The following is a 70,801-nucleotide window of genomic DNA, read 5'->3' on the forward strand; positions in this document are numbered from 1 at the left end:
TCTTAGTTTTAACAATAAAATGCTTGTGGCACCAACAGATTTAGACCAGACAATAACTATTGTATGCGTGTCAATGTCCACTTTTTTTAACTTTACACTCTTTTTTCATTACTTTACAAAAACTGTGCAACAAAAAATACATTTTCACAACTTTCCCATTACTTCAAAAAGTTTTCCTAAAATTGGATTAATTTACAACTTTAAACAACTTGTGAGAACCCCATGTTTTTTCATTATCAACATTTTCTAGCGACCATCATTAAAAGATTAAGGTTGATCCATACTCTAATCTGGAAGGTGGCGGTAATGCACCTAAAAGTTTTTGGCCAACCACCATAAAAAAGAGAAGAAGAAAAAGAAGAAGAAGAAGAAGAATCCAAGATGGCGGCGACCGGTGCGGCAGAGCTGTGAGCAGTTAGAATTTGTGCTCGGATACCCGGAGTCTCGACCGCCGCGCCGGCGTCACAGTGCGTCCTTTCTCCAAAAGGGGGGTGCGCGCGCCACCCGCGCCCCTGCCTGAATCCGCGCCAGCTCGAAGATCGCCTTCAACAGGCTCTCCTGCTAGATCCTGACCCCGGCACCGGACCAGCTGTACTTAAATATGTTTCCCAAGCCATTCGTCCTGAGGTGCTACGCTGGTGTCATGACTCCAAGTTCTCTGCTCATCCTGGCATCTACCGTACCAGGTCTCTCACCGGTTTTGGTGGCCTTCCTGGAGTAAGCATGTGCGGGAGTATGTCCTCGCCTGTCCTGTTTGTGCGCAAAACAAACCCACCAATCAACCTCCGTCTGGACTACTCTCGCCCTGGACTTTGTCACTGGACTCCTTTATTCTCAAGGTATGACAACTATCCTGACGGTAGTCGACAGGTTTTCCAAGGCATGTTATCTCATTCCCATCCGCAAGTTACCTAGTGCCCTACAGACAGCTCAGCTCCTAATCAAGCATGTAATCAGACTTCATGGTATACCATCTGACATTCTCTCTGACCGGGGTCCACAGATCATTTCGCAGGTTTGGAAGAACTTCTGTTGATCTCTCTGTGCTCGTTACACCTTAACCTCTGGATACCACCCACAAATCAATGAACACACTGAAAGGATGAACCAGCAGCTGGAAACCATGCTCAGATGCCTCACCTCTTCTTCCCCTACCGATTGGAATAAGTTTTTGCCCTGGGTCGAATACGCACTCAACTCCCAAGTCTCGTCTGCCACCGGTCACTCTCCGTTCGAAGTCTCTCTGGGTTATCAACCACCACTCCTCTCCTCTGATGAACACCGTACACCATTTACCTCCGTCAATCAATATATCCAACGTTGTCAGGATTTTTGGAAATCTACTATAACCTCCCTACATCGCACCGCTGAGCAGAATAAGAGATTTGCCAACCGACACAGAATACCTGCTCCTCAATACCACCCTGGTCACAGGGTTTGGCTATCCTCCAGGGATGTCCTCTCGAACCCGTCCGCCAAGAAGCTAGCTCCTCGATTCTCCGGTCCGTACGAAATAGAAAAGATCATCAATCCATCATCTGTTCGGCTTCGTCTACCACCTCACTCTCAAGTCCCTCCCAACTTTCTTGTGTCTCAAATCAAGGCCGTCATCTCCTGCTGTTTACAAGCAAATAAACACCCTAATCTGTGAGAGGAGCATGTAATGTATTACTATAAAACTGAACATGTATCTTTTCTGTTGTATTTTAACAGAATCAGTGAAACAACTTTGAACAGACGGTTCCATGCCCTGTGTCTTAGAGCACAAAACATGAAAATGTAAAGGCAACTGGAACTGTCCATTGTGCAACTAATATGCAAACTTTGTACTCAGTTCAACAATGTTCAAAATAAACACTTTACATTTATATGTTGTCAATGAAACTGTCATTTGTTTTAACAACATCGAGGCTGTGCCTCATCTGGCTAAAGTAGAACAATTTCACACAGATTTGGAGTCAGTGGGTCACATGACCTGGAAGCTATTGAAGAAAAACCTTTAATTTTTATTGTAAAAATCTCAAATATAAAAAGGCTTAAAATTTATTAGAAATGATGGCCCATCAGGCTAATATAGAATTTAACACATAAAACATTAGTTTTATCTTAGCTGATCACAAAAGACGAAATTAATTGATTTTTATTTCTCAAGAGTGCTTGGTTCCCACAGCGTGTGGGAGGAGGGAGTAGCTGAGAGACGCTGGCCGAAATCGGGGTCCCTCAGCCGGATCAACTGTGAGCGAGATCCCGCTCATTCTGCGGAGCTTTAATATCCAACTCTACTGCGCTATCCGCCAGAGAGATGCCGGCTTGCGGGACAGGGGCGCCAGAGGCGAATCGTCAGAGCACAGGGGAAGAAGGTAACGGCGAGGCCGATGAGAGCTCGGGGGGAATCACTGATGGCCGGCTGGAGGTCAGACGGAAGAAGCCCGTGGAGTTAGAAGTTGGGAGCTCAGAGACCAAGGAGCGCTGCGGGCAGATCTGGAGCGACTTGAAGGGAGCAGATAGGCGGCTTCCGACGTCGGCTGCGAGGCCGGAGGGTGGAGGCGGACATCTGCTGCTCACGCCTTCCCGACGATGAGGAACCACCTGCGGAGAGAGAGGGAGAAAAACGGCTGCTGCCCGCTGAAGCTGGACATGAAGCTATCTCCCTTAGGAACAATGCTGCAGTTACACTAATAAACCAATTAAAATTAATAATATAACAAAGTATCATACCAAGCAGCCAACATGCCAAGCATATCAAGTTATGTGTTTCACCTACCGCTCCACTGACGTCAGAATCCATGCTGCGGTCTGAAAGCACATTGTGCTCATAGTACGCGCTTCCTGAACAGGTTGAATGTGATTGGCTTATTAATAAGTCACCCCACGTGGAGTACTTTCCTTTGATTGGCTTATACAAGGGAGGCTTCTGATTGGTTGCAAACCATTCTGTGTTTAAAAAAATGCATGTGTGAATCCTGAAACGGCAGAACAGTCTCAAAAATCCACACACAAATGCAGTGAAGTTTAAAGACCAGAGCTGTGCATGTGTGGATCTTGTCCTGTGCATGTATGAATCACATATGTGTATTTGTGAATATCGAGACCCTTCTGGCTCCACACGTCAGAGTCAGTTCGAAACAGTTTGTGTATCGGTCATGTGACTTTGCCATTGCGAATACGCGCATCGACACAGGTTTTGCTCTGTGAGCTCGACGCATGCGCCAACGCATCGGTGTTGCCGAACCCATCACTACTATACAAAATGGAACTCCACAAGGTAGTGTATGTAGTCCATTGCTTTTTAATATAATGATTTATATTTTTGATACTATAGATTTTAGAATTAGTAAAGAATTATATGTAGATGATGGGACATTATGGGTGAGAGGAGGCAATATTAGTAATTTAAAAAATAGAATGCAATTAGTAATTAATACGGTTGAAAGATGGTCACATGAATGGGGGTTTCATTTGTCTGTTGAGAAGACAAAAGTAATATGTTTTTCAAGGAAAAGGGTTAATCCAACAGTAGATCTTATATTATACGGGCATAAATTGAAACAGGTAAATATCGTAAGGTACCTAGGCGTATGGTTTGATGTAAAACTTTGAATTTAAGATACATATACAGAAGATTATTGATAAATGTAAAAAATTTATTAATATTTTGAGATGTTTGTCAGGGAATGATAGGGGGGCAACAAGCATATCTTTGAAAATAATAGATGATGTTTTAATTCGATCTATGTTGCACTATGGATGTATTGTTTATAAGTCAGCTGCAAATTCTTTGTTATTAGATTTAGATAGAATCCAAGCTAAAGCGCTTAGGATATGTTGTGGTGCTTTTAGAACCTCTCCAATTCCTGTCTTCAGGTGATTACTTAAGAATGCCACTGGACTTAAGCCGGATGAAACTGTCAATAAATTATTGGTTAAATTTACAAGGGCATGAGGAAAATCACCCTACTAAACAGATATTCAGAGAATGTTGGGAGTATGGCCTAACATAAGGAGTTTTGGATGGGAAGGAAATATTTATGCAGATCATTTGGGGATAAATAACATAGCATGCTGTAAAACTGTAATCACATCTAAAATTGCTCCATGGTTATTTGAAATGCCATTAGTAAATTTAGAAACCAAAAAAATAGAACAGTCCTGTGGAGGTTTGTAATAAATTATTCAGCAGTATTTAGAAATAAGGTATGAAAATATGACACAAATATATACAGATGCATCAAAAGAGGAAAATGGTAAAACAGGAGTAGCAGTTTATATCCAGAAACAAAAAGTTTTTATAAAAAGAAGAACAACAGATAATTTATCAATTTTTTTCAGCAGAGATGTTGGCAATTATTTTGGCATTGCAATGGGTGCTGGAGGTGAAGCCTAAGGTAGTTATCTGTTCAGATTCAATGTCTTGCTTAACCAGTATTATAAGTGGAAAATCTGAAAGCCGTCAAGATCTTTTAGATGAAGTTAGTTATTTGTTATATGGTATAAAGCAACAAAAAATAAGTATTGGATTCATATGGGTTCCAGCACATAAAGGAATTGTAGGTAATGAAAAAGTAGATAAATTGACTAAAGAAGCAGTTAAGGCAAGATAAATTGAATATGATGTCCCAGTAAGTAGAGCAGAAATAAAAGTAATTATTAAAGATAATGAAATAATATATGGCAGGAGATATGGAATTTAGAATTAAGAGGAAGGCATTTACATAAAATACAGAAGGAGGTAATCATAAGAAATAATAGTATAATGAATAGGAGAGAGGAAATATGGATTAACAGGATGAGGATTGGGCATACGAGTTTAAATAGGGGTTTAACAATAATAGGGAAACATCCATCGGGTGATTGTTCTTATTGTGGGGAAACAAAAGGAGTAGAACACGTGTTGATTTATTATAGAAAATATATAAAAGAAGGGAAAGAACTGGAAAGGGTAATGGGGAGTTCAGTAAATATGGCTAATTTATTAGGGAAGCATCAATCAAATGATATAATTCAAGCACTTATTAAATATTTAATAGATACAAAATTAGCTGTGAGGATTTAGTGTGCATCTGTGAGTTTGTGAGTATGTATATAATTTAGTTGCTTTAAGATTTAAAGATATACAGGAAAATTAAATTCTGAATTACATCTCCACAGACTGGCGACCTGTCCAGGGTAAAACCGCCTCTCGCCCAGTGAACGCTGGAGATAGGCACCAGCAGCCCGCGACCCCATGAGGGATAAAGCGGGTCAGAAAATGGATGGATGGATTACATCTCCGTCCAGTTGATGGCGGTAATGCACATAGTTTGTAAACTGCCAGAAAACACTATAGAAGAAGAAGAAGAAGAAGAATAAGAAGAAGAAGAAGTGTGCTTTGTGGTCTCGACCTTGGATTCTATCAAGCTACAGCATGGCGAGTAAGGAGCCGAATGTAAGTGCTTTAAGTGAAGGTGACACAGCCGATGTGTTTCACTCTCAGCCTGTTATTAATGCTTACCGGGAGAAGGCTGCCTCCGTTAAACCGGCCATCGGTTAGCTTTTTGCAACACTGCTTCTGCATTGCTATCTTAAGCCGGCGGCGTGTAGCGGTGAACTCCATTACGGCAGCGCTCACATGTAAGCAAAGTAGCCGAAACAGACTCCTGTTAAACAGGAGAAAATGGCCTCCTGTTTAACAGGAGTCTGCTTGGAGGCTTACTTTCAGCGTCTCACCCTGCTGTGCTCTGAGAACTTTCCAGTTAACGCGCTCCGTAATCCATCATGGTCGAGTCCAAAACTTGACCCACTCTGGCCTTTGGGCTGCTCTCACACTTTCCTGTGTAAATCGTAGCATGTTATCTTTTATATTGATTGTTTTATTCTTAAATAATTTTGCTAGGTAATTGTCTCCTTAGCCGCCCTTTTAGAACTGCTAACGTGTGTTTGTCTCAAAAATCAGCAATTTGACTTGATTTGAAACCCACGATGATCCGCCTGTTGTCACTTTCTACATAAATCCAGCGCTTCATTCAGCACCTGAGGGACCTGACTGGTCGGATGTCTTCATCTGGGGGCAAAGGAGCAGGACTGGGATTGAAACTGCTGCTTGGAGCTGGAGCCTTAGCATATGGCGTTAAAGAAGCTACCTACACAGGTAAGATCTTCTACTGGTTAATATCTGTTTTCATTGGTTTCCATAGATCCCATTAGGTGATTTGTAATGTCCAGAAGTTTAGAGTAGGACCGCAAAACTGCTGTTCTTATGTAAAACAAAACAAAACTTAGAGGAGCGTCTCTGTTAACTTGAATATCATAGAAAGTATATTTATTTCAATAATTAAATTCAGTAAGTCAAGTGCATGTCTTTATACAGATTTATTAGACAAAGGGTGATATATTTCAAACTTTTTTCTTAAGTTTATTGGACAACAACAAAATAGATCTTAATAAATAAACGTTAATGTTTGCAGTCATCGTTTAGTCTACAAGGCTTGGATTGCAGCTGGAGTCGGAGCTTCTAAGCTACCACACACACACACACACACACACACACACACACACACACACACACAGGGATTCAGGACATGGACTACAATTGTCACGTTCCCTGAACCAGAGACGGCATAAGAGGCGAAGAATGGAGAATGGCTGAATATTAGAGATTCCTGGATGTGATCAGAGAGGGTCCAGACACAGTTTCTGAAAGGATGATAGACATGTCTCAGAAATAAGGAAATATTTTTTAAAGCAAAAAGTATCAGAAAATGAAGACGCTGGTGAAGTTTAGCACAAACACCTGCCACATGTGTGCCAGTCAAGAAGAAGTATTATCAATATGAACTTGTATAAAAAAGGTTTATAAAAATAAGCGATGTTTCCCAACTAAACACTTACATACATGCACATACATCATAGAAACATTTCAATGTGGACCAGGTTTTTCATAATATACTGGAACATAATGTGACTGAACTAAGGTTTCAAACTGTACTCATCAGTATTATGTATGCAGATTACTTCTGTTTTGAGATGATGCTTTTTAAGAAACTTTATTATAAGTTATAAGAAACTGTCAGCCATTTCAACATCGGTGTTGAAATGGCTAACAGTTTTATTATTATTATTATTTATTTATTTTTTTTTTATGTTGGCGAGACGCCACCGCCTCGCCAAGCCGCCGCCGCCTCGCCGCGGCCGCCGCGGTAGCGTTTCGCCAACATAAAAAAATAAAATAAATAATAATAATAATAATAATAAAACTCGATATGCTTGCATGTTTATTTGATGTTAACACGCGGTTCTTTGTTGTTGCTTTCGTGCGTGCATATAGTGAATGGCAGGGCAAAAACACATGGAGTTCTCGCCGTAAAGCGAGACTTCTGTGTGTGCGGGCCGTCAGCTCTTGCAATGCGGTACCGCGCGCGAGCTATTTTTAGAAACACAACGTCACAATGACGTCACATCACGTGGTACGCAGTGGGGCAAACTTTTGAAACCCGCCGCTGCTTTGCTTTAAAAGAGACATGCGTTACCCTTGGTTTTACTCGGTAAAACGACTGCTTTTTCCAAATCTAAGACCATGGTTTTTAAACATTGTTGCTATGGAACGTGCAACAGCGACTCAAGTTACGCTGATCGGCCGCATATGAAGGATGTTTTCTTCAAGACTGCCAAGGAGAAATGTGTGCGCTGGTACACCGGGGCGGTCGGCCTACACAACAGTTCAACCCGGAAAAAGTTACCAAATTCAAGTACATATGTAGCAAGCATTTTGTCGGAGGAAAGGGCCCAACCGAAGAACATCCTGACCCAATTCCAGCGACATCAAGTCAAGGTAAGAGTATTTTGGTGGCCGACATGTTAATAAAGAAGCGCCTGCTACCATGACAGCATATAGGCTATCATGGTAGCAGGCGCTAACATGATAGCCTGCTACCAGGCTTACTCAAAAACATTTCAAATGAGACAAACATTAAACATATACCCATTCCTGGACGGTGATTGCAAACAACAACAAAAAAAAAAACGGCCGACGCTGCCATGATCGCCGCGCAGGAAAAAAAAAACAAAGCTTACCGTTCATCAACTCGGCCAGTTTTCCAGTTTTTTTAAGCCCTCGAACCTCAAGCCATCGTTTGAGCTGAAGGTTGGTGTGTTCTTCGACAGTTCGACCAGTAAACCGTGCGCCTGGGACATCGTCTTGGGAAAGTTTAACGGCTGTAAAGTCGGTCAGATCGCTGGTTCTGTTGCGCGTGTAGTAGCTGGGTTATCCGTGCTTTCTCTCCTGTGTGCCCTACCTAAGCGGCAAAAGGGGCGTTGCTCTTGAGACGGTGACGTCACGTGCGCGGTACCGCATTGCAAGTGCAGTATTTCCCCCACAGACAACCAGGGCGGCCGAGAAAACCTTTGCTAGATCTGAAATGACTCATTTAATCATCCAAAACGGTATGGAACATATTAATTAACTGAAAAATGTTGCATAGTATGCCTTTAACATCCCACAATCAGGACATAAACCTGAATATAGAGTATTATTTTGTAATTGTTTCCCACCTGTCACACCAGTTGGTTTAACCTGACACAATATCAGGAAATAATTTTGTTTTGTTTGTGTTTGAGCAGTGGAGGGAGGACAAAGAGCCATCATTTTCAACAGGATTGGGGGGATGCAGATGGACACCATTCTTGCTGAGGGGCTTCATTTCAGGTAGATTCTGTAACAACCACAAAAAGATTAGTGGTAGATTAGGGCTGGACGATAATTCAATAACAATATATATCGATCGATAGACGTGTGGCGTGATAGAAAAAAATAAGGTATATAAAACTTCGATATAGAAAGTTTTCCTTCCTTCCTTTCAGCCTATCATATTAATTGATGCTACAGTCACTACTTCCTCTCAACCAATCGTAATGGAGGACCCAGGCACGCCGTCACAAAGCGCCGCCCTCTCAAACCACAACACAGAGCACGTGAATATATCGCAGCAAGGAACGGCGGAGGAAACGGTCCCGAAACGGGGTTTTACTAGTTCGCCAGTCTGACAGAAATAAACCACAGTGATTTGTAAAACTAGCAAGGAACCGGTAAAAACAAAGTCTGGTAACGCAACCAACTTGTTTCATCACAAAAGCCGCTCACAACCGCAGCAGCGCGAGCTGTGCAGCCCTCCGCGTCATCTTCTGGAAGTTCTTCCAAAACAAAGCAGGTATAGCAGCTAAACTGGGCTCCCTTCTTTGTGATAAAATGACAAAGCGTCCAAGCGGCATAAGGACATCACGCATGCAGTAAAATGCTTCATAGTGATGGATATGCTGCTGTTGTCTGCAGCTGAAAAACCTGGCTTCAAACAATTACTCCCCACTCTTGACCAAGGATATAAAGTTCCGGGACGCAAGTTTTTCTCTAACAGCGCTCCCTAAACCATGTTGGAGTGCAGAGAATCAGTGCAAAATGAGCAGCAATCAATCCCACGCCACAAACTCGGACCTCAGCCCTGCGTCAGCCTCTCAGTTATGAAACCTGAGAAGTAACTTAACTAGTGTACTATTTCCACCTAAATAGGCTATTTTATTTATTTATTTGGTATATTTATTTTGGTCATTTTACTGGTTACTTTAGTTTATTCTTTGTCACGTCTCTTAAGTTATTTTTCTTTAAAAAAATTCTGTTATGGTTAAATAAAGATTTAATTGGAATTAATTTTATGTGCAGGCAGAGCTGCACATAAAATATGGTTTTAAATATTTTCAATAATTATCTATATCGATCAATATGCATTTTTTTACCGATAAGCTCTATATCGTCCAGCCCTATGGTAGATGCAATTTCTTGGCTATGTCCACACACAGAGCTGCAATGCAATACTTTTCATTGTGATTCAGACAAGTGCAGTTCATTTTAAAGATGCAGTTTCAGCACGTATTCACACAGGAACAGGGACACCGGCAACTGCCAGTGGGGCTGCGGCGAGCTAAGGTCGGTTCTGTGTCCATTCAGTGTCCCAACTCGGTTGGGACACTGAATGGACACTGAATGGAGTGCGTGGCTAAAAAGGTTTGGGAACTGCTGGTATAGTGTATTTCCCTTGTTTTACTGCCTTACATAGATCACTACAATGCTTCCAGCTGGATCCAAAATGTTGCTCTGAAAGTTTTATTTAAGCCTCTCTGTGTTGGTTCTGGTACAGCACCTGTTAATCAGGTTTTCTTAGAACACAGACAGACCTTTCAGTTTGCATATTTAGTATGGATTATCTATTTTTGGTACTTAATAACACTATTAGAATCCGTATACATGTGCAGCCCTAGAGAGCTCTGTAGAAGCAAAAAAGAAAACCCTGAATGGAAGACGAAAAGCCCTCCTTTTAAAACCACTTTGTGAGCTCAAAAACCAAGCCTTTCTCACCAGAGGAAATGCCTCTTTTCACCAAACAAGAAATTTAGTCTCATCTTAATATAGCAAGGGCCGTCATACTCTGTTAATCCAGATATGAACAAAAAGCAGAGAACTGACTGATAAACTGAACGGTAAAGTTGTATGAAATCGCAGTTCCATAGTCCTGCAGCCAGTTAACCCTTGACAGGTCACCAGTTCATCACATGACTTTTCATAACCAGTTTATGTCATCAAAGTTTTGAACAATTATTTGAGTCTGTTATCTGCTGTATGCTGTGAAGAATTTTAAGATGGGTCCCAATATAATCTGTGGTTTATTTTCCTTGGAATCGATGTTGAAGGGTCCCGTGGTTCCAGTACCCAATCATCTATGATATTCGGGCTAAACCTCGGAAAATCTCTTCATTGACTGGAAGCAAAGGTAATAAACACTAAACACACACCAAAACACCTCTGCTGATTTTGTTGGCATTTTCTTCAGCTAAGTAGAATTGTTTTGACTTATGTAGCGCAAGTTTAATATGAAATAATGTTTACCTCATGCAATAATTAACCATCCCCTGGTGTGGTTCTCCCAGGTTCTTTACTCTGAAAGAAGTGATGTTCTCTCTTGTAGACTCCTTTAGTAGTAAAGACTATTGAAACAGAAACTATACTTTAATATATATCAATCTAATAAGGCTGAGGAATGTTTACTGTACTGGACTCTCATACATAAAACAATGCGGGACGGGTAAGAACAGGAAAGGGAGAGAGCTATGATCATCACTTATGTAAGTATTATATAGAACCCCCCTGCAACGGGGTGTACAATATAACATCACTGTCCCTTGCATGACATTGGTGGAGAATATTACCCTATATTCTGGATGTGACCAAGCTAACTCATTTACTCTTAATCAGTTATTTTGTCCAATCTAAGTACGTCAACCTCATGAGTCCTGAGTGTCCGTGAGTTTTCTGTTGTCTCTCGGCTTCTGCAGCTCCAGCATATCTAGTTTTATAATCCTTAACAATCCCCCTGTTGATGTCCTCAAAAGGCACATCATAATAAAACTGCTTATTGGTGTGCCAACATGGAATCCAAAAAAATGAATTATTCAAAGATACAGATTTACATCAAAATCGATATAAACTGATCCGTTCACCTCTCAGCACTCATCAGTAAATCTAAGCATGGCTGCTTGACCCTATCTTTAGATCCCTGGTTAAATACTGTCTGTCTTTGTTCCAAATGCTATCATTCACTCTTCCTGGATTAGTTCGCAGCCCCTAAAGGCCGCACAATATCACTGCTATACTAAAAAAAACCTGGATCAGATCCCTAGAACTAGAATAATCTCCGCCCTTTCCAATTTACCTTTCATCTCCAAAATGCTTGAAATAATTCTATTCACCTTCATTTCCATTTAACTCACAGTAACCTCAAGAAATAACTCCAGTCCAGTTTCTGTCCCTGACAAAGTACTGAAGTTGGTCTCATCAGAAAATGATTGTGGATTTTTATGGCAGCTGACTCTGGTCCACCATCCATTCACATCTTTGATCTGAGTGCAGCCTTTGATACATTTTCTCACACCATTCTCCTCAAGAGATTATCCTCGCTTGTCATCACTCACACCTCCTTAAGCATTGTTTGTTTATTTTAAATAAATCATTTATACACTAGCAACAGTGATACAAAAGATGGAAACCAGTGCAGTTGTCTAGATATTTATGCCTGGTGTTAAGAATCCTTAAAAAATGAATTATTCAAAGATACAGATTTACATCAAAATTGATATAAACTGATCCATTCACCTCTGCCCAAGTTGTTGCACTTCTTCCAGTAGCAGCACACAGAGGTACTCAGCGCATCTCTCTTTCTCTGTTCTGTCTCTCTTCGAGGTCGGTCGTGTTTTCTCTCCTCTCCGCTTCTCTCCTCTCCAGCTTTGCTATGTCTTGTCTTTCTGAGCATTTCTTCATATCAACCGAACTCTGAAAAACATGGATCTGGTAAGCAGTTCATTGTTATTGTTTTGATCCGGGTTTTTCGCGCATGCGCGCCGGACTGGTAGGCAAAAGGCGAACACAATGGCGGACGCAAACAATGACCAGTGCAAAATTAAGTTGTATTTACCGGAGATGAAGTGCAGACTGCAAATTCTGTCGTGATATGGCGGCTCCCACAGTCGATTGGGATTGTCTGCCTGCGTCCTTTTCATTGAAATTATCCATTTCTTACGTCTTTCTTTGTCCTTCGGTAAACAAAAGAAACGTACATCCGACAATTTGGAATGCCTCTGTGTGCAACCGGGAGCACAACAAGTCATAGGCATTGTTTAGATTCCAAAAATAAAAAAACTAAAAGCACACTAATTCACCCGTTTTGTCATGGTCGTAGACGAGAACAGTACTGCTTTTGCCTACCCGCGGGACCCGGATGTAGCTTGTGACGTCACGCGTGAACTGGTCTATAGATAAAAAGAATTTCGACGGGTAGGCAACGAAAAGGGGAACGGTCCGGTCCTGATTTGACTCATTTTGTGGGATACACCCTATATTCTTGGATGGAAAATGGTGTGTCTTTCGACTTTGTCATTTCTGGCCATTTGCATGTTTGGATTCAGGATACTTGGATTTCTACTTATTGGATTTGGTGGATTTTTGAAGTATCAGCAAATACAGTGGATGTCGGTAGCCATTTGGCCTTGATCACGCTGCCGGCTGCATATGACGTGCTCACTAAGGCAGTGAACGGACAGTTCTGGAAGGTGGAGGAGCAGAGCCGAAAAGCTGGATGTGCTGGAATGCAGACTGGCTTCGGTGGTTGGACTCAAGGGAGTTTGGGATAAAATCTGGATGTGAAGCGCTGAAAAGTCCAACAATTTGGAAAATTGGATTTCACCATTTGGAGCCAGCAAAAGACTTAAAGCTGACAGGAAAGTAGTGCAGCTGTTTCATAACAAATAACATTTGGATTATGCCCTCCCTATCTAATCACTCCTGGATTGTTATGGCGGAGAATGCTCAGAACTCTACCATGCTACCCCCTCCCCTGCTGACACCTGCGGATGCTTTCTGAACTGTTGGCCGGCTTATAACATCAAGGACAATGGTGTTTTATGAAATGTTTATTTCAGGATCGGGAGAGATCAGCAAACACAAATAAGGATATAAACACTGTTTCTGATAGAATATAAGGCCCACATTTATTATTCCCCACAGAACACAGCAACACAAAACAGCAAGCACTTCGCACGCAAAGTAGCAAGCACTTAAAGCCGACAAGCTTTCAAACAGGCGTGTTGCTCCATCTCTTACCATGGTTAGGACTGGAAAGTCGGTCAGTCCGGTTAGAGCACAATCCACGTGGTCGGGCGTCCATACAACCCACAGCTGACTTCAACGACTGAGGGCGGTCCCCTCCTTTTTATACCAATAAACAAAGTATCAGATGGGAGCGAGAGTGGCCACTTCTCCCTCCCATCCCAATCAGTCTTTCCCACAACACATTGTCATAGGTTCCCACCACAAGTTAAAACAAGTTATAACAAAATAACACATGTGGTTTTTAGTTTTATGTGAGCAACATTACAGGCACGAGCATATATGTTGCTCTTAGTTTAAAACTAACCAGTTTTTCCCAAAATACATTGTCAAAGAACAAACATAATATATCAAATGGCCTCTGGAGAGTGTTCACAGAAATATAAACACTTTCACCCAAACAGACACAAATAACTGATGCTCATAAAACTGACGAACTTAGACGCAACTAGTCTCAAATGTTTACCTTCTGCTGTATGTGTCTCGTCTTATTTGTGCTTTTGTGCAAGAGATCTCAAACTGTATCATGTTATAGGATAAAGTATGAGTTATGTTTTTCCCTCTCACCTTCCTTTTTTTGTGGCCTCTATATTTCCACAGAGTAATGGCAGCGCCCTGTGGGCACCGTGTAAGGCGGTTGTCCTTGGCAGCAAGGCCTCACTAAATCGTCTCCCCCTGTAAATGTTTGTGATGTTTGTTTGTTATGGCGGTTGTACTGAAACAGCAATTTCCCTCTGGGATTATTAAAGTATATCTGATTCTGATTTTGCAGCCGCTCAACTGAGGCAAATAATGCTGCTGCTGGAAATTTTAAAGTCTCCTAAGGCTGTCACTATTCATCAAATTAATCAAGGACCTCAATTCATAAAATTAATCGAGGCAAAAATGATCTGCCTCGAGGCTTTGTTAAATTGTTTATTTATTCTGCATGTTGTGTTCTGGCCAGGCAGCTATTGCTAATGATGGCCAACCCTGCGGATACATGGATGCCAAGTGCGATTATCCACTATGGAAGGAGACGGCTGGGTAGCGAGTGCCACTGCGAGTAGAGGGTGACTTTGTGATGTTGTCCTGTAGTTCAACTTTGAGGGACAGGTGAAAACAAAGGATCTGGCTGCTGTTGCAAGATGTTGGAAACAACAAAGGAGAATGAGAATAACTTTAAGAGGTTCCACTAAAAACGTGCAGAAACATAGCAGAACTTTCAATTTAGAGGATAGTTTGGTTCTGTTATGTGGATTTCTTTGCTGATTTCTGTTCATTTGTGCAACAAAATGATTGACTGAAATATTACATTCTGTAAATCTTTTTTTTTTTTTTTACTTTAACATTTGATTTTTCTGAATATACGGTATTATTTAATAATTGCACACTTTTTTTCCCCTTTCTAATAAGTTTTCCTCTTCTGCTGTACAGCTTTAAATGTAGCTGTTTTCCAGTGGCGGGCTGTGCATTTCACACCGGGGCTTTCAGTGAGGCAAAAAACATGGGAGAAAGGCTGATGGCACTGTGTCACACGCTGATAGTGTAGATATTTGGCCCATGCCTGTTGTTATATCCTAAACATGTTGGATTGCATCAAAAACATGCTGATTGTCCATAATTTGTCATATATTTAATGTGACATTTAATATTTCTTATTCGCCATAAATGCACAGTTAAAATGGACTAGGTGAGGCAAAAAGTACCATGGTGCACTGATGTTCTGCTACTTTCAGACAAAATGCAGTGTAGAGGCTAAGCCGACGCTTAAAGCCACTGGAGTATTTTAAACTGGAATCTTATGGTTGACGCGCATTTGCCGGGGTGTGATGGTAGATGTGAAATGTCCAGACGCTGTTCTTGCAGTTAAAAAAGATGATTTATTTCCAACTTTGCTTGATTACAAAACAAAAAAAATGATACGAACGGCCAGCTGTGGGTTGACAGCGTTTTCCCCGCCAAGCGTTCAACCGATTTACCTTTCCGGTGAAACACACACCCATACACACATAATTTCCTTTCTTATATAGACCCTTGTACAAATTGGCTTCTACATGCAGTTTGATTTTCAAAAAGGTGTCCAATTTCTCAACTTAGATGCTTGTGCATAGCGTTTTTAATGCTCTGAGGAAAGTGTGGACTGATCCATCTGACGCGCATTGGGAGGAGCTACCCTGTTCTTTTCCTAAAATGCAGTGAAAAAGTGGTAAAAGTTTTGACAATTTACCAGAGATCCCAACTTCCCTCATAAATGAGCATAACGGCCTAATTTTAGCAATAGGACAATCTTTCCACGTAATGGACCATTCCACTAAAATGCGCTCACGAGAACCCTGTTGCTAATCCAATCAAAGGCCTGAGGGCAGATTTTAGACCCTGGCAAGAAATTATGGGTGAATGTGATTGGATCTAACATGAAGGTCAGCCCTCCAATTCTCAAACTGAGGCTGGAAGCAGTGTAGCCAAGAGGAAAGCAATGAAATGAAGAGTATAACTATGGAGAATAATTAGTGGGAAAATATCAAAATTAGATTGATATCATGCTGTTGAGGCAGGCAGAGAAGACCTCGGTGGCCTAAATACCTAAATACACCTAAAACTAACTGCTTTTGCTCTAGGACTTTCTTGTTTTTTTTTTTGTTTTTTTACGGCGCTAGTGGCACTTTTTTTGTACAGTAGGCTGACAGGAAAGGGGGTACGAGAGGGGGGTAGAGACATGCGGCAAAGGACAACAGGTCGGAGTCAAACCTGTGTCAGCCACGTTGAGGATTAAGGCCTCCAATCATGGGTTGTGCGTGCTAACCACTGCGCCACCAAAGCACGCCCCACAGAAGCCCATCTTCAACGTGAAACCTGCTCCAATCCCTCGGGCTTGTGTTGGCTTGTCCAATACCTGACGAATGTCCAAATCAAAGTTCGAGTTCCTTTCTTTCCAGTCCAAAATCTTTCCTATGATTTCACTTTTTTATAATCGGTTCATTATGGTTAATGGTGGAAAACTACAGCTGGGACAGGGTTTGTGATTGGGTGGAAATCAGGGATTGGAGGGCTTGAGACTGGTCTTGGCCTCGAGACCGACCTTGACATCTCGGTCTTGGGCTCAGTCTCGTATTGCTTGGCCTCGATAAATTTGGTTGAGACCGGTTCAAAGCCGTGTAGTTTTTTTTTTTTTTTTTTTATATATAGAACACGTAACTGCTTTTGATGCTTTTGAAGAAAACAACACAAACAAACCGAATGGACGTGTCCCCACAAACAAGTGATTAAAATTAGTTGTTAGACTAATTTACATTTCAGCACAGTAAACTGGATTCTCTCTGCGCTCCTGATGCACGGGATCTAAATACTGTCGGGGATAACTTTGGCACGACTCCTGAACGCAGTTGGAAACTGCCTCCCGGCTCTCCAATTCAGAAAGTTGGATTTATTTTACCAACCCGACAGATTAATGCTGTATACTCACGTAAGTTGCATGTTTGTGTACATTTATAAGGCTGGAAGGTGCTTAGCATAAGCTTCTGTGTAAATAAAACCATGAGGACAACTCGTGACTGCCCACACTGTCACTGTGTCTATTGGGAGAGTTTTAATCAATAGAAGAAGAAAATGAACAGACAGAAATGAAAGGGCTTTTCATAATTTTCAGCCTTTTCGGCCCTGTTTCAGCCCCATCCAGAGAGCAGGGTAATCTCCGCCTTCTGTGGAGCAGCTATCGCCAATTTTCACAGCTGCTGTTTCAGACACAACACAAGGCAGAAGGTATGCATATTGAAATAGGTCCCAAATAAAATCAATAGGATAGTAGCTGTGACATTATTTTGATCAGTTTTAACGACACATAACAGCTCAGAAAAACTACTTAGCAAGTTTCCTTAGAAAACGAGTGTGCATGCGCGTAAACTTTCGAATCACAGCGGTTGTTTTGTGAGGGGTATGTTTTCTACCTAGTACACAGTTTGATGCATTACCTTACTGAAAACTGTGAAAGACCCCTAAGTAGGCTGCCCTACTTAGGGGTGCTGGCTTAGTGGTTAGAGCAGCGCGCTTGCACTCAGAGAAGAATGCAAGTACCCAGTTCAATCCCCAGTGCCGGCACTCTGGGTCTCTGAGCAAGACCCTTAACCCCCGAACGCTTCCCGGGTGCCACACAGTGGCAGCCCATTGCTCCCCTAGGGGATGGGTTATAAGCAGAAACACATTTCGTTGCTTGTACTTGTGACAGTGCAATGACAATAAAATTGAATTATATTCTATTCTATGCCTGCTGACTTTCTCAGATGTGGAAGATAATCGTTTTGTAATCAAATTTAATTTATTTACAACACTTTTAAAAACAATTGCTGTTGGTTATAATGCTGCAAACAAAAATTACACATTACAATGATAATTAAGTTATAAACAATAAAAAAAAACATTAAACACTAAATAAAACCATAAGTTAAATCTCATGCTGCATTAAAAGCAGAGTGCCATGTTATTGTGAGGTAGTTTTGGTTGAATAATCTTTTTTTATCCTGCATTTTGTGTTGTAAATAATAATGATAATAATAATTATTCATTTATTTATTTTTCACAGGAAAAAAAGTGTCCCAAAATAGAAGTCTAATTCTAAATATTCAGCCTTGGTCTTGGAGGGCTTGGTCTAGGTCTCGGAAGAACCAGTCTTGACTCAATCACTGGTGGAAATGTTAAGAGCTGCAACCCAGGCTACTTCCTTCTACAGGGCTAACTTGCTACCTTCCCAAGTTGCACACACTGCTGTAACCAGTGGGTTGCCGGTTCAATTCCCGCTGCCTAAAAAGTGGATCAGACAACTGCAGCTGATCCAGAACGCTGCTGCCTGTGTCTTCAATAAGACCAAGAAAGTAGAGCACATCCCCCCCCAGTTCTAAAGTCCTAGAACTGGCTTCTTGTATCTCAGAGAAAAGAGAGTTTAAAATACTTCTGTTAGTCTATAAATCCCTGAATGGCTTAGCACCTAAATACATCAGACTTGTTATCAGTGTATCAACCCTCCAGAACACTAAGGTCTTTCGGCTACAGTCTGCTCTGCATGCCCATAACCAAACACGGAGAAGCAGCATTTAGTTCCTGTGCTCCGCTTATTTGAAACAAACTTCCAGAAAACTTTGTGCTGAAAGCATGAGTTCTTTTAAATCTCTCTTTTAAATCAAGATTATCAACACATCTGTTTAGGATAGCCTTTGACTGTTGTAGTTAAACTGTTCTACTGAAACATCATTAATTTAAGTTTGTAGTCCAAGCATTTAGTTTCTATATTCCCATGTTTTTTGTTTCAATTTTTCTACATTTTATTCCAACTTGTTTTTATTTTCCTATGTTTTAATCATGTAAAGCACTTAGCATTAAATTTGTACTGAAATGTGCTATATGAATAAATTTGCCTTGCGCCCGCCGACCGCCTCAGTCGTTGTGTCCTTGGGCAAGACACTTCAATCGCATTGCCTGCTGGTGGTGGTCAGGGGGCCTGGTGGCGCCAATGTATATCAGCCTTGCTTCTTTCTGTCTGTCCCAGGCTACAAACATAGCTCACCACTGTCGGGGTGTGAATGTGTGTGTGGATGGGAGATTGAATGTAGTGTGAAGCACTTTAGGGTCATCAGACTTGATAAAGAAACATCAATACCTCTTTAATCAATGCCTCCGCCTCTCTGCCTGCTCGGACGCTTTTTTCTCTGCTTGCTTGCATTTTCCTGCCTTTTACTTTTTATCTCCTTTTTATCTCTTTGCCAAAACCATGGAAAGTGGGATTTAGTTATTTTATTTATTTTCCTTTTTATTTATTTTTGATTTTGATTTTGGAAAGATGCCTACCTTCACCACAGTGGACCTTGACACGCTTCTACAGAAGATCGCTGTTATACAATAGAAGATATGCCGACTCGAACTGAATTATGATGTAAACGGCGCGTATGGAAATGAAACAACCCTGCCTGTGACTCCAAGCGGCGACCACCAGCCCAGCAACTCACTGAACAAACAGATCCCTGAGGAAAATGAGAATCCCTGGACCACTCTGGGTGCAAGATTAAAGGATCAACGAACCCCGCACCTAGACAAAGGAAACTGGCCGATACTACAGAAAACTGTCCCAGGACAAATGAAACAGCAGCGGACTGTTCTCACAACAAATGATATGAGTAAACCTAATGGAAATGCTGGAATTCCAATACGAAACAGATTCGCTCCGCTCCAAAATGTGACCCAGGAGGATCTTGACATCAATCAGAGGTACGTCAACGACTTTCGCTCTAAGACATCAGAGAAAAGACATGCCACAGGGCCGAGGACCCTGATTTTATGCAATCGATCTGTAAGTGGGATTAAACATTTCTGTAACAAGAAAAACACAGAGGTGTTGATTTATAACGACAGGAACTGTGGCCTGGTGTCTGATATTTCAGACATCTTTCCAAGGATCTTGAAAGAACGCCAGACCTTGGAAAAACTCATAATACAAGCTGAAGCCCTGGGCGACGTCACTCGGATAAGAAAATCAGAAGTATTGGAGGATTACATTCGTCTGTTGAACTTAGTTGAGGGCCTTAATGTCAAGGTGTTTCTCAGCAGCTCTTGGGCGCCCGTTAATTGTGGAGACGAGATTTTTTCCGAGAATTTTGATGCTAAACAATTGGTTGGAAAAAACATGCAAACAAACAACTGTAACCTTCATAGACAACTTTAACATCTTTTGGGAGAGGAGACATCTGTTCAACAGAGATGGTTTCTCTCTAAATAGGTCAGGTGCAAAACGGCTGATTTAAAACATCTTCTATTCTGTGAATCATGCACCATCAACTTTGTTCCAAAACAAAGTTCATCCAGTGCCAAAACAAATGATAAGCCCAGTACAGCCCGAACAAGCCAAGATAAAGATGGCCAGAAAGATGACACAGAAAGAGGCGTCGTCAGAGCTACAGGAGGATTCATCCCAGATCTCAGCAGGACAAAGAGAGGACCAAGAACCTCCATCGTCACGAACACCGATCAAGACTGCACCCGCCTCCCCCTGCTCTCTACAAAGCCCAGAGGTTCCTTTTCTGGATTTTTCTCATAACATGAACAAAGTCCTTAAGATTGGTCTACAGTTGACATCCTCTCCACATATTAATTCTGAAAACTGCAGTTCTGTAACTAAATCAGCATCCTCCAAAGGACGCAGAGGTCCAGATCCTCCTCCTCCTCTACATATCACAGAACATGCCTGTCCTGAAGACCTTCGGATAACTTCCTTGTGATGTACACCGGGCCCTGGCAGTATGTTTATCAGACAAGACCGCTTCCAGCACCAGCCTGGGCCTTTTGACAGAGAATATGGAATATCTGTTATGATACGTGGCAGAAATAGGAAAAGCAAAAGGAAAACAAACAGGAATAATCAATCGTACTTAAGTCATAAACTGTCAGATGCAACCTGCCACAGAGACACCATCAACCACCAAGTCATGTAAACTGGGTATACTAAACATTAGATCTCTGTCAGGAAAATCCCTTTTAATTAATGACTTCATTATTGACAATAATCTTGATGTAATGTTTTTAACAGAAACATGGCTGCTTGAATTTAGTGAAGCAGCTATACTGATAGAGTCGACACCTCCAAACTACAATTTCCTTTGTGAGAGCAGACAGCAGAGGAAAGATGGAGGAGTAGCAACATTGTTTAATGATTCACTAAAGTGTAAAAAGGTGTTTTTGGGAAAATTCGACTCTTTTGAACATCTGGCTCTCCAGGTAAAGAGCCCGGTACGAACTATGTTTCTGAATGTTTACAGGCCTCCTAAGTCCACATTCAACTTTTTTAATGATTTTAGTGACCTCTTGTCTGTGATATGCGTTGATTATGACTGTTTAATTATTGTTGGAGACTTCAACTTTCACGTTGACAATCCTGAAGACGGAAGTGCAAACGAACTGTGTGACACACTTAGAAACTTTGGTTTAACTCAGCATGTTAAACAGCCAACACACAAGCAGGGGACATATTTTAGACTTTATCATCTCTAAAGGTCTAAACCAGGGGTGTCAAACTCATTTTGGTCTAGGGGCCGCATTCAGCTTATTCTGATCTCAAGGGGGCCACACATGTAAACTTATTGCAAGATTAAATAGAACTAATAAAAGTGGACTTGTTGATTTTTATATTAAACGGATTTCCCTTTCACAAAAACATATTAAGAATAACCTCAGAGTTTAAGAAAAGCATTTGCAATTTCAACAATACTTTTACTCCGTTAAACATTTATTTAAGTGCATTATGCATAGGATCTGGTCACAGTGATTGTAAAATGTTGAAAAACATTTCAGTTTTTGGGGCTTAAAAACACTGTCCTGCATGACAAAATACATCAAACAGATAAAAAATTAAGAAATTATTTAAAATCTTCCACATCTGAAGCTCAGTGCTGCTGTTAGTTCTGATTGTAACACTTATTAAAGCTTGGCGCCTGACTACAGCCATATATGGTAAGAGGCAGTCAGAGGTTCGGCTGAGGAGCACTTATTATAATAAGTACTTATTGTATTCTAACTTAAATTTTTACATACATTTAGGGAGGTATTCAATAATAGTATTAATATTTTCCTATGAATATAAACAAACGCAACAGGAAAACAACAAAAAATAACCGTAATAACACCCAAAAGTTTCTTTCTTATTTAAGTCTGACCTTTTGCACAGCTGCGGTCATCAGGTAGCTCCCATCCTGGGTCGGAACAGGGGATGGGAAAAAAAACCCTGACCTAAACAACGTCATAAATAAAAACAAAAAGTTAGCACTTAAAGACGGTAAAACTGCCATCCATCCAGAGTCCCATAGGCCATTGACAAATTTAATGAAAATTAACTTAAAATTATCCTTTAAAAGACAAAATTTAGAAAAATCAAAGGGCTTATGTAATGCTTTGAGAACATCTCTCCTATTCGGCCACAAAATGAACAAAAATAGAATGATCTTTTAAGCTATAAGACCATTTTTAAGATGCCATTACATAGATTTTAAGAGGCCGTGTAGCCAACGCATTTATACTATGATATAAAAGCGACATAAAATAAACGACTCACCGTCGAGTGGTTGCCAGAAGACACCCAATGGAATCCTTCGTCTGGGTTAATTGGACTTGATTCAACAATATCCTTCAGTAATTTAGGAAAAATGGCAGCACTAGCACTGCTAGCAATAGCAGCACAAGATGGAGGAGTTCACCTCTGACCCGGAACTCAAAGAGTACCGCTTGTTGTCTGCTCTCAATAAAACACAGCGCCACCCGTGGACAAAATAAGAACTGCAGGTTTTCAATTTATGTTTTTTTTTCAGTAATCATTGTTGAATAATGATAATGCATTTGGCCGCCGGGCCGGACTAAATGGTTCTGCGGGCCGGTTCACGTTTGACACCCCTGGTCTAAACATTTCTAACGTAAATGTAACTGATGTTGCCCTATCTGATAATTTTTCTGTTACCTTTTGAATGTATAATTTCCAGTGACTCATTTAGCCAAAGGGACACCGTAAGAAAACACACCTTTAAGGACAATGCCACGGAAACTTTTATTCAAGCTTACTCTGCTACCTCAACCTTGGGCTGCAACTCAGTAGATGAGCTAGTAGATAACTTTCATTCTAGAGTCTCGGACATCATTGACCGCATTGCTCCAGTTAAAGTGAAGGTTTTTTCTGGGAAGAAAAAATCTCCTTGGAGAAATGCTCCAGCAGTTAGAGGTGAAAAAAGGGAATGTCGAAAAGCTGAACGCAGGTGGAGAAAGAACAGACTCCAGGTTCACTACGACATCTATAAAGAGAGACTTTACAGATATAACTTACAACTGAAAAATGCAAGAGAATCTTTTTTCTCTGAGATCATTAAGAAAAACATTAATAATGCTCGTGTCTTATTTTCCACAGTCGACAGAATAACAAATCCTCCTGCGTCAGTGGCTTCTTAACTCCACTCCACCAGGGCCTGCAGAGAATTTGTTAACTTCTTTACTGAGAAAATCCTAAAAATTAGAGGATCAGTCTGTACATCCACACCAACTCTAGAACCAAAGCCGTATTCAGCTGGAACTTATCCTGACAAAATGTCCCATTTCAGCCAGTTAAACCACAAAAGCTTAGAGCAGATCATTCAGCAGCTAAGTTCCTCCTCCTGCTGCCTTGATGTTCTACCCACAGCTTTCTTTAAGAACGTTCTGCCTGTCATAGCGTCTGAGTTGACTCAGATAATAAACACGTCCCTTCTGTCAGGCGTTTTCCCCCAGTCCCTAAAAACAGCAATTATCAAACCACTGTTAAAAAAGAACAATTTAGACAAACTACTACTCCAGAACTACAGGCCCATCTCAAACCTCCCCTTTATCAGTAAGATTATTGAAAAAGCTGTATTTCAACAATTAAACGCCTTCTTAACGACCAGCCGCTTTGACGTTTTCCAGTCTGGCTTCCGTGCTCACCACAGTACAGAGACCGCCCTTATCAAGGTGTTTAATGACATCCATATAAATACAGACTGTGGAAGAACCACCGTGCTGGTACTATTGGACCTCAGTGCAGCATTTGATACTGTCGATCACTCCATTCTGTTAGAACGTCTGGAGAACTGGGTCGGCCTCTCTGGTACAGCTCTCAACTGGTTTAAATCCTACTTAAAGGACAGGGAATCTTTTCTATCAGTAGATAACTTTACATCAGAGATGACAAAAATCACATGTGGGGTTCCCCAAGGGTCCATCCTGGGTCCCCTCCTATTCAATATCTACATGCTCCCTCTAGCTCAGATTATAAGAAACAACAACATCAGCTACCATAACTATGCAGACGACACACAGCTTTACATCACCATGTCACCAGGTGACTATGGACCAGTTCAGGCACTGAGTAAATGCCTAGAAGAAATCAATGCCTGGATGTGTCAAAACTTTCTTCAATTGAAAAAAAACTAGTGCTGTCAAACGATTAAAAATTTTAATCGCGATTAATCGCATAATGTCGATAGTTAACTCGAGATTAATCGCAAATTAATTGCATATTTTATCCTTTTATTTCTGAAAGTGTAATAGCCTTTTTGGGCATTTTAATATGCAATTTTGCAACAAATGACACTAATAAAATACATGCTTGTACAAAAAATATTTTTATTTTGTTATTTTTCAAGAACTTTTCAGAATTGGAATGAAAACATCCTGGTACCAAATGTTAAACTCTGGACTATAATGGCTATATGACTAATCATGATGCCCTGATGTTTACACAGTGTGTAAGCAAATGTGTAAATAAATACCTGTTGTCATGCCGATATATTTTCTTTGCCTCTTAAACAAAGATAGACATGGTATTATGCATAAACATATAAATTAATAAAAATTGTACATTTCAATAAAGTCATAAGTTTTGTGCATTTCTTCACTCTCTCACATCTAATTCTGACCTTTCACACCAGCAACCATATATTCTTTGAATATTTTTACTTGCTGTTCATATCCATATTCATAGAGTTTAAGCCTGGAAAAACATTTTAAATTTCCAGGTCATTCCAGTCTTACACTTTGCTTGCAACTGGGCAGGAGCTTAGTACCCTGAATGAGACTGTTTAGCAACTGTTTAGTAACTCCAGGTCCTTCATTTGGCAACGTGATTCAGCCTTAGTTTGTCAAATACAGAGACAACAAATTAATAAGCATTAAAGTACGGTTTATGGGTTGGGGTTTCTGCAATGTTATCAGCGTGTTAAAAGCTCATATTCAGAACCAATGTCTGCTTAAAGTGGTGATCTGCACCAAGTAATCTACTTTCAGCAGTTATCACCGGTTATTGCATCGTAACTGTAGAAAATACGGGCAGAGTTGCTCTGTCTGCCTTTACTACCGTCGGCTCCTATGGCGGAGGGATATTTCAGCTGGATACACTCAAATGTAGTGCAGGCAGGCCTCTTATTAACCCTTATTTCGTCACTTGTTTTAGAGGCCAAATAAGCTATTTCACTTTCAGAAACCTGCCCAAAAAAACCGCAACCCGTGACTCATGAAATTTAGAAGCGCTTTTAGAAAAAAGAAGCCCAAAGTCGCATGTGTCCGAGGGTAAAAGAAACTTTGCGCTCACTGTTTGCAACAGTGAGCGAAGTGCTGGTCTGTTTTGCTACAGTTTTCTAGCACTCTTGAAACTACGGAAAGCGCCGAGGGTAAAAGAAACACAGTCCGGAGAGCGCGGCGGGGGGAAAAACATTAGGGAACGGTGTGTGTGTGTGTGTGTGTGTGTTTTGACGCGCGATTAACGGCGACAAAAAAATTGTCGGCGTTAAAATGGGTTAACGCGTTTAACTGACAGCACTAATAAAAACAAAACTGAAGTAATAATCTTTGGACCAATAGAGGAGAGATCAAAAGTTAGCACACAGCTTCAGTCGCTTCAGCTAGGAACCACTGATCAGGGTGACCCGAAATCTGGGTGTAGTGATGGACTCAAACCTGAACCTTCAAAAGCATCTAAAGACAATTACGAGGTCGGCTTTCGATCACCTGAAGAACATTTCTAGGATTAAAGGACTAATAACTCAGCAGGATCTGGAAAAATTAATCCATGCGTTTATATTTAGTAGAATTGATTACTGCAACGGTGTTTTTACAGGCCTGCCTAAAAGTGGATCAGACAGCTACAGCTGATCCAGAATGCTGCTGCCCGTGTCATTACTAAGACTAAGAAAGTAGAGCACATAACCCCAGTTCTAAACTCCTTACACTGGCTCCCTGTATCTCAGAGAATAGACTTTAAAATACTTCTGTTAGTCTATAAATCCCTGAATGGCTTAGCACCTAAAAACATCACAGACTTGTTATCAGTGTATCAACCATCCAGACCATTAAGGTCTTCTGGCTCCAGCCTGCTCTGCATACCTAGAACCAGAACTAAACAAGGAGATGCAGCATTTAGTTCCTATGCTCCACTTATCTGGAACAAACTTCCAGAAAATTGTAAAGGTGCGGAAAGCCTGAGTTCCTTTAAATCAAGATTAAAAACACATTTGTTTAGGATTGCCTTCAACTGTTCTAGTTAACTGAATCACCACTTTTTTGTTCTTTTTTTCTATCTACATTTTATTCCTACTTGCTTTTATTCTGTTTTATTTTGCTATATTTTAATAATGTAAAGTACTTTGCATTGTCTTTGTACTGAATTGTGCTATATAAGTAAATTTGCCTTGCCTTGCCTTTAACCGGAGGCTCCAGCACCAATTCACCAGCGGATCTCACCATGGATGCTTATCCTTGAGGTGGAAAATCACACCATTTTATACCACGCATCCCTTTTATAAAGACATTACACAAAGAGCAGGCACGCGAGACATGGATGTACTGGCCAAATAACCATTTCACTGGCTATTTAAAGCCTACAAGTACACTACTATTGCGCAATGGCACAATCCTCGCGTGATCCAATTCCAACCGCCAACTGCTTCCCATTTTACTTATAGATACTATAAGAGCTACCAGTGGACCTGGAGTCTGAAACCAAAGTGTTCTGTTATGAACATTTGGAGATATCAGATCTCTAATGTATGAATGAGCTTGATTTATTAAGAGCTTAATATGTGATGTATGTGAGAGGGAGAATTTTAAATTATATTCTGGATTTAACAAAGGTAATGAAGGAAAGCTAAAATAGTAGAAATATGATCTGTCTTTTTAATATTGATCAGAAACTCTTCCTGCAGCATTTTGGATCAGCTGAAGGCTTTGAACTGCATTGTGCGGATGTCCTGCTAGTAAAGAATTACAATAGTCCAGCCTTGAAGTAACAAATGCAAGTTTTTCAGAATTACTTCTGGACAAAATATGTCTAATTTTGGCAATATTCCATAGGTGAAAAAGGAAACCCTGTAAACCTGTTTAAGGGATTTAAATGACATTTCCTGGTCAAAAATAATACCAAGTTTTTTTTTTTTTTTTACTTTATTACCAGAGGCCAATTTAATGGCATCCATATTAAGGGATTGATTAAGAAGTTTATTTTTTTAAGGACTCCAAAGATGACAACCTGTGTCTTGAATTTAAAAGTAGAAAATTTAAAGTCATCCAGGTTTTGATGTCATAAAAACAGGCCTGTAATCAAAGTAATTGTTCGACCCTAGAGTTCGAAGAAAACATTAAAATATAGAGACATTTGTGTCTTTGTGCAGACCTGCAGATGGTGAATATTGGAGTGCGGGTGTTGTCCAGACCTATGGCGTCCAGTCTGCCTGCCATGTACCAACAACTTGGGAAGGACTACGATGAGAGAGTGCTGCCTTCTATTGTCAATGAGGTTCTCAAATCTGTAGTGGCCAAGTTCAATGCTTCCCAGCTCATCACACAGAGAGCACAGGTGCTTTTGATTGTGATACTGTCTCTTGTTTCATACTAAATAAAGTTCCAAATGGTTAATCATTAGGTCATCAAAGCATGATACATGGTACAGCTTATTTTTGCTTCATAGAAGGAAATGTTATTGGTGTGTATTCTTGTCTAGGTTTCCTTGCTGGTGCGTCGAGAGCTTGTTGAGAGAGCAAAGGATTTCAACATCATTCTGGATGATGTTTCCATCACAGAGCTGAGCTTCAGCAGTCAGTATACTGCTGCTGTTGAGGCCAAACAAGTTGGTAAGTCTGGAGCTGTTGCTGGCCATGTTAATGACACTAGAAATAATACCCCGTTTACACTACCCTTTTTTTAACCGAGCCAAGACCAGTCCGAGCTCGGTAACCGAGATAAAGTGTAAACGGTAAGCAGACTGAACTGAACCGAGCTAGACATAACCGGACTGCGCTAAATGCAGACCAGTTCCAGGTGTGGTCTCGGCCTGGGTTTTTCTGTCCCGGTTATCTGATAACGAAGAGCGCATTAGCAGACCGCGTCATCCTCTTACGGTCAGCTGACTGTCGGCGGTATTTCCGGCGTGTCTGGCTGCACGTCCCGATTCACACTAGCTTCCTTACCGTGCCACACGATTTCCAGAGATGATTCTGCTTAGCAGTGTGATGAACCTCAGCGTCTGTTGTTTCCTGCGTCTGTAAATCCTTATTAGACGTTGGTTTGTCTTAGCCACGTCCCAAAAGCCGACTCAGTCCAACCATAACTTCCTGAAAGTTACAGGCGCCGCCATTTTGATTTGCTTTGTCCCGCCTTCAATCCCAGAGAGCAGTAGTACCGCAGATCGTCACTAGGAGGCGAGGAGCAACCAAGGAACCGGGATAGCGTGATGTGTAAATGGTCATCAGAACGAGGCTCGGCTTGGTTAACTGATTCAAGCTCGGACTGGTCTCGGCTCGGATCGGTTTAACAAGGGTAGTGTAAATGGGGTTTAAATTATTACACAAATCAGTCATTTCAATATAGATTGTCCTATTGAATATTAAGAAGAGTATAAATATTTTTTGACCTGATATATTTTCTTTTAAGTTAAAACCACAGAAAACATTGTATTTTAAATCAATTATCCTTTTACAACGTATGACTTCAATTAGAATTGTTTTAAAACAAAAGCTGCTAGGGGCATGATTACTGTTGGGCCCTTAATTTCAACTCATAAGATCTAATGAAGTAGAAGAGGAAGTGCATTCGGACATTACTGTTTTGTCAACACCAGTCATAGGTTAAAATGCTGACTGGAAGAGATGAGTATATTTAATATTTTCTGCACGTGTTCGTGTTTAGCCCAACAGGAGGCCCAGCGAGCGCAGTTCTGGGTAGAGAAAGCCAAACAGGACCAAAGACAGAAGATTATACAGGCAGAGGGGGAGGCAGAAGCTGCTAAAATGGTAAGTGGCAAAATTAAGATCTGAACTAAAATAGATCCTGCTCATATGAGACTAGTGTAAAATATTTTTCTCTTACGCTGATTTTTATTATTTAAAAAAACAAACACTGAAAACCAGTATGAGATGAATAACAGAGTTTTGGTGGCATAAGGTTTCAGTTTTCAGTTTTTCATTGAACACAGAACATGCTTATGTTCAATGTTCCAGAACTAAGGGTTTAATCTACAAGTGTGGTAATCAATCTGGCTGATTGTGATTAAACTTCTCAGAAGTTCCAAAATTTTTGCCAGATTCCAATCATGTTTTTAAGTCGGGACATTTTGTTAAGTTAACGTGAATATAGATAAGAGGGGAATGGGAGACATCCTTCCATGTCAGCGTGGTTCATTTGAGATCAAACAAACATTCTTAGCTATGCTGTCCAAAAGTACCAAAGCGAATTAGGACACTGTAACCCTTCTCTATTGTTGGGTAGTTATAAAAGAGACAAAGAGAGCTTTAAGCAGGAAATGAACTGGGTGCATAACGTAGGAGGCGCAGCTTACAGGATTGTTTTTGAAAGTGCAAATTTACACCAGACTCTGCAAAAGTACACTCCACAGCTGCGCGTTTCTGTGCAAAGAAGAACTTTCGCTACATAGAAAGACCCCCAAGTAGAAGGCACACCTTGGCCATCCCTCTGCTAGTTGACGAAGTGTTGCGGAGGGAAAGGCAGAGAGCTCAGCAAAAACGGGTGCATCCCATCAATCAGCAGCGTCAACAACAAGGTGACTTCTACCATCTTGTGGCCTAACTCAGACTCAACTATTATTTTGGGATACTTTCAGAAGTGAACTTTGACACAGGATATTGTTTTCCCATTTATTCCCTGCCTAACAGGTGCGTATACGCGTCTGAAATTAGAACTTCAATCTAATTTAGGCATTGCGTAGCATAAATATGCACATTGCAGGGCAGTCATAAGTAGCCGGTCAACGGCGGCAAATCGGCGTCTATAGCAGCTCTTGCCGCTGCCTACATTCCCCCGATTATAGAGCAATTCACGCGTGACGTCAGCGCTACATCCGGGTCCCGGGGGTAGGCAAAAGCAGTATTGTTCTCGTCTACTACCATGACAAAATGGGTGAATTAGAGCGTGCTTTTAGTTTTGTTTATTTTTTAAATCTAAACAATGCCTACCACTTGTTGTGCTGCCGGTTGCACACAGAGGCTTTCCAAATCGTCGGATGTACGTTTCTTTCGTTTACCGAAGGACGAAGAAAGAAATTGATAATTTAAATCAAAAGGACCCAGGCAGACAATCCAAATCGACTGTGGGAGCCATCATACCACGACAGAATTTGCAGTCTACACTTCATCTCCGGTAAATACAACTTAATTTTGCATTGGTCATTGTTCTACTTAAATCATTATATAAATAATCCTTTGTGAACAAAGGATTATTTTGTTCACAAAGAAACAAACAACAGTGTCGCCGTACGCAACACTTGGCCAGCATTTCACAGACTCGCTCCGTCCCTTCAGGCTTTTGCTGGACGGATCTGGCAATCTGATACCATCAACCATCAATTTACTCTTATAACGATCTTGTGATACGTTATCTAAAGAACAAAAATACGTTGAACTCGTCTTTTTCTTTGTTTTCGTCCACCATTGTGTTCGCCTTTTGCCTACCAGTCCGCATGCGCGAAAAACCCAGATCAAAGCATTGTTTGTGTTCTGATTGAAGTTAGTAAGTTGTCATATACCTAATCTGATCTGTTTTATATGGTGCTAGTAATTCAAATTCAACTAATTTTATGCAAGTGGAGATTACCTTACCTTGTTAAAACATGATAACATCATGTGAAAAAATGTTTTAAGAATAATAATAAAAAACAAAACAAAGGTTGTTTTTGAAGAATTGATCATTCACTTCTTTTTTTGCCTTTTATTCAATTTAAAACATGCACTCTGACTCTATTCTTTAAATCAGGGGTTCCCAAACTTTTTCAGCCGCGCACCCCTTTCAGTGTCCCAACCGGCTTGGCGCACCACCCCCCCCCCCCCCCCCCTCCACCACCACCACCACCACAAAAAAAAAAAAAATCTGTTGCAGTTACATCAATTCAACCATCTTAACAAAAGTTGTGGGAATAAAATTAGAACATAATTTGAATTAAACTGCAATAAAGTTGCAACATCCACAACAGAATCCTGAGGCTTTTGCAGGTGCATCAGCTCAGCCTGGAGCGAGAGAAAGAAAGAGACGCCCAGATCGGCCTCACCTCCACAACCTGAAACGTCTCTGAAGGAAAGGATTAAACTGATGATCTACCTGTGTGTGTTCTCACTTTTTTGTGCACCAGCTTCTTAATCTGAGTCACAATTTACAAACACGAAGAAGTTTGATTTGTGTCCGATGACGCGCGCGCAAGCTGGCGAGAGAGAGAGAGAGAGAACTGCAGACCAGAGTAACAATAACAGAGTGCTCCATAAATATGTTATTAATCAGAGAAAAAAAACTTTTACAGCGGCTGCATTCAGCAGGTAAACACGCCCAGGGCAACACACCTCAGCCCCCCTCAGCCCCACCGCCGATTTGTCACTGTCTGAATATGCGCTAAAACCGCATCTGTAAAATGAACTGCGCCTGTCTGACTCTCAATGAAACGTATTGCAGCTCTGTGCGTGAAGAGTCAATAAATTGCGGAGGCTGCAGCGGGGTGGGCGAGTCATGCGCGTGAGTGCTGGTAGAGGTTCAGAGTCACCCCAACATAAGCAGCGCTGTTGGCGCTGCGCGACCGAAAGAAAGAGAGACTGGTCGCTCAATTTAAGCTTGTAAAAACTTTTGGCCCGAATTCAATTGTCCCTCTACTGACGTACAAGACGTGAAGCGAGGAAAGAGTTGGAGAGACATTTGTCATTGGTTTGCAATTCACTCACCTGTTGCCTCCGATTCCCTGGTTTCAGCCAACTGAGCATATTTGCGAGAATGAATGAAGTAGAGGCACAAGCTGCTTCTTCTATGCATTGAAGCACAATGCATAGAAGAAGATAAATTCATATTACGATGAAGTGTAGAACAACACTTTTTAAAATAAACAGATTTTCATGTCAATACATTTTATTTATTTATTAAATTTGCTGTTTTGATTTGTTTCCACAAAGGAAATTATTATTTACACATCTTTATGGTGTGGGGGGAAAAAACACTGTCAAACCGCCATTACAGATTTCAGCTCGCGCACCCCCTAGTGGCACCACACTTTGGGAATCCCTGCTTTAAATAATCACCTGTCTTGAAAGCTTCCAAAATACATCAGGGAGACTCTATTTTTCAAAATTCTCCCCTCCGGGGCTCGGGCACCGGCATAAGTGCACCCTCCTACCTGATAGTGTGTGGCCTGCTGCTGTAAAAAAGTTTGACTGCCCTGACATTGTACATGCATATTATGCTTCTTGTGTAAATTTATTGACTGATTTAAAATGAAAAGCTAACCTAAGCGTAGGATACTTCTATGCTGCTTTGCTGCGCTTATGCGTGGCAGCGCATGTGGTGTATTTCCTCCTTAAGCACCTTTCAGAAAGGATTCTTTGATTTCCACCAACTGTGTTTGGCCAGCTCTACTCTGCTCCGCCCACTTGCAAGCAATTTAGCAACATTTTTTTTTCCTGCTTGCGTTTCTCCGGCTCTGCTCAGGAGCAGGGTAAAACTGAGTGGACTTGATTGGAGTTTTGATATGAACAAACTGATTTGTGAAATGTGAAATTTCACAAATGTCACGTCATTTGTGAAATGACGTGACATTTGTCTGGAGTCAGCCCAGTTTCCTGGCTGGTTGGACAAGTAGGGTGCAAAATGTAATGGCAAACACCGCAATACCAATCATTTTGGAAGATAACGTCCCAGGAGCTTCATTTCAACATGCTTTAATCGAAAAACAGCATAGAACAGCTTAAACGTTGGTTGAAGTGCAAAGGCCTCAGAATGAGCGGAAAGAAAGCAGTATTAGTAGAAAGGTAGCAGAGGCTGTCCTCTCTCACAACGGGTCAAACACAAGGAAGAAACCTGCTGAATCTACAGAATTACAGCTAATACTAAGAAAAAATATTTGTATTATTAGAGGCCTATGTTTAAAATTATTATAGGGCCTATATTATTGCAAAAAATAGACCTGAATACGGCTTATTTTCTAAAGCTCCAAATTTAATCATCCCGCTGCAGACACTCAGATCCCATCTCACCTTACTTAGATTTGAGCCCTGCTCTTGTAGTGTGGCACAATAACCAGAAAAGCTACTTCACATTCAAAAACAAACCCAAGAAACCGCTACAGTCAACTTGCATAAGTTACAGGTGACTTTAGAGATAAACATGCCCAATGTCGCTTATAATAAGCAGACTATGCAGCACTGAAACTCACATGATCAGCCCTCATGGATTGTATACTGATTTCATTCCGCTGAGAAAAAGCCAAATAAACATCGCCTACCTGCCCAGATGCTGCAGTCCCTGCTATCAGGCCTGGACTTTCTAGTGTTGTCTCCTTACCACCAAGAAAATGTAGAGACTACATATAGGGAGGGGTCTTTGGCCAGATTCCACAATAAAGTCCTCTCGGTTACAAGCTTGTATCCAACACTGGCATTTCTCAGTAATCCTTCGGGATTAAATCAATGGAAAAAGCTCCTTGATTTCAGTTTATCATGATGTAGTAAAACAGTTAAGCACAACGAGAGGTATTTACCTGCTCCTGCCGCTCTCCCGACATAGTATAACGTGCCTTCCCCACTCCGTCGGCGTTCCAGATCAGGCAAAACAAACCCCCAGGCAGGGATTCTGCAGGTGTCATCCCTTTGACTACTAAAATGTATTAATTTGCTTTTATTTTCCCTTTTGTAGACATTTTGTGTTTTACTATTTTTTTTTTTATGCTTTTCACCAAACTTTTAGTGTTCTATATATTAATACATTTAGTAGTCAGTTTACCGCTATGTCAAGGGTTAAAGTTCTCCGTTGCTGCAACGGATTTCCGTTATTTGGAAAATGAGTGCAAATTGTTCCGTCTACACTTTTTAGTCAAGGTTTTACACTGAAGCTGCTCTCAACCAATGAAACCTGGCACAATCGGGACATTAGCCAATCAGAAAGAGAATAGGGCGGGTGTTTGCAAAGCGGACATCTGCCAATCTGTGCTTTATCGATGCTCAATCATTCTAACTTTTGGAAGAGCGTCTCAAACTGGCCACAGATGCATGAATGACAGTAGCTGTGATCAAATGTTTTCTTTGGGTTTATGCAAACCAGCAAGTCAGGAAGTGGAGCGGATTGAGCATTTGACAACAACTTCCATCGGTAAGCAGTCTGTCGCTGCTCCTGCAGTTAATTAATGAATTATTTCCACCTGTGGCCATGTCACCTGTCAGCGTTTATTCACTGGCTTCCAGCAATTTAGCAGATAAACGCTGCGACCAACCAGGGACCTCCTCATTATTTGCTGTTATGTTTCATTTAAAACTCGGAAGAGTAACTTCTTTACTGAGAAAATCCTAAAAATTAGAGGATCACTTTGTACTACCATATCAACACCAGAACCAATGCTGTATTCAGCTGGAACTACTTCTGACAAAATGTCCCAATTCAGCCATATAAACTCCAAAAGCTTAGAGCAGATCACTCAGCAGCTAAGTTCCTCCTCAAGCTGCCTTGATGTTCTACCCACAGCTTTCTTTAAAAAAGTTTTACCTGTCATAATGTCTGATTTGACTCAGATAATAAACACGTCCCTCCTGTCAGGTGTTTTCCCCCAGTCCCTAAAAACAGCAAATATCAAACCACTGCTGAAAAAGAACAACTTAGACAAACTTCTACTCCAGAACTATAGGCCCATCTCAAACCTCCCCTTTATCAGTAAGATTATTGAAAAAGCTGTATTTCAACAATTAAACACCTTCTTAACAACGACCAGACGCTTTGACGTTTTCCAGTCTGGCTTCCGTGCTCACCACAGTACAGAGACCACCCTTATCAAGGTGTTTAATGACATCCATATAAATACAGACTGTGGAAGAACCACCGTGTTGGTACTATTGGACCTCAGTGCAGCATTTGATTCTGTCGATCACTCCATCCTGTTAGAACGTCTGGAGAACTGGGTCGGTCTCTCTGCTACAGCTCTCCACTGGTTTAAATCCTACTTAAAGGACAGGGAATCTTTTCTATCAGTAGGTAACTTTACATCAAAGATGACAAAAATCACATGTGGGGTTCCCCAAGGGTCCATCCTGGGTCCCCTCCTCTTCAATATCTACATGCTCCCTCTTGCTCAGATAATAAAAAATAACAACATCAGCTACCATAACTATGCAGACGACACACAGCTCTACATCACCATGTCACCAGGTGACTATGAACCAGTTCAGGCACTGAGTAAATGCCTAGAAGAAATCAATGCCTGGATGTGTCAAAACTTTCTTCAGTTGAATAAAAACAAAACTGAAGTAATAATCTTTGGACCAATAGAGGAGAGATCAAAACTTAGCACACAGCTTCAGTCGCTTCAGCTAGGAACCACTGATCAGGCCTGAAACCTGGGTGTAGTGATGGACTCAGACCTGAACCTCCAAAAGCATCTAAAGACAATTACAAGGTTGGCTTTCTATCACCTGAGGAACAGTTCCAGGATTAAAGGACTAATGACTCAGCAGGATCTAGAAAAACTAATCCATGCGTTTATTTTTAGTCGAATAGATTACTGCAACGGTGTTTTCACAGGTTTGCCTAAAAAGTGGATCAGACAGCTACAGCTGATCCAGAACGCTGCTGCCCGCGTCCTCACTAAGACTAAGAAAGTAGAGCACATAACCCCAGTTCTAAAGTCATTACACTGGCTCCCTGTATCTCAGAGAATAGACTTTAAAATACTTCTGTTAGTCTAAAAATCCCTAAATGGCTTAGCACCTAAATAAATCACAGACTTGTTATCAGTGTATCAACCCTCCAGACCACTAAGGTCTTCTGGCTCCAGCCTTCTCTGCATACCTAGAACACAAACTAAACACGGAGAAGCAGCATTTAGTTCCTATGCTCCACTTATCTGGAACAAACTTCCTAAAAACTGTAAAAGTGCGGAAAGCCTGAGTTCTTTTAAATCGAGATTAAAAACACATTTGTTTAAAATTGCCTTTGAATGTTCCAGTTAAGCTGTTTTTAATGTTCTTTTTTTGTTTCTACATTCTATCCCTACTTGCTTTTATTCCTATATTTTAATCATGTAAAGCACTTTGCATTGTCTCTGTACTGAATTGTGCTATATAAATAAATTTGCCTTGCCTAAAGCGTTAGCTCAGGCTAATTTAGTATGACAGGCTTTTTTTTTTTTTTTTGAGGAAGGGTCTGAATGTGAAACAATGTCCCGCATTTGACTAGGTCCGCATTTAAAAAAGTAATAAAATAGAATAAATAGTTTCTCCTGCGCTTTTCTGAACCAAAGAAGGCAGAGCTGCAGGCAGAGTGGCTATCAGTCAATAATCAACAGCCTCCATCTAATCAGCGGCTGCGCACCGGGACACTCTTAATAAAATTACAAGTATTTTGATTTTGATTATTAAGGAAAGTACATCAAAAAAAGAAACTGCAGCTACAACATGGACTGGAGAGCGGGTTCTAACTGGGTGAGGCCAGAGGTGATTCTCATAGAGCTTTTATGAAGTTATTTTTTTATTTTTACATGGAGTGGAGCGCGATGTGAAGCAACATTGTAGAAGCAAGTCGTAGTAGAAACCGCTGAGAAAGCCTCCTGTCTGTGGATCTATGGACTCATTTTACTCCAACCCTAAAACACCTGCCAGACTGACAGTACTGCAGCCAAGATTACCTTCAACAATAACTTTATGAAATACATTAACATTTTGCTAATTAAAAATATTCATATTTAAAAGCAAGTTATGGTTTTTTTTCTGATAAACCTTGAGCAATTTTATTAAACTTCTTAAAAATTAAAGATCCCATCCTTCATCGATTTTCTATACCGGCTTTTCCCTACAGGTGTGACGTCAAGCCGTATCTGATGGGGAAACGCAGCTCGACGTCACACAGGGTCGTGGGGGTTGTGGGCTCCAGTCTCCAGTCACTGGGCTAAGATTTAACAGTTTTATTAAACTTCAAAAAAGCTAAATGTCTTTTTATAAACTCATGAGCTGTGATAATTAATTGTTGAGGAAAAACGAGCAAAGCAGAGACTGATTACTGTAACATGCGATCTGTGTTAAACTAAAATGTATGACATCATAGTGTTGGTTATGTGTCCTGCATTGTCCAGGTTGTGGTTGGCCCTGTATGTTCATAGGATTAATTTATACTGAATGTGACAGTGGAGTTAATTTACAGGTGTGAAGTAGATGATGTAATGATGCAAGCTGCTGTCTTTTGTACTAGTTGTAGTTTATGGAGGTTTATGGAGGGAAGGGAGCTGAAACTGTGAAGTGGACGGTGGACCATTTTGGCAAAAGTGTAAAGGAAGAACCTTAATGCTGCAAATATGAAAGTTAACCAGGTGATGTTATGGATGTGGGAAGTGAAGGAGATTATGGAGAGGGCTGTCCAGGATGACACCAAGGCTCTGAAGCTGAAAGGTGGGACAGAGACAGGAATGGTCATTGCATATTGTAAACTACCAGATTTGGTTAAAGTTGACTTCGCACAATAAGCAAGTGAGGTAACTAATGTGGCATTATGTCCACGGTCCCGGGAATATATGGGCTGACTCGAAAAATTTTTTCAGTCAAAGTGATTATTTTTGCTTTAACCCATGCGCTATGTACACTCTTGTCTGACATGTTTAGCAGAGTGGTCATCTTCTGTTGTTTTTAAAGTGCTTAATAAATCAAGTTAACTTGACTTAATTCAATTAAATGTAACCTGAAGACATTTTCCACATTCTTGGTTAGGATAGTAAAGTGTTGACTAGGGGTGCAACAACGAATTGATAAAAATCAATAAAAATCAACAATTAAAAACGCTGGCAACAGATCTTATCGATTCGTTGTTGTGCAATTAATGCGTCACTCGGCGGGTCGCTGAGCAGTTTACATCACATGCAGGCGGACGCAGAATAACATGGAGTCATTAATCAGGGCGATAGGAGCTCAACAGCAGGGTGATTCGTTACAATATCTGACGTTTGTTTATTTTGAAAGTGAGGAAACGGCAGCATCGCTTGGCCTCAGGGTGCCGCCTTAACGTCAATCTGCCTGATGGCTGGTAATGCGTCTGTTAGCCGGTTAAGGGCAGGAGCTTGTTTACGTGCGCAACTTTTCCTGATGTGATTAAAATCTGTTCGGATTAAAAGAAAAGAAAATAGGGCTGAGAATCCAATAATCCGATCATGACGTGCGTTTACTTGCACCTAGCATTATTCAAAGTAGAAACTCTGACATTAGCAGAGTTGTTGAATTTTCATAAAACAACTGCAGATGTTTTGTACTTCTAGCTCTGAGCATAGAATGGACCCTCACCAGGTTCTGTGATGGTTGAGAACTCATGCTTTTGCTGTTTAGAGTGCAGGAGGAAATTATGATCCTCCCAAAATGTCCTGTGCCGCGGCCCCATCCTCCACCTGCATGCGCAGTAAGTTCATGGATTAATCAGAACAAGTGTTTAGATGGACGCTGGTCGGATTATTGATCATAAAACAGCCCTCTCAGTCGGAATACAATTTAATTCTGATGGTAATAATTTTGTTGATTAAGCTTTAAGTTTTTATTTGCTGACCAGGTCTGAGTGAAGGTACTGTATGGGAGAGGGGAGCAGGGCTCTAAACTAACTTTAGAATCAAGAGACTTTATTGTTATGTAACCATAATGAAATTTTGGTGAGACACTCAGAATAATTTGGCAGATCCAAATTAGAAACACTTACAAAAAAGCAAAACATAAACATCTCTAAAGAACTCTTCAAAGAGAAATTAGAAAAACTTAATCGAATAAATGTCCTTGAAAGTAAAAAATGTAGAAGGACAAATGTAGCATGTAGTATTTACATAAAATGGAGCTAGTGCTGAAACAGTCTGAAATGGGCTGGTGGTTTGATTGTCAGAAGTGTTTTGTTTTTTTCTCTGGTTGCATTGTTATGCCCAATTATTTTAACCTGACTCTAGCCAGATTGATATAGCTCCGTCTAGCTTCACTCACATCCATCTGGGACATCTCCCATAGAGAGTGATTTCTCCAACCAATTTTATTGTCTAGCCAATCAGGACGCAGGGCTGGAGTTTCATAGATGTGACGTAGTGGAGAAGCGACCGTGACATGAGACAGACCGCAATGGCGGCTCGCATCGAGGAAGCAAGCGTTAACATTGATGCTGCTATTTATTCCGTGTTGTCTAATCTACCTAATATTGTTTAATTAAAAGAACATCAGAGAATGGCTCTGAAGGCTTTTGTTGGTGGAAACAATGTTTTCGCTCTTCTCCCGACCGGATTTCGCAAGTTATGTTTTCTGGGGTGCGCCTGCGGTGAACGCGTCGGCCGCAGGCGCGTCTGCTGAGGAGCGGTTAGCGCAAACCATATTAGGAGGCCTTTTAGTCCTCAACGCGGTCGGCCCAGGATCGACTCCAACCCGCGGCGCTTTGCCGCCTGTCTTTCCCCCTCTTCCTGTCAGCTCACTGTCAATAAAACGCGTGCCACTAGAGCCGCAAAGACATTTTAAAAAAAGAAAGTTTTGTTTTTTCCTGCGTCGCTCTCACAGCGTCACGGGTTGGCTTCGGTGTGAGTGGTTGAAATAACACGTCGATAAAGATGACAGACAAGTGGCTTATCCAATCCTATGCAAGGATTTTTGATAAGGCCCAGCCTTCAAAAAATGCAATTCCTATGGAGAGGTCCCAGATGGATGTGAGTGGAGCTAGGCGGAGCGAAATACATCTGGCTAGAGTCAGGTTACCATTATTTCCCCAAATGCACAAATTCAATGGTGAGGTTCAACCAAACTGCATTGACACCAGTTTTATAGCTTCACATAAACAGTGACCATTAAATGATTGGCTAACAATCACAGACCAGATACTGAATGTGGAGCAGAGAAATCCAGACTCTTTAGTTATTGTCCTTGGTGACTTTAACAAAGGAAACCTCACCCATGAACTTCCTAAATATAAACAGTTTATTAAATCCCCGACCAGAGAGGAGAGCATTCTGGATCACTGCTACACCACAGTCAGAGACGCTTATCACGCCGTCCCCCGTGCTGCACTGGGCCAGTCTGACCACGTCATGGTTCACCTGATTCCTGCTTAAAGGCTTAAACTAAAACTCTGCAAACCTGTAGTGAAGACATCAAAGAAGTGGACCAGTGAGGCTGTGGAGGATCTTCAGGCGTGTTTGGATTCTACTGACTGGGATGTTTTCAGAGCTGCTTCCGACAGTCTGGATGAGTTCACAGAGGCTGTGACATCATATATCAGCTTCTGTGAGGACTGCTGTGTTCCATCACGGACCAGGGTGAGTTACAACAATGATAAACCCTGGTTCACAGCCAAACTCAGGAGGCTAAGGTTGGACAAAGAAGATGCCTTCAGAAGTGGGGATAAATGCAGATTCAGAGATGCAAAATACACGTTTAGCAAAGCGGTGAAAGACGCTAAACGACTGTACTCTGAGAAGCTGAAAAAACAGTTTTCAGCCAACGACACTGCTTATGTCTGGAAAGGTCTCAGGCAGATAACAAACTACAAGCCTAAAGCCCACCACTCCATGAATGACCGACAGTTAGCAAACAACCTTAACACCTTCTATCGTTTTGACAAAGGGACAGTTCTGCAATCACCCCCCACGACACCACTCAACAGATCACCTCTACCTCCTCCTCAGTGACAACTCTTTCCATTCATGAGAGAGATGTTAACAAACTCTTCGGAAGACAGAACCCCCGGAAAGCTACTGGACCAGACTCTATCTCTCCATCCACCCTGAAGAACTGTGCTGATCAGCTGTCTCCAGTGTTCACAGACATTTTTAACACCTCACTGGTGACATGTCACGTGCCAGCCTGCTTCAAATCCTCCACCATTATCCCTGTTCCCAAGAAGCCAAGGACCACAGGACTTAATGACTTTAGACCCGTCGCTCTGACCTCTGTGGTTATGAAGTCCTTTGAACGCGTTGTGCTTTCACACCTTAAAAAAATTACCGACCCCCTCCTGGACCCCCTACAGTTTGCCTACAGAGCCAACAGGTCAGCAGACAACACTGTCAACCTGGCCCTTCACCACACCCTCCAGCACCTGGACACTGCAGGTACCTACGCCAGGATCCTGTTTATGGATTTCAGCTCTTCCTTCAACACAATCATCCCAGCTCTGCTTCAGGAGAAGCTCTCGCAGCTGAATGTGCCCGACTCCACCTGCAGGTGGATCACAGACTTCCTGTCTGACAGGAAGCAGCACGTGAAGCTGGGAAAACATGACTCTGACTCTCAGCTCATCAGCACTGGTTCCCCCCAGGGCTGTGTTCTTTCTCCTCTGCTCTTCTCCCTGTACACGAACAGCTGCACCTCCAGTCATCAGTCTGTCAAGCTACTGAAGTTCGCAGACGACACCACTCTCATCGGACTTATCTCTGATGGTGACGAGTCCGCCTACAGGTGGGAGGCTGACCATCTGGTGACCTGGTGCAGGGAGAACAACCTGGAGCTCAACGCTGCAAAAACAGTGGAGATGGTTGTGGACTTCAGGAAGAACTCAGCCCCAGCTACCCCCATCACCCTCTGTAACTCCACCATCGACAGTGTGGAGTCTTTCCGCTTCCTGGGAACTATCATCTCCCAGGACCTAAAGTGGGAGCTGAACATCAACTCCCTCACCAAGAAAGCCCAGCAGAGGATGTACTTCCTGCGGCAGCTGAAAAAAGGACAATGACAAGGACAATGATGGTGCACTTCTTCTCCATCATTGAGTCCATCCTCACCTCCTCCATCACCATATGGTACGCTGGTGCCACCGCTAAGGACAAGAGCAGACTGCAGCGTGTCATCGGGTCTGCAGAGAAGGTGATTGGCTGCAATCTTCCATCTCTCCAGGACCTGTACGCCTCCAGGACTCTGAGGTGTGCAGGGAAGATTGTGGCTGATCCCTTCACCCCAGTCACAGACTATTTCAGTCACTACTCTCTGGCAGGAGGCTGCGCTCCATCAGGACCACAACGTCACGCCACAAGAACAGTTTTTTCCCATCTGCTACCAGCCTTATGAACAAGGCCAAGAGCCGCCCGTGACTCTGGGCACTGTCTCTCTCCTCCGTTCAGGACTTACAAGCTTCTGCGTTACATTGACGCACAGCCTGCTGAGTGTATACAGCTTCCGTGTATATATCTTTTTACTTCTTATTTTACTGTATTCTTATTTTTTGTCTGCACCATCAACACCAAGTCAAATTCCTTGTAAGTGCAAACCTACTTGCCGATTAAACTTGATTCTGATATTATTGTAACAGAACACCAAACTAGCAACTTGTTTTGTGCACTCTTAAGCGCTTTCATTCCAAATGTTCAATTTTGGGGAGAAAGAAATGGATATAAAACTTTTTTTTCTGTCCAATTCATTGATTATTAAAATAATCATTAGTTGCAGTCCTAGTGTTCACATCTGTGTATGTACCAAAAAGTCAGTTTTTGTGTTTCTTGCATTACCATGGATTAGAGTTGTAGTTATGATGTTTAACAACTACTTTCTGAAATGAAATTGTTTTTTCTTCATCAGTTGGGCCAAGCTGTGACCAAGAACCCTGGTTACCTTAAGTTGAGAAAAATCCGAGCAGCACAGAACATTGCTAAGACGGTTAGTAAAGTCAGTGGAATCCCAGACTGCACAGCTACTTCCAGGATCTTTGCTGATGACTACTGCTAATTTGAGTGTCTGCTTCTAGGTGTCTGCATCTCAGAACAAAGTGTACCTGAATGCTGACAGTTTGGTTCTGAACCTGCAAGATGAGGCATCCTTTAACAGGTAGGTTTCTAAAGGGCATAACTTGCTCATAGACACATGACTGTTTCCATTGATTGATGTGCTGCTCTTTGTGACCTAATATCCAGAACTTTTTTTGTTGTTGTACTTCTGATTCACTTCTAATTGCTCTCGTTAAAACTCCCACTGCCTCAAAAATCCCTTTGTACCCACTGCATTTTGTCTACAATGTTTACAGGAAGTTCATAGCATTTGTGCTATATCCTACTGTTTTTAGTAGAGGGAGTACATTTCTAAAAAAGTGCAACGTGTTTTTTTTTCCCTGTGTGTGACACGTTTTTTTTAACTGAGACTTATATTCTGGAGTTACTTATAACCTGGAAAACGGTAAACTTTTTATCAAGTAACATTACTTTATGGAAACTCATTGCATTCACCAATGCAAAGTAGAGCGGGCAGAGTAGATTGTCAGTTCTGCATGAACCAAACATTGAGCTTGTGTGTATGTGAGTGAGAGAGATTTAAGCATGCACACCAGTCTGACTCTGGTCTGCTCTCTACGCACTCAATTTGGTGACGAATATAAAACGCCTGTGTGACACAGAGAGCTAAAGGTAGAGGAGCAACAACGTACAGACACAAGTAGCTCATTATGTGGTCTGGCGCTATTTAGAAAGTCTAATAAATATAATAAAAGTAGCTTTGAATATTTACAGCCAAATAAATATTCACTACATGAAGTGAACATTTGGACGATCTTGTTGGGAGTGTCCCCTTGGATAATGGTAAAGGCAACGCTCAGGCAGACAGATACCCAAGACTTGGGCCGAATTTTTTTATTTATTTATTTTTTGGTGGGGGGGTGCGGTATTGTTTTTTTCTTCTTTTATTTACATGAGAAAAATTACACAGTGATAACAAATGTTGCACAAGTGTCAATTTAAACCAAAAAAGAAACATTAAAAGGAGCATGCTTCCATAGTTTTTTGCAAAAGTTTCCGTCCTCTGGCCAGATGTTCAAATCACGGCAGTGTTGTACATGGGAGAAGAGCAAAAGCATCTGCTTCTATGACTGCACAGCTCTTTTGTTTAGAGATGTCATGTCTTCTGAGATAAAACAGCTCCAAATATTGAAGTTATACTGTGCGCTCTCGCTGATGCATCAGTGACAACAGAGACTCTACAAAGTAGCCAGGTGAGCGAGAGCGCATTGTGTCACAGGGAACACAACCCTGATCACTCTCTCATGAACTGACTAATGAAGCCTGTAGAGCAGGCATGTCCAAAGTGCGGTCCTGGGGACATTAGTGGCCCCTGTACTGATTTTGGGTGGCCCCCATCTGCATTTCAAGAAAGATTTGGTCCACCAGCAAAGGTGGCTAATGCAGATGGAAGATTTTTGTTTTTAATTGGGGCAAAATTATTACAGAAAAGTTAAAATCCTACAGTTGAAAATGTTAAGTGCAATGCAAAGCATTCATCTTTTGATAAACACACTTTTGACATTCTCTTTAATTCCATAGGAACATCTATCCAGTTCAATTTTATTTATATAGCGCCAATTCATGAAACATGTCATGTCGAGGCACTTTACAAAGTCAATCATATTAAACAGATTGGTCAAAATTTTTTTCCTATATAAGGAAACCAGTTGATTGCGTCAAAGTCCCGACAAGCAGCATTCACTCCTGGAGAAGCGTAGAGCCACAGGGAGAGTCGTCTGCATTGTACATGGCTTTGCAGCAATCCCTCATACTGAGCAAGCATGAAGCGACAGCAGAAAGAAAAACTCCCCATTAGCGGGAAGGAAAAAACCTCCAGCAGAACCGGGCTCAGTATGAACGGTCATCTGCCTCGACCAACTGGGGTTACAGAAGACAGAGCAGAGACACAACAAGAGAGACAAAAAAGCACAGAAGCACACATTGATCCAGTAATCTGTTCTACATTAGATGGTAATAGCGGGTGATCTGTCTTTCCTGGATGATGCCTCAGATAACAGAACCCCAGACCAGCTGTACTTACTATGAAGAAAAAAAGAGAGAGAGAAGAAAAAGTTAAAAGCAGAAATGACGACAAGCGATTCAAAACTGGAGAACGGTAGAACTCAGCAGAGTGAGACAAATAGGCCTTGATGTCCTCCAGTAGCCTAAGCCTATAGCAGCATAACTATATAGAGGTAGCTCAGGGTAACATGAGCCACTCTAACTATGCGCTTTGTCAAAAAGGAAAGTTTTAAGATTAGTCTTAAAAGTAGACAGGGTGTCTGCCTCACGGACCAAAACTGGGAGTTGGTTCCACAGGAGAGGAGCCTGATAGCTAAAGGATCTGCCTCCCATTCTACTTTTAGAGACTCTAGGAACCACCAGCAGACCTGCAGTCTGAGAGCTAAGTGCTCTGTTAGGAACATACGGGGTAATCAGAGCTCTGATATATGATGGAGCTGGATTATTGAGGGCTTTATACGTGAGAAGAAGAATTTTAAAGGCATACTATGCAACATTTTTCAGTTAATTAATATGTTCCATACCGTTTTGGATGATTAAATGAGTCATTTCAGGTTGAACTAAGGTTTTCTCGGCCGCCCTGGTGGTCTGTGGGGGAAATACCGCACTTGCAATTGCAGGAGCAGTCGGCCCGCATTCACAGGCTCAGTAGTCTCGTGTGCATCGCGAGAGTCGGTCTTGCTTTACGGCGAGAACTGCTACACGCCCGCAGTGAAAGGTGTGCTCGTTGGTAGCGCAGTGGCGATATTTGTGCAGTTATCATGGCGGAACCAGCGAGAAAACAGCGAAAGCCCATGTTGGAGCAGGCCAGAAAGAGGAAAAGGGCTCTGGACAGAGAGAGGAGTCGTACACGGGTGAACATAGAAGGCTGCAAGGCTGACGCGGACCTCGCGTTTCTGCTGATGCGATTGTAAGTCACATTGTAGGGTTTCCCTCACGCTACCGCCTCGCCGACATTCCAAAAAAATAATAATAAAAAAATAAAACTAACTCGATATGCGCGCCGCTCCGCTCAGCCGGTCAGGGGCGCGAAGTTTGTCTCCACCCCGCTCCGCTCCGCCGGTCAGCGGTGCAAAGTTTGTCTTCCCCTCCGCTCCGCCGGTCAGCGGTGCAAAGTTTGTCACCCCCCCACCCCCCGCTCCGCCGGTCGTCCCAAATTCCTAGGGGAAACACTGCATTGGAATGGTTTCTCTCTCTCTCTGTGCATGTTCATACCTTCACTGTGTTAGTCATTGTTTGTACTGCCGTTTTTTCGACTTTTGTATTCGTTGCGTTCGCCTGTCTGCTAAGCTCAAAACAACCGCGCCTGGCTTGATGGAGAATCCAGAACAGCTGAGCATCTTTACGACAGTGCACTTTTACTTTCGCCCTCTGGGGGGAGCCTCGCTGGAAAATCAACCCCGGTTGCATAGTATACCTTTAAATTATATTCTTGATTTAACAGGAAGCCAATGAAGGGAAGCTAAAATTGGAGAAATATGATCCCTCTTGTTGATTTTCATCAGAACTCTTGCTGCAGCATTTTGGATCAGCTGAAGGCTTTGAACTGCATTTTGTGGACTTCCTGATAGTAAAGAATTACAATAGTCCAGCCTTGAAGTAACAAATGCATGGACTAGTTTTTCAGCATCACCCTGGACAGAATGTTTCTAATTTTGGCGATATTCCTGAGGTGAAAAAAGGAAACTCTGGAAACCTGTTTAATATGGGATTTAAATGACGTGTCTTGGTCAAAAATAACACCAATTATTTTTACTTTATTACCAAAGGCTAAATTAATGCCATCCAGATTAAGTGATTGAGAAGTTTATTGGTCCAAAGATTACAACTTCTGTCATCCAGATTTTCATGTCATCAAGACATAACATGTCCAAGTAATTGATTGGATTCATCAGGATTTATGGATAAATATAGCTGAGTCATCAGCATAACAGTGGAAATTAATCCCATGCTGTCTGATAATTTTGCCGATCGGAAGCATATATATAGTAAGGAGAATTGGTCCAAGGACTGAACCCTGTGGTACTCCACAAGTGACCCTAGAGTTTGAAGATTTATTATTAACATGAACAAACTCAAATCTGTCGATAGATAAGATTTAAACCAGTCTAATGTTTTCCCTTTTTTTAGATAAGAAAAGATTAGATATAGGTCTGTAATTTACTAACTCGTTTTGATCAAGAGATGGTCTCTTAAGTAAAGGTTTAATAACAGCTACTTTAAAAGCCTGTGGTACACATCCATTTACTAAGGATAGATTAATCATGTCTAAAATAGTGCCAATGATCAAAGGGAATATCTCTTTAAACAACTTGGTTGGGATTGGTTCTAACATACAGGTAGAAGGTTTAGATGAAGCTAAAATTTTAGATAGCTCAGAAAGCTCTACTGCTTCTAAACAGTTCAAACACTGTGCAGGTTCTAAAGATTCCTCCAATGCTGCCTCACTTACTGAGGACGAGGTAATCATGTTTGGGAGGAGGCCAATTATTTTATTTTTAATGGAATGAATTTTATTTATGAAGAATCCCATAAAGTCATTACTGCTAAGGGAATGGATGGATCAACGGAGCTATGACTCTGTAAGTTTGGCAACTGTACTGAAGAGAAATCTAGGCTTTGAATCCAATTATTAAAATTGACTAATTGCAGCAAGTGTTTTCAAAGAAAAACCGACCCAAATACTGTTCCTATATTGCTAGACCAAAAAGAGTTCAGTTTATTATTTTTAGGCTCAAATTATTCAAAATAATTTGCAAGCTGGATAATTACAACAAATGAGCAAAATGCTTTTTTAATTTTAGATCTACAATAATTTACAAATTAATTTCCTACAAAAATCTAATTTATTTATTTAAAATGATCACATTTTGTAGAGCAGGTAAAACATTTGCATAATTTTGCTGGTTTTTAAAAATGTATATATATTTTTTGTCCTCCAATTCCTTTGACTTGACAATTTTGGCCGACGTATCGAAAAGTTTGGACACCTCTGCTGTAGAGGTAACTGCAGTAAATGGAGGAAACCTCATTTTACATGTCAGGCATGTATGAGAAAGAGGGGGGGGGGGGGGGGGGGACGTAGAACTTGGAGACCCGGCTCCGTGCTGTTGAAAAACCAGCAGATAGCCGCTCCTTTGCTAGCGCGGAGCCACAAAGAGTAACTTCACGTAGTGATCGAACAGCCGGTTAAGCAGGCCGGCTGGGTGACGGTTCGTAGGAAGCATAGCTCTAGATTTCAGCCCCCAGATCACCACCAACCCGTCTGCGTTTCTAATACATTTTCCCCCCTCAGCGACAGTGAGGAGCTGACCTTAATTATTGGCAGCTCCATAATAAGAAATGTGGCACTAAAGAAACCAGGGACCATAGTTAAATGCCTACCAGGGGCCAGAACGGGCGACATAGAATCCTACCTAAAACAACTGGCTAAGGATAAGCGTAAATACCGCAAAATTGTTATTCACGCTGGCGGTAATGACACCCGGTCACGCCAATCAGAGGTCACTAAAGTTGGTGTTGCTTCGGTTTGTGAGTTTGCTTAAACATTGTCAGACTCCGGAATTTTCTCTGGTCCCCTGCCTGATCTGACCAGTGATGACATGTTTAGCCGCATGTCGTCATTCAACCGCTGGTTGTCTAGGTGGTGTCCAGAAAACGACGTGGGCTATATTGATAACTGGCGAACATTCTGGGGAAAACCTGGTCTGATCAGGAGAGACGGCATTCATCCCACTTTGGATGGTGCAGCTCTTCTTTCTAGGAATCTGGCCGGATTTATTAGTTCTCCTAAATGCTGACAACCCAGGGTCCAGACCTCATCCAAACTGCAAAGCAATAAAACCTCTTCTTTTTGTTGTTTTGTATCGTCCACCACGCCCTTACACTCAGTTTTTGGATCAGTTGTCAGATTTCTTATCTGATTTGGTGTTAAATACTGACAAGGTTATTATAGTGGGTGATTTTAACATCCATGTTGACACTGAATGTGATAACCTTAGTGTAGCCTTTAAAACTATCCTAGATTCAATGGCGTACCGCGCACGTGACGTCACCATCTCAAGAGCAACGCCCATTGCCGCTTTGGTAGGACAAACAGGTAGAGAGCGCCCGTAGCCACCAGCCATTACACGCGCAACTGAAACAGCAATATGACCGCACCGGTGTACCCAGTGCACACATTTCTCCTTGGCAGTCTTGAATTTCGGGGAATTAATGAACAAAACATCCTTCATATGCGGCCGATCAGCATACCTCGAGTCGCTGTTGCACGTTCCTTAGCAACAATGTTTAAAAACCATGGTCTTAGACTTGGAAAAAGCAGTCGTTTTACCGAGTAAAACCAAGGGTAATGCACAGCTCTTTTACAGCGAAACAGCGGAGGACACAGCAAGCTTGCCCTACCGCGTACCACGTGATATGACGTCTCGTCACATCATGTTCTAAAAATAGCTCGCTCGCGGTACGCCATTGGTTTTACTCAAAATGTGCATAAGCCAACGCACTCTCGGCTCCATACTTTAGACCTTGTGCTGTCATATGGCATTGATTGTGAAGAATTAACAGTATTCTCTCACAACCCTTTTCTGTCTGATAATTTTTTAATAACATTTGAGTTTAATCTAACTGAGTTCTCCACCCCCAAAAGAGGGTTCCATTATAGTAGATTTTTATCGGATAATACTGTATCAAAACTTAAAGAGTCTGTCCCCTTTTTAATATCCTCAGTATTGCAAAAATGCCCTGTAGATGGCAGCAATGCCGTTTCTTCCCATTCACAAATCGATACCTTTGCTAACAGTGTGACTTCCTCATTGCGTTCTGCATTAGACAATGTAGCTCCCTTGAAAAGGAAGGTGATTATTCACAGGAAGCTGGCTCCCTGGTTTAATTCAGAGCTGCGTTCCTTGAAGCACAATGTTAGGAAATTGGAGAGAAAATGGCGCTCTACACACCAAGAGGAATCCTACTTAATCTGGAGGGACAGACTATTGTTGTATAACAAGACCCTCCGCAGAGTTAGAGCAGCATATTTTTCATCATTAATTGAAGAGAATAAAAATAAGCCTAGATTTCTCTTTAGTACAGTTGCCAAACTTACCCAGAGCCGCAGCTCTGTTGATCCATCCATTCCCTTAGCTCTTAGCAGTAATGATTTTATGGGATTCTTCATAAATAAAATTGATGCAATTAAAAATAAAATAATTGGCATCCTCCCAAACATGATTACCTCATCCTCAGTAGGTAAGGCACCATTGGAGGAATCTTTAGAACCTGCAGTGTTTGAACTGTTTAAAAGCAGTAGAGCTTTCTGAGCTATCTAAAATCCTAGCTTCATGTAAACCTTCTACCTGTATGTTAGACCCAATCCCAACCAAGTTGTTTAAGGAGGTATTCCCTTTGGTCAGTGGTCCTATTTTAGACATGATTAATCTATCCTTAGTAAATGGATATGTACCACAGGTTTTTAAAGTAGCTGTTATTAAACCTTTACTTAAGAGACCTTCTCTTGATCAGGATGAGCTAGTAAACTACAGACCTATATCTAATCTTCTTTTCTTATCTAAAATTCTTGAGAAAGTAGTTGCTAATCAACTTTGTGAACATTTACAAAGCAATGACCTACTTGAGGAGTTTCAGTCAGGCTTCAGAGCTCATCATAGCACTGAAACAGCTCTGGTGAAGGTCACTAATGATATTCTCATGGCCTCAGATAATGGACTTGTGTCTGTACTTGTCCTGTTAGATCTCAGTACTGCATTAGATACAGTTGATCACAATATTCTCCTACAAAGACTTGAACATACTGTAGGGATTAAGGGGAAAGCATTAGGCTGGTTTAAATCTGATCTATCGACAGATTTGAGTTTGTTCATGTTAATAATAAATCTTCAAACTCTAGGCTCACCTGTGGAGTACCACAGGGTTCAGTTCTTGGACCAATTCTCTTTACTATATATATGCTTCCGATCGGCAAAATTATCAGACAGCATGGGATTAATTTCCACAGTTATGCTGATGACACTCAGCTATATTTATCCATAAATCCTGATGAATCCAATCAATTACTTCGACTGCAGTCATGTCTTGATGACATCAAAAGCTGGATGACTTTAAATTTCCTGCATTTAAATTCTGACAAGACCGAAGTTGTAATCTTTGGGCCAGAGTCCTCAAAAAAATAAACTTCTTAACCAATCACTTAATCTGGGTGGCATTAACTTGGCCTCTGTTAATAAAGTAAAAAATCTTGGTGTTATTTTTGACCAAGACATGGGTTTCCAGAGTTTCCTTTTTTCACCTCCGGAATATCGCCAAAATTAGAAATATTCTGTCCAGGAGTGATGCTGAAAAACTAGTCCATGCATTTGTTACTTCAAGGCTGGACTATTGTAATTCTTTACGATCAGGAAGTCCACAAAATGCAGTTCAAAGCCTTCAGCTGATCCAAAATGCTGCAGCAAGAGTTCTGATGAAAATCAACAAGCGGGATCATATTTCTCCGATTTTGGCTTCCCTTCATTGGCTTCCTGTTAAATCAAGAATATAATTTAAAATTCTTCTCACGTATAAAGCCCTTAATAATCAAGCTCCATCATATATCAGAACTCTGATTACCCCGTATGTTCCTAACAGAGCACTTCACTCTCAGACTGCAGGTCTGCTGGTGGTTCCTAGAGTCTCTAAAAGTAGAATGGGAGGCAGATCCTTTAGCTATCAGGCTCCTCTCCTGTGGAACCAACTCACAGTTTTGGTCCATGAGGCAGCCACCCTGTCTACTTTTAAGACTAATCCTAAAACCTTCCTTTTTGACAAAGCTTATAACTAGAGTTGCTCATGTTACTCTGAGCTACCTTTTATAGTTTTACTGCTATAGGCTTAGGCTACTGGAGGACATCAGGATCTAATTTTCTCACTCTATAGACTTCTACTGTTCTTCTATTATGCATTACGTGTTGTCATTTCTGCTTTAACTTTCTGTTCCCTCTCTTTTATCTTCATAGTAGGTACACCTGGTCTGGCGTTCTGTTAACTGTGACATCATCCAGAGAAGACGGCTCACCCGCTATTACCATCTAATGTAGATCAGATTACTGGATCAATGTGTGCTTCTGTGCTTTTTTGTCTCTCTTGTTGTGTCTCTGCTCTGTCTTCTGTATCCCCCAGTCGGTCGAGGCAGATGACCGTTCATACTGAGCCCGGTTCTGCCGAGGGTTTTCCTTCACGTTAATGAGTAGTTTTTCTTCCCACTGTCACTTCATGCTTGCTCAGGATGAGGGATTGCAGCAAAGCCATGTACAATGCAGACGACTCTCCCTGTGGCTCTACGCTTCCCCAGGAGTGAATGCTGCTTGTCGGGACTTTGACGCAATCAACTGGTTTCCTTATATAGGAAAATATTTGACCAATCTGTATAATCTGACCCAATCTTTATAATATGATTGAACTTTACTTTGTAAAGTGCCTTGAGATGACATGTTTCATGAATTGGCGCTATATAAAGAAAATTGAATTGAATTGAATTGCGCAAAACCTTAACAATGAATAACAAACAATGTAGAATATTTAAAATATAACGATAAAAAATAAAAACTTGTTTGTGCACTTAGCAACACAATGCCTTTCTAGTCCTTCCTAATAACAGTTACAAACAGCAATATAACAAATTTTATAGAAATGTGAACAATATGAATCTTGGTGTTTATTTTACACCAGGTCATCCCTGCAAACTACCTTCCTAAGAACATCTCCTGTTTGATTTATATATTAAACTTATTTTTTGCTACTTAAAAAACGACCATGAAGGAAACTGTCAAAGATGTACACAGACAGGAAGACGCGCTCGTAGCCAATCTACACAACTCTGTTGCTTCAAATGCGCTGCTACTCTTAAACGAAACTTAATTAACATGTCACAAGAGAAAGGAATTTCTTTGTTGTGGGGAGAAGGAGTAAAAAGACTGACCACAGCTGAACATTATTTTCTGCAAAGTTAGGTGCTGTAAGCATAGTGATTGTTTTCATGCACGTACACGACTCTTCATGGTCAGGGGCACTCGCGCAGCGGTGCCTGGTGGCCTGCTAGAGATCATACACGAGTTTTTAGACAGTGGGAAATGAGTTTTATAACAACTTTAAGCAGCTCAACCAACATTTAAAAAATAAAGTTGACACGTGAGTTTCAGGGAGTGAAAGTAAAAACCCTGCACCGCCCGGCTCCTCTGTTCTAAGAGAGAAACAGACGCTGTCCCCTCCCACTCACAATGACGGAGGCAGACATTCAAAGGGCAAATACAGCTAAGTTAGACAGCTAAAAATACAATAAAAGTTGAAAACTTACTCTGGTTGTTAACAGTCTTACAAAAAAACACAAATGTCGGCTGGCTGACATATCGGTTTACCTTTATTTTCATAAGAAATCGATTAACTACCAGAGTCTTTGAAGGGAGAGATCTTATATTTTTTAAACCACATTTGTTTAAATTTTTTTAATCATATTTATTTTCATATTTTTATGATTTGCTCGTTTTTAGATAAGCTTTTAATCTATTTAGTTTTTACCAAGGGAAAACCACTGTCTCAATAGGGTAATGGCTGGGTAACAGTACAGAAGCTCCAGAGAGCTGTGTTAAACTACGACTCTGCTTTCTGGTCTCACCCCAGGGGCTGTCAGCATTTTGGAGAATCAAAGTTTTGAGGATGTAAGAAGAGTATCTATGTTTATGTCCTTAATATTCCTGAAAGAGATAAGTTGAAAAGACTTGGTTATAGAGACAGAGGGGGATGTTGAATGAGAAGAACAAATGATTACTTACTTGAATCAGCTAAGCAGGGGAGAGGCCAGAGAAGTAGATCAGATCCAGGGTACGACCTTTTAATTGCGTGAGAAAGTCAGTGAACTGATTAAATCTAAGATTTTCTAGACATGATAGGAAGTCTCTGGTGAGGGAAATATTATAATTGTCCATATGTAAATTGAAATCCCCCACTAAAGATACATTAGGAGAGAGCGAGAGAAAAGGTGGGTGAATAGAAAGTTCTTGTGTGGCTTGGGGGGGGGGGGGGGGCAGATTACAGCAATGATGGCAGGAGTGGCTTCAGGGAGTTTACATACAATAAATTCTGTCAGTCCTAATCCATGTCGTCCCCTCTGATGTTCTAACTTTTGTTGTGTAAATAAGTGAAAGTGACTAAGATTAATTGTTCGAACAAAAACGAAATAGGAAAATGTCAAAGTGAAGTTGAAATACACTTTGAGCTGCAAACAAACAATAAGCTGTAATGCACTTTACCAGATTTATAGAATAACAGGAAAAAGGAGTGAAATGGAACATTAACAAAACCTGTTTTTTTATTTTGTAATGTTGATTAATGCTCTGTTGTTGTTGTTTTTTTCCAGCTTTTTGACTGCTCAGAAGAACTAAGGATATGGACATGACCAGTGATTGCACAGTAGGGGAAAAATAGTCATAAATAAATCTGGCAACTGGGAAAGAACAGATTTTGTTTTCATTTGCCTCCCTGAGATTTCAGATTTGCTTTTATTCAAAGTCTGTACATGTGTCTATGTGTAATACAATAAAACAGCATTCTACACACTATCTGAGCTTGTTGCAGCAGCCTTTTGTTATACTAACGAACCTTTGTTTTAGATGACTGTTGCTTCTGTCAGTAACATTTTTGTTGGTTAAATGATCAATTTTACTGATGCAGTCACCTTTTTGTCTTTAATTTTTCAGCTTTAAATACAGTTTTAGTCAAATGTAGAAATAATTATCTCAGCGAGTGATACGTATTTGAATTTTAGACATGCACCCCCCATGCACAAGAACAAGGGGGGGGTTAGAGGGTTCTTAAGTCCCTCCTGAAAGGGAGGGCCTTAAGAGGGATTTGCCGTTTTCCCTCCTGAAAATGGCAAATCCCTCTCAAATCCAGCGTTGTTGATCATTACAGATTTCTATTTTGTGGTTGGTTGTTAATCTGATCCAAAGTGAGAACAAATCTTTGCCTTCATGCCTGTTCTGGGTGCTCTCATGTCTATCAAACTGTGCCTGGATCTGTGCCACATGTTTCATAGAAAAATACATTCCCATGCTCCTTCATCGTGCAATTTGATTGTTCATTACTTGGGCCACTGGCCAGGCACTAGCTATGAGTCACTGGGAAGAGTGAACTGTATTGTGAAATTCACCAAAACGTTATGCTGTCAAGCAGCTGACCTTTCCTGTTTGGCTTATGAAATTCAGGAGCTTGATCCGTTCTCCTCCTTGGAGAATTTTTTTGCAGCATCGCACCGCCTCGGTAAATGCAACCACCTATGGCTGATGATTTTTTTTTTTTTATGATTTGGGTTCCTTGCGCCGCTAAAACCGGATCTGTGGCATAGTTAGCGTGAGCCCGGCGTCAGACCTGCTGTGGAGTCAAATGGAGAACCTAATGTGTGTGTGGGTGCAGGAATTGTGGCATAACTCAGGTAAAAAAAAAAATGTATATGCAATAGGAGTAAAAAAAGACAAGTGCCACAAAATTGGCTATTATCAAATATCATCCCTTAACATGAGTTAGGTGGTCCATTTCTCCCAGAGAGCATCACCCTTCTGTTTTTGAAACCTTAGTAAAAAGGTTAAGCTCTCCATGGACTGAATGCTTTTCACTATGGTAAACCCCTGGTTTATATTTGGTTTACCGGCCTGCTGTTACATGTCTATTGAAAACCAATCTTTCCCCAGTTCTGGATTTGGCCGCAAGTTGAGAAGACATTAACCAAGAGGTAGAACAGTTTAAATGCATATTTAATTCATAGAAATTAAATATGGAGACAGAGTATACATTTACCAATCAAGATATTTTCCTCGCACGGTCGAGAAGTCCGTCTGAGTTAAGCTCTGAACAAAGACTTTTTATCAACTTTAAAACTCCTCCTGCTCGGTCACGGGGAGGATGACTCTCTCCTTCTGACCACCCCCTCGGGGCAATAAAACCGCCCTGTTAGTCTACCCAGCAACAGAGAGGGGAGACACCCCTACTAAGATATATTTTCTAATTCTTAACACTTGGTAATAGTTTTTTTTTTTTTTTTTTTTTTTTACTTGGAACCATGAACATTTTAAGATATATTTATCTGCTTTTGTCAGGGTGTAGTTTTGCTTGCTGCACCCTGGAACTGCTTGCACCCTCCTCCTCCCATAGAGCTCCTTTTGCACTGCACCTCTGATAACCTCCACCTGCCGCTCCTAATCAGCCGGACTCAACTCACCTGTCAACACCTGTGCTTAAACGCTCCTCACTCTGCTCTCCCCTGCCGGATCTGACTTATCTCCCCATGGCTCCCGATCCCTCATGATGCTCCTCCTTCCTTCGTCCCTCAAGCCTGCTGCACTCCTCTTCCTCCGTGTCTGTCTGCGACTCTCTCTGCACTGCTGTGCTGCTGGCTCTCCCTCGACATCAGCGCTCTCGCCTCAGGAGGCTCCCAGTGTCCGCCTTGCTCCACAGCACAGTGCCCGCGGTCGTCCAGCTCCCTCCCGTCTGCCCACTCCTGCCATCATCATTCATTTGCTCCAGCCCGGTAAAAACTCTCCGGTTCTCACCCTCCACTACTCATCTTCAATAAAACCCTTAAAACGAAGCTCTGTGTGTGGCTGTTTGGGTTCATCAGAAGTTTTATGACAACTTTAGACAGGTTTGGATCCAAATTACCTGAGTAAAATGAAATGCATGTAATTGTTACATCAAAGCCTAGTATTTCCTTTACTGTTCAATGAACATCTTCCCAATATAAATCTACTGCAGTGCATGCCCACAAAATATGGGTGTTGGCTGCAGGGCATACTCCACACTCTTGCCACCGTTCAGGTGGTTGTCCGATCTATGTTTTTGTTTTGGTGTAATATCTGCTTTTTTTCCTGGAAAAATCTCTCCACAGATGTATGCATAGTGCTAATTTATGTGTCAATTATGACTTTTCAATCATCAGGTGATATTGCAACTCTCAGTTCCTGTTCCCATTCTCCTTGATATAAGATGTAGAGTGGCCCCTTAGATTTGTAAGGTACCAATTTAATTCACCAATGATTTTCCTGTGGTTTTGTTTCATATTCAATACAATTTTATTTATATAGCGCCAATTCGTGAAACATGTTATCTCAAGGCACTTTCCAAAGTGAAATTCAATCAGATTATACAGATTGGTCAAAAGAAATGTCCTAAGGAAATATAGTTGATTGCATCCAGTCTTGGGACAGTCGTCAGCATTGTCCATGGCTTTGCAGCAATCCCTCATAAAGAGCAAGCATGAAGTGACAGTGGAAAGAAAAACTCCCCTTTAACGCGAAGGAAAAACCTCCAGCAGAACCACGCTCGGTGTGAACGGTCATCTGCCTCGACCGACTGGGGGTTAAAGAAGACAGAGCAGACACTAGAGAGACAAACATAACATGGCAGGTCATATATTGAAGATCTTATTTTTGTTTTACCCTATCCCCTTCATTCCCTCCCCCCAAACCCTTTCACTGGTACATATATTTGTAAAGATAAGTATATACGTGTATATTCTCTCTCGATATAGAGACTATAACCAAATGGAAATTAATTCTTTTTCAAGCTCCCTTGAAAAAGAAGGTGATTATTCACAGGAAGCTGGCTCCTTGGTTTAATTCAGAGCTGCGTTCCTTGAAGCACAATGTTAGGAAATTGGAGAGAAAATGGCGCTCTACACACCAAGAGGAATCCTACTTAATCTGGAGGGACAGACTATTGTTGTATAACAAGACCCTCCGCAGAGTTAGAGCAGCATATTTTTCATCATTAATTGAAGAGAATAAAAATAAGCCTAGATTTCTCTTTAGTACAGTTGCCAAACTTACCCAGAGCCACAGCTCTGTTGATCCATCCATTCCCTTAGCTCTTAGTAGTAACGATTTTATGGGATTCTTCATAAATAAAATTGATGCCATTAAAAATAAAATAATTGGCATCCTCCCAAACATGATTACCTCGTCCTCAGTAAGTGAGGCAGCATTGGAGGAATCTTTAGAATCTGCGCAGTGTTTGAACTGTTTAGAAGCAGTAGAGCTTTCTGAGCTATCTAACATTTTAGCTTCATCTAAACCATCTACCTGTATGTTAGACCCAATCCCAACCAAGTTGTTTAAGGACATATTCCCTTTGATCAGTGGCACTATTTTAGACATGATTAATCTATCCTTAGTAAATGGATATGTACCACAGGTTTTGAAAGTAGCTGTTATTAAACCTTTACTTAAGAAACCTTCTCTTGATCAAGATGAGTTAGTAAATTACAGACCTATATCTAATCTTCTTTTCTTATCTAAAATTCTTGAGAAAGTAGTTGCTAATCAACTTTGTGAACATTTACAAAGTAATGACCTACTTGAGGAGTTTCAGTCAGGCTTCAGAGCTCATCATAGCACTGAAACAGCTCTGGTGAAGGTCACTAAGGATTTTCTCATGGCCTCAGATAATGGACTTGTGTCTATACTTGTCCTGTTAGATCTCAGTGCTGCGTTTGATACAGTTGATCACAATATTCTCCTACAAAGACTTGAACATACTGTAGGGATTAAGGGGAAAGCATTAGGCTGGTTTAAATCTTATCTGTCAGACAGATTCCAATTTGTTCATGTTAATAATAAATCTTCCTCAAACTCTAGGGTCACCTGTGGAGTACCACAGGGTTCAGTCCTTGGACCAATTCTCTTTACTATATATATGCTTCCGATAGGCAAAATTATCAGACAGCATGGGATTAATTTCCACTGTTATGCTGATGATACTCAGCTATATTTATCCATAAATCCTGATGAATCCAATCAATTACTTCGACTGCAGTCATGTCTTGATGACATCAAAAGCTGGATGACTTTAAATTTCCTGCATCTAAATTCTGACAAGACCGAAGTTTTAATCTTTGGGCCAGAGTCCTCAAAAAATAAACTTCTTAACCAATCACTTAATCTGGGTGGCATTAACCTGGCCTCTGGTAATAAAGTAAAAAATCTTGGTGTTATTTTTGACCAAGACATGTCATTTAAATCCCATATTAAACAGGTTTCCAGAGTTTCCTTTTTTCACCTCCGGAATATCGCCAAAATTAGAAACATTCTGTCCAGGAGTGATGCTGAAAAACTGGTCCATGCATTTGTTACTTCAAGGCTGGACTATTGTAATTCTTTACGATCAGGAAGTCCACAAAATGCAGTTCAAAGCCTTCAGCTGATCCAAAATGCTGCAGCAAGAGTTCTGATGAAAATCAACAAGAGGGATCATATTTCTCCAATTTTAGCTTCCCTTTATTGGCTTCCTGTTAAATCAAGAATAGAATTTAAAATTCTCCTTCTAACGTATAAAGCCCTTAATAATCAAACTCCATCATATATCAGAGCTCTGATTACCCCGTATGTTCCTAACAGAGCACTTCGCTCTCAGACCGCAGGTCTGCTGGTGGTTCCTAGAGTCTCTAAAAGTAGAATGGGAGGCAGATCCTTTAGCTATCAGGCTCCTCTCCTGTGGAACCAACTCCCAGTTTTGGTCCGTGAGGCAGACACCCTGTCTACTTTTAAGACTAGGCTTAAAACTTTTCTTTTTGACAAAAATTATAACTAGTGACTCATGTTACTCTCAGCTACCTTTATAGTTTTACTGCTATAGGCTTAGGCTACTGGAGTATATCAGGATCTAATTTTCTCACTATATTGAGTTCTTCTGTTCTTCAATTATGCATTATGTGTTGTCATTTCTGCTTTAACTTTCTGTTCTCTCTCTTTTCTCTTCATAGTAGGTACACCTGGTCTGGCGTTCTGTTAACTGTGACATCATCCAGAGAAGACGGCTCACCCGCTACTACCATCTAATGTAGAACAGATTACTGGATCAATGTGTGCTTCTGTGCTTTTTTGTTTCTCTTGTTGTGTCTCTGTTCTGTCTTCTGTAACCCCAGTCGGTCGAGGCAGATGATCGTTCATACTGAGCCCGGTTCTGCCGGAGGTTTTTCCTTCCCGTTAATGGGTGGTTTTTCTTCCCACTGTCGCTTCATGCTTGCTCAGTATGAGGGATTGCAGCAAAGCCATGTACAATGCAGATGACTCTCCCTGTGGCTCTACGCTTCTCCAGGAGTGAATGCTGCTTGTCGGGACTTTGATGCAATCAACTGGTTTCCTTATATAGGACATTTTTGACCAATCTGTATAATCTGACCCAATCTGTATAATATGATTGAACTTGACTTTGTAAAGTGCCTTGAGATGACATGTTTCATGATTTGGCGCTATATAAATAAAATTGAATTGAATTGAATTAATTCAGGGTGCATAAAAAGTCCAAAGGTAGTGTCCTGAATGAAAAATAATAATGGTTACATTTTGTTCATCAGCAAGTATGTCTTATTTTGGTTCCACCCTGTAATTGTCTATATCTGCTGTTCCTAAATGGTCAATCCGACCACCCCACACTCCCTCAAATTTGTCTGGTCTTTGTTTTAAATTATACATTATTTTCTCACTGAGGATACAGGAGGTTAGTTCACTGAGCCAAAGAGAGGGTGGGGGCACGTCTTTACTTTTCCATTTGAAAGCTATGCATTTATTGGCTATTGTCAAAGCTATTCTTATAAACCTGACCTTGCTGCTCTCAACAGATAGCATTGAAGTGTCCCCTAGCAGATCTAGCCTTGGTTTGGATGGTATATTAATTTTTGTTACTGTGGATATGGTTTTAAATATTGTTTCCCAGTAGTTGGAAAGTTGTGAACAAGACCAGAACATGTGAATAAGATAGCCAACCTCAGATTTACACCTTGGACAGTATTGAGAGATTGTCTGATTATTATTTTGCAGCCTCTCCGGAGTATAATAAGTTCTGTGTATCAAGTTATATTGAGTTATGTGTTAACTGTTGTAGGAGAAGCATTGGGCCTTTTCACATAACTCCATCCAGTCATCTTCAAAATTGTGACACACGTCGACCTCCCTTTTTTCTCTTGCTTTGAGCACTTCTTTTCCCAGCAGACTGTTAATACCATTATACACATGGGAAATAAATCCCTTGAGTTCCTTCTTACTACTCAGTACACTATCCAGGGGCTGTGTTATGATAGGTAAAAGTCCGCTGCCCTGATCAAATATAATGCCTGAGTTGTAAGAATTTGAAGGTAGGTTTGCTTTCCATAACCAGACTGTCCAGCATTGTGCTTCACAATAATAGGTTTCAAACATAGGGAGCTTCATTCCCCCTTCCCGAGGTGTATCCTGGAGAACTCTTAGCTTAATTCTGGGGGTCTTAGTCTTCCATATAAACCTACATTTTGTTGAATTTAGTTGTCTAAAAAAGTGTTTAGGTATAACAGTGGGTAGCATTTGGAACAAAGAGAAAATTTGGCAGCATATTAATTTTTTTTAATACAACTAATATGACCAATCAAAGACAGGAAGGTTTGCCCACCTGTTGAGTTCTACTTCAGTTTTTTTTTTAAGTAAAGGTAAATAGTTCAAAGAAAAGGTCTTCAAGTGTACATTGGGAATCTGAAGGTCTAAATACATTTCTCTTGACTCCAGTGGAAGGCGATATTATGTCTTGATATTTTAGTTCTGGCTGTGTTAAGTGGCATGACTACACTTTTTTAAGATTTATCGTGTATCCCAAGATAGCATCGTATTTAGTTAGTACTTCTAATAATGTGGGTATTGATGACTCTGGTTCTGTTAAAATAAGACATTGTCTGCATGTAATGGGATTTTATGAATGGCCCCACTTATCTGTTTCCCTTTAATTGAGATCTTATTGCTACCGCTAGTGGTTCTATTGCTAGTGCAAATAACAAGGGCAAGAGACCACAACCTTGTCTTGTGGAGCGTGAGAGCATAATTTTAGGAGAAATATAATTTGTTTTAATTTGAGCCATAGAGCTTCTAAATAGCATCTTAACAAATTTATAGAAAATGGGGCCAAAATTCATTCTGTTCATTACCTCATAAGAATAGGGCCATTCTACCCGGTCAAAAGTTTTCTTTGCGTCTAGGAATATGGCTATTATTGGAGAGTTATCTGTTTCAGAGGCATGCATAATGTTAAAGGACCTTCTGACATTATCAATTGGGGAGCAATTATATATAAATCCAGTTTGGTCTAAATTAACTAAATCTAGGATCTGTTTTCCTAAACGTAACGAAAGTATCTAGTCTGTAGATAAAAGTGAAATCCGTCTGTATAAACTACATAATTTTCCCTCATTTTGGTAGAACTGCTAATGCCATTTCTAGTGATTCTGGCAGGTTTCCAATTTCAATGCATGATTATACATTAATAGTAAAGGGTTAAGCAGTTTGGATAGGAAAGCCAACATATGTGTTTCACTTTGGGCATCTTCTGTCCGAATTTGCCAGGCCAGAAGTTTGCCAGCTCTGTCTCCTTGCTCATAGAAAATAGAGAATGCAATGAGAAGTACGAAGCACTGATTTTGAGTAGTTATGGTGTTTATATTCTAGTTGCTTTGGCCTTAGTTTTTGTTTAATTCCTTGTTCTGTGTGATCAGGCATTGTTTCAATTTTTCTCAAGAAAAATATCTAATTGCTTGTTGACAAACGCAGTAAATTCAGAATCGTTGAGCAGGTGAGAACTGAAACGTCATCTTTTAAGAGAGCCAGAAAACTTATTGGAGGGGATTGTAATCAAAAGCCCTGAATGATCAGAAATAGTTCTATGCCAAATATTCACATGAAGGAATTGTATGAACTTCAGCCAAGGGAACCAGGAAGAGATCAATTCTTGAGTAACTGTCATGGGTTGGGGAATAAAAGGAGTACTTCCAGGTTAGATGGTTCTGCCTACGCCATATATCACAAAGCCCAAAGTTATGGAGCTCTGTTTTCAGTGCTTTTGCTGTTTGTGTTACAGTTGTCTGCTTAGTTGATCTGTCTAGGATAGGATCGAGTACTAGATTTATAAGGTAGACTTTATTGATCTCACAATGCAGAAATTCACTTGTCACATCAGCTCAATTATCAAAAGAAGGTGCCAAAAGGAGGAAAAGGTGCATAAGGTATATACAGTGTCCACATATATACAGTGGATCAAAAAAATTAAAACAAAATAAAGGAAATGAAGCACAGATTTAAGATGACTTATGTACATTCAAGGTGACTTGTAGTCAGTCCAGTTTATTATTGATGTGAATACCCAGGTATTTGAAACTCTGGTCTCTGGTGGGCTGGGGGTTGGAGACGTGTGGAAAGTTGAGGGCAGGGAGGGGGGCAGTGTGAGGGAAGTAAACTGGGTGAAGAACCTGTATAACTCATCTGCAAACTTGGTGTCATCGTCTGCTGCCCTGCTGGTCCTCTGCCCAAAGCCGGAGATGTTCTTGATACCTCTCCACACATCCATGACGTTGTTCTGCGCCAGCTTCTCCTCCATCTTCAATTCAATTTTATTTTATTTATTTATTTCAATTCAATTTTATTTATATAGCGCCAATTCATGAAACATGTCATCTCAAGGCACTTTACAAAGTCAAAATCAGTCAGATTATACAGATTGGGTCAAATTATACAGATTGGTCAAAAAAAATCCTATATAAGGGAACCAGTTGATTGCAATCTAAGTCCTAGACAAAGTCATTGAAGCTCTTCCTGATAAGCTTGGGTTGATGCGTCGTATTTGCATCAGGACAAAGACCACCACATTAGATAGACCAATCACTAAGGTCTGTCTCCTCCAAGAGGCTGCATGAGACGGTGGTAAAGACCGTTCTTCTATGCTGCGCTATGTGCTGGTAACCTCTGCCGCCAGATGCTGCATCGGAGACTTTTTATGTTATAGTGTTTTAGTTGTTGGCTCCTTGTTAATTTTTTGTTGAGTAATTGTCTCTAATTAGAAGAGAATTTAGGGGCTGGTATGTAGGAGCCAAAGTTCTCCAGATAGCGTTTAGGATACCATATGGACTCATATTTTGTCTTGTTTTACAAGAAATTTGTTTTTTATAGTCGGCGCCTAAAGTAAAATTCTGGAGTTAAAATGTAACTGTACTCAGCTACATAATGCTGTTTTTTTGTTATTCTGATTACTATGTTTACCTTTATAACTCTAAAGGCTGTAATAAGAGTATTGGACAGGAAAATATTTTTGTTAAGAGCTACTATTCTTTATTCAATGTAGCTGTCCTTTAATATGGGGGAGACTTTCATTGGGGCTCAGGGACTGGAATTTCCGGTGGATAAATGAAAAAAAGTAAACACAGAGACCAAAGCTTTAAATATTTTGGGGCAGTATCAGCTAACTTCGGGTATTTTGGATAATCAATCATTGAATAATCCCTTTAAGAAGATTTCACTTTGGAATCTGAGTAAACATTTGTCTGTCATACTGCTTACGTCGGAGTACCGTGCAGGTGTGATTGAGAGCAACACAGCCGCTGCAACGCCAGTAATGTAAACAACCCTGAGTGTGCTCCAGCTCCCATACTGACAGTAATAGCTTGAACTACTTTAGTGTTATCAAATATAATACTTGTACAAAACATTAAACGTCCAATAAAAATTTTTCTGGGCATTTTTCATATTTAAACTATTTTATTTTATAAATTATAGCTGTAAAATAACTCTTTTGATCCCAGCAACATTGTATAATCTAGTTTCCTTCCAGTCACCTGAAAAGTCAGATGTTATTATGAATTAGAAGAAAATATAGTCTTAATCTTTAAAATGTGTTCACATTCAAAATTGAGCAGAAATAAATAACCGATTGCAAAATACAGAAAGCAAGTGAGGATTGGCAAAAGTTTATATAGGTGCAGCTTTATCAAAAAGACACCATTTTATGAGAAGGTTTTTATAAATATGTGAACCAGTTTGAGTCTTAGAAAGTAAGAATTTAGATTTCATGAACTTGTTTCAGTTTTTAGAGAAGCCTTTAGCTTAGTTAAGAATCCATGGCTTTGTACAGTGCATGATGAATTTCCACTTGAATAGAAACGTGCCTAATTCTGCTCTGTTGATACTTTACAGAATCTTTCTTGCATTTCAAGGGTCGATTGGCATTTAATATTGTCTGTGACTATGTTTTTGATTTGCAGAAGAGCCTGAGAGAGCTGATCAAAGACCAACTGCTATGACTTTACCATCTGAAGTTTATGTCGATATACATAAGCTCAAAACTCTGAAGACATTGGAGTACAGGTTGGTCTGTTGGTCACTCACACTGACTTGAAAACAATGGCCTTGTTCTGTAAATGTGGTTCCCATCAGTGACATGCAATGAGGTTCGCGGCTGATGAGGCACCATGTGACTTTTTTCACTGTTGTGAAAAAAGTCACAACAGTCTGTTGGTGTGACAGACTGTCACACCAACAGAACAGACTAAAGCGTACTACTTTAAAGCAGCATCCTTCTTGGTGCCATGTCTTTAAAGATGTTGATGACCTCGCTGACCTCAATGTCTTTTTCAATGGCAAGCAGAAGAAGGTGAGAGAGCCTTTCTTCTCCACACAGGCTTCTTAGTTTAGTTTTGATGATTTTCAGCTTGGAAAATGATCTTTCAACTGAAGCTGTCGTCACTGGTAATGTTGCATATATTTGGATCATTTTGACAAAGGCAGGAAAGATCAGCTGGCCATTGTTTTCCCTCAGTATTGAACATATTTCTTATGGGTTCTTTGAAGTAAAGCTGGAGCGGAAGACCTTTAGTTCTGTCTTAAGCTGCTCCTTATCTTCTCAATAGAAGATGCGGGCGACGCGCGAGTTCACGTGACAAAGGAAGAGAGATAGGCTGGTCGGGTGTGCGCAAGGAGGTGGCTCATTTCAGGGCATTGTTTCAGTCGTTTTTAATGGCTCAGGTTTTCAAAAGATAATTTCAAAACCTACCACAGTAAAATCTTAATAATCATTCAGGACAGTCAAACTTTTTTACAGTAGCAGGCTACACACTATCAGGTAGGAGGGTGCACACACACACACACATACATACATACATACATACATACATATATATATATATATATATATATATATATATATATATATATATATATATATATATATATATATATATATATATATGCTATAATTATTATATGTGTACATAATATATATATATATATATATATATGTGTACATATATATATATATATATGTGTACATATATATATATATGTGTACATATATATATGTGTATATGTGTACATATATATATGTGTATATATATATATATATATATGTGTATACTATATATATATATCTATATGTGTACATATATATATATATATATATATATATAAATATATATATATATATATATATGTGTACATATATATATATATATATATATATATATATATATATGTGTACATATATATATATATATATATATATATATATATATGTGTACATATATATGTGTATATATGTTAGTACTTCTAATAATATATATATACACACATATATATGTGTGTATATATATGTGTATATATGTGTGTATATTGGTCAGGGGCCCAAGTCAGGGCCCCTGACCAAGTCAGGGGCCCTGACTTGGTCAGGGCCCCTGACCAAGTCAGGTGTGCGACAGCCTCCCATCAGAGCCTACATGGATGAACCGTACCGACTGCGTCAGTCCCAGGGTGCAGGTGGATCCTGCATGGCCTCGAAAAGCTTATCTCCTGGGCAAGGATGAGTTTTAAGCCCTCCAAGTCAAGATCCATGGTCCTGAAGAAGGGGAAGGTGATGGACAAGTTCCGGTTCTCCATCTCAGGAACTGTCATCCCAACCATCACAGAGCAACCCGTGAAGAGCTTGGGGAAACTCTTCGACTCCACCCTGAAGGACACAGTAGCCATCCAGAAGGCCAGCTTGGAACTCAATCCTGCCCCGCATCCTCTGGCCTCTGCTAATTTATGCAGTCCCAATGACAGCAGTGGAGTCCCTAGAGAGGAAGATCAGCAGCTTTCTTCGAAAGTGGCTGGGACTTCCTCGCAGCCTCACCAGCGCTGCCCTGTATGGGACGAGTAACATCCTGCAGCTTCCTCTCAGTGGCCTCACAGAAGAATTCATGGTGGCACGCACCAGAGAAGCGCTGCAGTACAGGGACTCGAAGGACGGCAAAGTTTCAGCAGCTGGCATAGAGGTGAGAACAGGAAGGAAGTGGAAGGCCAGGGAAGCGTTGGAGCTGGCAGAGTCCAACGCTCTGCCAGTATATATATATATATATATATATAGATAGATGAGAGAGAGAGAGAGAGAGAGGAGAGAGAGAGAGAGACACAGAGAGAGAGAGAGACACAGAGAGAGAGAGAGACACAGAGAGAGATGAGAGAGACACAGAGAGAGAGAGAGAGACACAGAGAGAGAGAGAGAGAGACACAGAGTAGAGAGAGAGAGAGAGGAGAGTAGAGAGAGAGAGAGAGAGACAGACACAGAGAGAGAGAGAGAGAGAGAGAGAGAGGAGAGAGAGAGAGAGAGAGATAGAGAGAGAGAGACACAGAGTAGAGAGAGAGAGAGAGAGATAGAGAGAGAGAGATAGAGAGAGAGAGATAGAGAGATAGAGATATATATATATACACACGATAGATATATAACACATATATATATACACACATATATATATAGATATATATATATATATACATATACACATATATATACATACATATATATATACATATATACATATATACATATATACATATATATTGTTACGGCCCCTGGCCTCTTGAGGCTGTGCAGGCTCCTTTGTTTTGTCATGCAGGTTCAGCTGTGCAAGAAAACCTTTGCTGATTGGCTGCCTGGAGGCTGCAGGAGAGCAGCCACTCCATTGGACCAGCAAAACCAATCCTTTGAATCCTTTGAATTAGTTGTGCTTCTTAGTTGGTTAAACCCTTAGTAATTTACTTTACTCTAAGCACTATTAAGATTATCAGACCTTTTGTGTTAAATGGGGTTGTATTGTTTTGTGTTTGTTAAAACCCCTTCTTTTTTGTAATAAAACTCCTTTTTATTATACTACTTTCTCTGGACCCATTTTTATGTTACTGCCCCTGAACCCCTAGACTTTGGGGACGTAACATAAGTGGGGGCTCATCCGGGAGCAGCCTTATTAAAAGGATCTCTTTGTCCAGAGTTAAAGGAGAAACATTTTGGGTTGTCTGTATCCAACAACCATGTCAGTTTCATTTAGTCTGGAGCACTTTTTAGCCGACCCCTCTCTTGAGCGTATTGATAGCTGCCGCAAGAGTGACTTGCTGCAAATTGTGGAGCATTTCCAGATGCAGGTCCCAAAACAGGTCCTTAAAGGAGACCTAAAGGCTCTAATAGTGGAGAAGTTGGTGGACCTTGGTGTGTTCAAAAAGCCTGATCTGCCTGAGGCTACTGTAGTGCCATGCCAACAGGCCTTGTTTGTGGAGGACCTCAAAGATGGTCCTAGTGGGGAGGCAGCAGTGAGTGACCGGGGGAAGACACCCCGTACACTCCCTCGCTATGACCCATTGTCTTCTGTAAGTTCAGAAGGACGAGATGGAGCTCGTTTGAAGGTGAGGCTGGCACGTCTACAGATGGAGGCTGAGGAAAAAGCCCAGGACAGAAGAGCTCAGCTGGAGCTTGAGATCAGGAGGCTGGAAATAGAGGCTGATAAAGCTGTAAAGCTGCGCCAACTTGAGCTGGAGGCCCAGACTCGAGCACCTTCTGCCTCTATCACACCTGGCTCCACCACCATGTCTGCTATGCCATTCGACATCAGTAAGTGCATTTCTTTAGTACCTGCTTTCAGAGAATCTGAGGTTGATTCATATTTTGCAGCATTTGAACGTATTGCTGGTGCTTTGAAATGGCCTAGGGAAACCTGGCCACTTTTGTTACAATGTAAGTTTTCTGGTAAAGCTCAAGAGGTGTTGGCAGCGCTTCCTTTAAAGGATAGTTTAGATTATGATTTGGTTAAAGCTGCCGTCTTACAAGCTTATGAGTTAGTCCCAGAAGCTTACAGACAGAAGTTTCGGCAGCAGAAGAAAACTGCTGGACAAACACATGTTGAGTTTGCCAGAGAGAAAAGCATCCTTTTTGATAAATGGTGTGTTGCAACTAAGGCCAATAACTATGACACTTTACGTGAGCTAATATTGTTGGAAGACTTCAAGAAGTGCCTTCCTGATCGGGTGGTGTTGTATTTAAATGAACAGAAGGTGACCACTTTAACATCTGCTGCTGTTCTGGCCGATGAGTATGTGCTTACTCATAAATCATCCTTTGTTGTTAATGAAAAGCCACATGTTGGCTCTGTACCGCAGTTCCAGATTGTTAAAACCACTGCTCCAAAAGAAAGCCGTGAATGCTTCTACTGTCACAAACCTGGACATGTCGTCGCTGATTGTTTAGTTTTAAAACGAAAAAAACAGCCAAATTCACAACCAACTAAAGGTGTTGGTTTTGTGAGAAAAGAACCCCATAATAAGAGTACTGATTGTGGTGACAAATTACTTGATCCCTGTTTTGAACCATTCATTTTTGATGGCTTGATCTCATTAACAGCTGATCCCTCTGATTTAAAGCCAATACGTATCCTAAGAGACACTGGAGGTTCTCAGTCAATCATTCTTGCTAATGTCTTACCTTTCTCACAGGAGAGCGCCTGTGGTTACAACGCTGTTCTGAGGGGGATAGAGATGGGCTACGCTCCAAGGCCAGTCCACAGAGTTCACATTAAATCAAAACTTGTCACAGGGTTTTTCCCGGTTGCTATCTGCCCTGATTTACCAATAGACGGTGTGGCTATGCTAATGGGTAATGACATTGCGGGAGGTTTAGTACTTCCCAGTCTGGAGGTTTTAGAAAATCCGTTAAATCAGACAACCTCAGACTCTACAGACCCGAGGCTGTATCCAGCCTGTGTGGTCACCCGTGCACAGGCACGCAAAGACACTGATATTTCAATCTCTGATTCTGTTTTGATGTCTCCATTTTCCAGTGTGGGTGATGCAGAAAGTAAAAGTAACAACAAGATGTTACTTCCAGATTTGGTGGAGCTGGGGGAGCCTGGTTCACTCTGGGAGAAAGCATCCATCCCCATGACCAGACAACACTTGTCATCTGCTCAACAAGCTGATGAAACATTACAAAGATGTTTCAAGAATGTGGTAAGTGCTGATCAAGCCAATAAAGAAAAACAAGCTTACCTTGTGGAGCAAGGTGTTTTAATGCGTCAATGGTCTTCATCAAGTGCGGGAAGCTCAGACTGGTGTAATGTTAAACAGATTGTTATACCCACCCCATATAGACAGAAAGTTCTATCTCTGGCTCATGAAAGCCAGTGGTCTGGTCACTTGGGTGTTACCAAAACATACCAACTTATGTTAAGGCACTTTTTCTGGCCTGGTATGAAACGTGATGTTTCAAAG

General features: G+C 40.9%; 1 protein-coding gene across 2 annotated transcripts; it reads left to right on the plus strand.

Moving 5' to 3' along the window:
* Positions 1–5,277: 5,277 nt before the first annotated feature.
* On the plus strand, positions 5,278–55,021 carry LOC105922527 (prohibitin-2). 2 transcript variants are annotated; one of them, XM_036131659.1, is made up of 10 exons: positions 5,278–5,425; positions 5,995–6,127; positions 8,596–8,680; positions 10,714–10,793; positions 27,856–28,040; positions 28,185–28,314; positions 29,369–29,472; positions 43,210–43,287; positions 43,376–43,455; positions 54,820–55,021. In XM_036131659.1, exons 1-10 carry the CDS (start codon positions 5,405–5,407, stop codon positions 54,842–54,844), a joined length of 921 nt encoding a protein of 306 aa, XP_035987552.1. In that variant the 5' UTR covers positions 5,278–5,404; the 3' UTR covers positions 54,845–55,021. The 2 variants fall into 2 exon arrangements, with proteins under 2 accessions (XP_035987552.1, XP_035987553.1); XM_036131660.1 differs by lacking the exons at positions 8,596–8,680; positions 10,714–10,793.
* The last annotated feature ends 15,780 nt before the right edge of the window (positions 55,022–70,801 follow it).

The sequence above is a fragment of the Fundulus heteroclitus genome, unplaced genomic scaffold (genome assembly GCF_011125445.2).
Source record: "Fundulus heteroclitus isolate FHET01 unplaced genomic scaffold, MU-UCD_Fhet_4.1 scaffold_45, whole genome shotgun sequence".
Lineage (NCBI taxonomy): Eukaryota > Metazoa > Chordata > Actinopteri > Cyprinodontiformes > Fundulidae > Fundulus > Fundulus heteroclitus.

Coding starts and splice junctions, on each gene's coding strand:
- LOC105922527 (XM_036131659.1), top strand. CDS start 5,405: ATGGCGAGTAAGGAGCCGAAT. Junction 10,794..27,855: donor TTCATTGACTGGAAGCAAAG/GTAATAAACACT, acceptor GTCTTTGTGCAG/ACCTGCAGATGGTGAATATT. Junction 43,288..43,375: donor CACAGAACATTGCTAAGACG/GTTAGTAAAGTC, acceptor GTCTGCTTCTAG/GTGTCTGCATCTCAGAACAA.